Source organism: Atractosteus spatula, chromosome 5, assembly GCF_055471065.1.
Source record: "Atractosteus spatula isolate fAtrSpa1 chromosome 5, fAtrSpa1.hap1, whole genome shotgun sequence".
Classification (NCBI taxonomy): Eukaryota; Metazoa; Chordata; class Actinopteri; order Semionotiformes; family Lepisosteidae; genus Atractosteus; species Atractosteus spatula.
The window spans coordinates 6,632,391-6,704,048 of record NC_142710.1 but is presented as its reverse complement, the minus strand read 5'-3'; the positions used below and the strand labels follow the sequence as shown (position 1 = coordinate 6,704,048).

The following is a 71,658-nucleotide window of genomic DNA, read 5'->3' as shown; positions in this document are numbered from 1 at the left end:
CCTTCCCATGATCCTCGTGGTCAGCGGTACAAACAGTAACTGGTATACTCAGAGAACTCGTCTGCTCAGATCTCGGAGCAGCTGGGTGGGGGGGGGAGCCGAAATTCGATCCCCGGACAAGAAAGGAGAGGGTCCTCACCTTCCAGATGGGGTATCCTTCATACAGATGGAACCTGCCCTGCATGCAGACGCATGGCTTGCCGTTCAGGGTCCCAAAAATGAGGCGTCCCGCGTGCCCATGAACTGCAAGGAGGGACACAGACCGATCAGGCAGTGCTTTTCACTCACAGAAAAAGTGTAGGAGTGTCAGGGGAGAGACAGCATTCACAAACACAATTTCGTTTCAGAACCTCTTGGACAAAAAAGCAATTTTCCCAGCCTGCTGACTGAACTGCTGACAGTTACTCCAGTGGGGAATTCCTGATATCAAGCTGAATGTCAAAATATGAGCCACTACCGCGGACTGAAAAAAAAATCTAATTTATAAAGCCACCTTCTGTTGCAGTATAGTGGTACAGAGCATCGTAAAAACCCAGCAGGGATATTTCTAACTCCTAGAAATGTGTGGAGTTCACATGTGTGGCACCAAACAACACTTCTTAGCATTAATTTGGCTGGCACTTTTACCCCAAGTGACAAACTCTTATTTCCTCATTCACACATCCTGTGTGAACAGGAGCAGGGCAAATCCAAGAGATGTATCTTGCTCAAGGGTACAACATAGGCTATGCCCCCTGGGGGACTGTAACCTGTAACCTTCTACTTCCCACACCATAGCCCTAAGCATTTCTCCACACTGCTGCCAAAACCAAAACTAACTAGGAACTGTGAAAACAGAAGCATCCTTAATGCATATACGTGCATAAGTGCATCTTTTAATGGACAGACTGTTTTGAGAAAGTCTCTAATGTGCAGGAAATAAGCCATTTATATTATATGGGGAATACTTTGCAGACCATGATTTCTGTCTATGAAGGCCATGTGTGGGGTCTTAGGTCACAGGCTTCACACAGATAGGATCAGGGAACAGCAGTACAGGAATAACTAGTTCTGGTGCTCTAGAGACAAGTTTATTTTTTCAGGGTTTCCAGCCATTGAAAAATGAAAAATGTCGTTAAGAGCTCCAGCACTGCTGGTCAGCAGGATGGAGAAGTACATCTAGACCTGAGATCAGGAGGCACTTCTTTACACAAAGGGTTGTGGGAGTGTGGAACAAGGTGCCCAGGCAGATTGTTGAACCCAATGCCCAGGCTTCTTCTAAAAATAATAGTGATTCCTTACACTTATATAGCGCTTTTCTGAACACTCCAATAAAAGTGCTCTACAGCTAATGGGGACCAGTGTGTAGCCCCACCTGGATGATGCTTCAGTACTCTCACCGCACACCAGCTCTCAGTGGGGAGGAGAACAGAGTGATGAAGCCAGTTCAGAGATGGGGGTTTTTAGGAGGCCATGATTGGTAAAGGCCAGGGGGAAATTTGGACAGGACACCGGGGAAACACTCCTACTCTTTATGAGAAATGCCCTGGGATTTTTGATGACCACAAAGAGGCAGTACAAAAACTCTGGAGAGACAGCCAAGCCTTGTACCTGTGCTTTGAGGGAAGTTGGGAATGTCGGAGTATTTGAAAACCACCTGGTCCTTCAGCATTTCTGCCAGACCCCCAAGTCCAGATCCACAGATGATGGCGATCACAGGGCGGTGCTTGGTCTGAGACAGCAGCCAATCAGCTGTCACCTTGTAGTCCTCGAAGGTGTATCTGAAAGAGAGGAACATTAATTTCAAAATGTAGGCCTGGTCGCTGCACATCATGTGTTATTATTATTAAAGGATATTGAAGTGGGGGAGCACAGTGGTGAGTCTTGCTGCCTTGAGGCACCGGGGCCCCAGGTTCAAGTCCTGGGGAGCTATCTGTGTGGAGTTTGCATGTTCATCCCTTGTTCACGTGGGTTTCTTGCTATTTACCTCCCTCTGGTGAATTGGCTCCTGGAAAAACTGGCCCTGGTATGTGTGTGTGTGTGTGTGTATGTCTGCCTGCCTGCCTGCCTTGTGATGGGCTGGTGTCACATCAAGGGGGTACCTTGCCTTGTACCCATTGCTTGCTGGGATAGACTCCGGCTTCCCCTGTGACCCCGTACTTAATAAAGTGGTTAAAAAACAGAAGGTCACGATCTGATCCTTCTCTACAGAGAAACTCCCACTGAAATGAGCTGATCTGCCATGAATCTAATTGAAGGATTTCAATGTTATTTCTGTACAGTCTTTTTTTTTCTCCTAAAGACAGCCCTGCTGACTTGCTAATAATTTCAGGAATGTGGTTTCAGCCTGAATGACCGGTCAAATCAGAGTGCTGCCTGAAATATGGTTATCAGCCTCGCACTCTCTGGGAAAGTTGATATGATCATTTCAATTTGTAGGTCTTCAATGACTTCCTCTGTCTGCTTCCCCTGCTAAGAGCTCCATAGCCTATATTCACTTGATTCCTTTGGGAACCTAAGAACAGACTGAGATAAGGCTCAGGAGCTCATAATCTCTCAGATACGGATATCAGCTGAGGTTGTTAGATTTCCCTCTGGTGTTGTCAGCTCACACACTAGGTGACTGCAGACCAGACACAAGAACTGGCATCACTGGCTCTGCATCAGAACTCCTCTACCAATCGACCAAACACATTTTAGTTTCCAGCTGAAATTCCAAGGGATCACTTCCAAGGTTTTCATAAGAACAACAAGCCAGTTATCTCAGACTTTTCCAGACAGCTTTGTCTCTCGGGACACAAACATTTGCAGGAGACTTTGGATAAGCACGGCTCTTTCTCCTGTGAAATCGGTGCTTTGCTGCACACATTTTAACACTTTGGTGGTGCAGAAGGGCAGGACAGTGGCTCAGTGGCTGGCAATGCTGCCTGTCAGCGCTGGGGTCCAGGGTTAACTCCGGACCTGGGCTGCTGTGTGGGTGGAGTTCGCACGTTCTCCCTGTGTCCGTGTGGGTTTCCTCCCATAGTCCAAAGACATACTGGTAGGCCAAGCGGCTTCTGGGAAAATTGGCCCCAGTGCTAGTGTGTGCATGTGTGTGTCTGGTTGTGCCCTTTGGTGTCCCAACTAGGGTGTATCTGGTTCCCTAGTGACCCCGTGCTGGCTATAGGACTCGGAGAAGGGATGGATGATCGCATATTTCAAACCTACAAAGGAGCAGGTAAAGGTTTATTCGATGTTGAAAAGAAAAGAGACAGGTGGGGCTGCACACTGGTGGTGGGGGAGGGGAGTCCCCATTACCTGTAAAGACCTTTGAGTGGAGTGTCCAGAAAAGCGCTATATAAGTGTAAGCAATTATTATTCATTATGATGATTATTATTACTTGTTCCTTTGCACCCTACGCATGCTGATGCAGCTCCCTGCTTGAACAATTCCAATCCTAGAAGAACACCGCTCTGCTGTCTTGTCACTTTTGTGAATTGCAATACAGTCCCACACCCAAAACAGCAAACAGAGAGAGACCGGCTCATCTGACACTAAAGCAATCTGCTCTCAGCTCATCTATTTCTCATCGACTCCTACCATCGCATTCGCAAACACAAGGAAGACACAACTCCGGAAAAACACACCTTTTTTTCCCCACCTTTAACCTTTTCTTTTTTTCAGCCTCATCTCTTCCCACAGCGGTACAGATTCCAGCTGTACCCGGAAGCCGAGAGGTTTGTAAAACCTTCGCTGGTGAGCCATCTCTGTCCAGGAAGAGGGTGAGATTGAGCTAGCCGATTGAGCCCCACTACACCTGACCTAGGAGCAGCCAGGAACTCAGGGGGAGTGTTCCTGGCATGAGAAACTGATCTGCAATCATTCCACTAACTGAACACCCACCCGTCAATCTCCGTTTCAGGTGCTCTTGAGAGTCACACGCTGAGGGACAGACAAAGTGATCGTATAATTTCTGCCGCAGGTTCACAGTTGTTTGTGCTTTGAGCGTGTGCGTTGGGGGCAGTGGCAGGGGTGCAAAATAAATAGCGTGAGCCAGATTTAAAAAAAAAAACTAAAGTCTCTTCTTCAGTCCTTCTTTGTGGACTTTCCAGAAGCATGCTGGGGTTTGAAATCAGATTTTGTGACAGCCGCGCTCCAGCACAAATGCCGTCTTTGTAAGCAAGGCGGGCAGCGTAACTAACGTTGACGACCAAATGCCGGAATTAAGTACGCAGGCCTGTGCAGACGTTAATTTCTCCCTGGAAAGGCTGTGCATCCTGGCGGCCAAGTCCAACATTCCTTTGCACAATGAAGTCATTATGTGCTTTTATGAGGATATATGCCCGTATTAAAAACGCGTTATCGTGAACGCTCAGTCACGACCGCCGTCACCGGAAAAATCAGTCATTTGGTAGAGAAAATGTTAGTTTCTTTGGATTGAAGTCACGAGGCGGTTTGCTCGAAATTGGAACTTGTGTGGATCAGAAAAAGAAACCAAAAGCTCTTTTTTCTATTCGAGAAATGACACCTGTAGTGGCTTTAACGTTTTGCTAAACACAAAAGGGGAGCAAGGAGGGGTTTCCTGTCGATTCTTCCTTCATCTGCGTTTCAATGGGACATAGCAGCAGGGGGTCATGATGCTGCCTTAGCGCCCTCATCAAGCACATTTACAACACTTAACGAATCTCAGTGTGTGATCTAGCTGACCAGATGAGCCGGAATCCCTATGTTACACGGGGGAAATAATGTATTATTGTATAATGTATCGATTTCAGGCTTTGGGGGTTCGGAATTGTTGAACTCAACAAATGGACACTGACCCGATGAAAGAAAAGGAATCCCAAGTCCTTTTGACATAAAACACGTTCCCACCAGCAGTGACGCGGTGAATGGTGTTTCTCCTTATTGTGAACGTCATTTTTTTTCAGGTTTTTCTCGTCTCGTCGACGCGGCCTCCGCTCTCAGACGGAATCTCGCCCTCCGAGACTTAAAATCCAGTCTTTTGAAAATACAGCCACAGCGTGAGTTCCCCCCGCCCCATGAATATTCGAGGCCACTGAAACCAACTTGGAAGTCTCCTGCGAAATACGCCTTTGTTAAACGTCAATTCCTAGCAGGGCTCCAAGACCAGGACCCGCCCGCAATTATTGACCCGCTAAGACTTAAAGGTTGAGGCTTTGGGTCGTTTCCGTTTAGGGTGGACAGAATTCTTCACGGAAAACTGTCGGCTTCTAGTTCAGATTCTTGGCTACCCTTGATAAACGGACAGTCTCCACCTGCACAAATAGTGGGGTACTCCACATCTTTACAAATCGGTTTTTTTTTCAGCTTCAGCTTAGAAAACATTCCCTCAGCCGGGATGCGAGTAGGTAACCTGCTCAATTTCAAAACCATTATGCGTTATGCGGCATTCTGCGTTTCCCTGCTGGGAACTACGAAGTTTGGAAAGACCGGAAAATCTTTAACTCGGTGCGAGTTTCCACACCGGAATGGAGTCATCTAGGAGTCATCAAATTGTTTCATTCTACATACAGCGCAATAGCCTCAGCTGCGGGGAAAACGTGCGCAAGGTCACATAATGGTGATTTTTTTTTGTCTTGGTTACAGCAGTGCATCGCAACCTAGAGCTCTGGCAATTTCACGTAATGAACAGTTTTAAGGGCAACGTAACAGCGCTCGTTTGCCAGGAAAAAAAGACGGTCTATTTCGCCCCCGTTGTCCTGACAACCACGATCGTATGCGCTACAACACAACGGGCTGTCTCTTACGTCTACGTTGGTCTGATTTCGGATCTAACGGAGGATACATTAGCAGACGGAAGGCATTGCGGAAAGTACATTCCAGATCTGATCCAGCGCGTCGCATTTCGAGTCGAGGTTCTCGCTTTCAGCCACTGTCGCACTAAGAAAAAAAAACACATCCAAATGGCCGTTCATTTAAAGTGCACAAAAAAAAATAAATAAACGTGAGCGTGGGAGATACATTGTCCATTTCGAATAGAAAACGGATATTTCCGCCGCCCACGAGTCCAGTGCCGGTCTCTATACAAGCTACTGCGGGTCTTGGGCTACACCACGCACGTGGTGAGCCATGCCAGTCTGCCCACATTTGGCGTCACGGGTTGAAACTGAGTCTCGGTACATTTCACGGTTCAACAGGCCGGTTCCGAGCACAGGGCGCCAAAGAGAAGGCGCTCAGACCTCGTCACAAATGGCCCAAACCGCGGAGGGAACCATACGCGCCTGTGTGACAAAGGATGAGAGCGGCGGAGTGGCCCGCATGGTCAAAGATGCTCACGGAGAAAACCAAACTCCCCCGGGTTTAATTCTAGTACCGTTCTGCGCTCCAACTGCTCCGTTCGCTCTTTCCCACTCCTCTTCCTTATACAAATATGTTCGGACATCTGTGGCTTCAGCGTGTTTTCCCGCTGCTCGTGTATACATGACAAAAAAAAAAGTCTGTAAAATAACTTACCCTTTAACGACTTCGGGAAACATCGCGCACTGCCCGGTGAGGAAATCCTCGATAAACAGAATAAATGAACAAACCCGAAGTATTCAATAAATGACGCGGCTACTGCAACGAGTCCCAAACCCAGTGACGGGGAAAACGGAAATAAATCGAGACTTCTCAGTCGAATAACTGAGCAAATAATTGTTCGAATTATCGCAATAGGTCACTCCCGCCGACTATTGGTCCGCGAAGCCCGACTCTTGTTCGGTACCAAGAGCAAAACCGCTGTCGGTTCGCTTAACTCGACCTTTTTTTGCGTCGTAGTAATTGAAACTGCTCTACTACAAGACCGGTGCCCACTTTATACGCGGCCTACGGCGTCAGAGAGGATGAGGCAACAGGAACCCGAGCAAATGTTTCCCATTGGCTCCCCAGAAGGCCTTGTCTGAAACCGAGTTGGTCACAGGCGCACACACCTCCCGGGTTTGACCCAATCAGAGACGCCCCTCCTGGCTGAGGTCCCCCTTGGCTAATGTCTGTACGATAACAGAAGGCCAACGCATCCTCCCAGCTTTCTGTCAAAAACATGTGATGTAACCCCCCCCAAAGAAAATACCAAATTCGGTCCGGTGCTCACCAAAAATGCAGCTTTTCCCTGCACACGCCACAATCTGGAATGTGGTACTGAATCACCACGCAGGCTCAGCCGATTGGAATGTGTGTAAGCAAAAGTGCACGTACCGGAAAAAAGGGAAATCGTGTTTCAAAGAAATGTTGCACTCTGTCATAATTCTGCTTAACTGAAACCACCGGGCGAAAAGCGCACGTCCTGAAGCGAAGGAATAGGCGTCGTGCCAGGGGAGATGGTGGGTAAAATCTATTTATACAAGTGCCAGTGAGGCACGTCTATCTCGTATATATGCGCTAGATTTATACAGTGATGTGAAAAACGTACACCCTCCTAAGATCCTGTGGTACATATTGAGACATATCTAGTCCTCCCCAGATCCTAACTGCAGATAAATCTAACCTCGTGTGACAGATAACACAAGTTTTACTTTGTCTTTATTAAACAAAAAATAGCGATTCAGTAGCTTTTCGAGAAAGAAAAAAAACTTAGCGCACCCCGTGATTCAGTAACGCGTGGAACCCCCTTTAGTAGCAATAACGTGAAGTGAACGTTTCCTGTAGAGAGTTTATCGGTCTCTCGCATCGCCCGGGAGGAATTCTCGCCCACTCCTCCATACAAATTTGTGTCAGCTCGGTGATGTTTGAGGACATTTCGTTTATGAGCAGGCGCTCTGTAGGCTCAGTCGAACTACGGTTTGACTGTGCTGCCTCTTGAGCGAAACACAACTAAAACGAGTAAGATCCTTCACCCACGCAAGACTGCCTGGAGATTCTGCCTATACCTAGAAAATACGTTGCAGTTTTACTGTTTTGATCTTATTTTATTTTGGCAAGATTGCCAACGACAAGAATGGCCAACGGGAGACAATGGCGATATTGCATGAAATTTCATGTCGATCTGTAGTTTGCTCGGAGTTCGGCGGGTGTCACCGAACTGAGCAGATGAAGACTCCGTCAGCAGAAATGCGTTCTGATAAACCGTACAAGCTTACTTAAAAAAAACAGCCTAGTATCCATTTACCCCTTTTGTAAATACCCCGGGAATAGTATAGCGCAATAAACATTTATGGTTTATTTGTAGATCAGAACGCGTTATCACATTACGTCAATCTCCATTGTACATTTCAATTACAATTTCAGTTACTAATGTTCGATATGACTGCCGGGGAAAGAGGCATTATGTATGACACATGATGTATGAGTATTTCCAAAATATCTTCGTCGGAGCTGAGAGTGAAGTTCCTCCACATTGGGGAAAAAAGGCCACGGAGTTTGTTCTAGTGTTTCGCTGAAAATAAACTCGTAGCGAACAAATATTATTATGCCATCGGGCTATTTTCTCAATAGCGGTTAAAAATATTTGGACAGCACAAGTCTGCGCAAATAAGTAAATAGACGCGCTAAATAATCCTGCCGCATTCCCAATCCTGTGATCTGATGCCCAACTTCGAAGAGGACTTTATCCGAAGCTGTATGTCAGTGTGTGTGTGTTTGTGTTTAAGGGGTGTAATGATTTTGTCAAAAATTTGTTTGGTGATGGTGAGTTTGTGAGGCAACGGTGTTGCGTATTTGTATTATGACGGTGTGTGTATTTGTGTGGCTATGGTGTGTTTGTTTGTAAGGATGGTGGTGTGTGTATTTGTGTTGTGATGGTGTCTTGCTGTGTGATAATGTTGTGAGAGTGGGTGCGTATGTGTGTAGTGATGGTGTGTGATGATATGAGAGTGGGTGTGTATTTGTGTGGTGACGGTGTGTGTGAGTTAGGAATGTGTGTGTATTTTGCGGTAATAGTGTTGTGTATTTGTGCGGGGATGGTTTGTGTAGTTGATTTGTGTGTTAGGATGTGTGTGAGAAGAAAAACATAAGGTGAAATTCTGGATTCAAATACTTTAATGTGGCGAAAAAAGTCTCTCGTTAGGGAAGTCTGGGGCAAGTGAGATGAAGCACATGACTCCAGTAGGAATTGTGTGACAGCGCTGCCGTTCTGTGTGAAAAATTGGAATTAGGAGCCCTTCCAGACTCCCAGTTCCGGAGCTGCAGCGGGTAATTGAGCAGATGTGACTCGTCACGTAGTCTGTGGGATCGAAAGTGTTTGTTTCACCATCGTGTTCGAATGAGCCGAAAGGTGTGGTACAGAGAGTAACTGTATGCGCTCAGATTCACTTCAAATCTTCAAGTCTTCTCCACAAAGCATCTTTTATTTAAAAAAAAACTTTTTTATTCTCCGCTTCAACAACGGATGTCCCTGTGTGGGTTTAGTCGAACAAATCCAGATCTGTGTGATGTAATGAGCCATATTATAGTTATTATACACCTGAGATCTCATTAGGGTTCTGTCCTTGATGGGTATACGCGTGGATTTATTGACGTGTGCAGTATGTCGTCTCAGCAGCTAAACTCTGCTTGAACTTGATAAAAATTCAGTTACATAACCTATATGGCCGAGAAAGACTTACCGAAGTTCCCTTTTTTAACTTATCTCTGTTTTCTCTCAATGCCCGGAGGATACTAGAATAAATAAGCGCATTTTACATTTGTAGGCCTTTACGACAGGGTTTATAGCCAGAAAGATGTAAAGGGCAAGATAAAAAGAAAAACATCAACTAATGAAAGGTTTATTCTGATGCGAGTTCAGGTCAGCATTGCTGCCTCACAGCCCTGGGGACCTGGGTTCAATTCCGGCCCTGGGGTGCTGTCTGCGTGGGGTTTTTATGTTCGAAAACACACTGGTAGCTTTTTTTATTTAACAAAAGAAACGTTATTCCACAATATATGTCGGTCTCACAATGACCACACACGCTAACATAACATAGAATCTGTACTAGGTTGTCAAATGCTCTGAAAAAGGTGATCGTCCTGGTAGATGAATAGGTTTCCGGGCAGATTGGCCCTAGTGTAAAAGCGGGCGTGTCTGTGTGCGTTTCTCTCTGTGCCCAGAGATCTGACTAGCGCCCCTTCCAGGCTGCATCCTGTCTTGCGCCAGTCCCTCGTCCGGATAGCTCCCCCGATCCGCGACCCTCAATTGAAATAAGCGGTGAGAAAATGGATGGACGGTTTCTCCGATAGTTAGTACTTTTTTTTTCATATACCACGGTGCCCTGCCGGGAAACGGGCGTTGTTCAAAAACACGCCCCCGTCTTCGGTTATATTATCTGCAGCCCTTGTTATAGTTGGCACGGGAGAGGGAGGTCATCGCCCTACCTAACACGCCTAATACCACGGAAGTCCGTTAAAACTAGTCTCCGCGGATACACGTCTCGTCTTGCCTGCCTCCGCAGTGGGGACGACTCCAGCATCGATTGTTTCTTACTATTTATTGAGACAGCTCGTTAAGATAACGTCAGGCTACCCGCTGTTTTGACATAGAAGACTAAGGGAGAGGCGATTTCTCTTGTTGCGAGCGTGATACCAACCCAGCGAGACCCAGTGAAAAACCTGTGACATTTTCATTTATTTGTCGTAATTTGGGTGGTGGTGGTGTGTATAGGTGTGTATTAGATTGGCAGGAGTGAGGGGAAAAAAACTAATTAAAACTTACACTAATGAATTTCATAAGATAAGATCACTTTATTAGCCACACACAATTTAGTACATTAGGAATTTGTCTTTTCACATAACCCAGCTTGCTCTCCATGAGACACACAGACAGGGAGAGAAGCTTGGGGTCAGAGCACAGGGTCAGCCATTGTACAGCACCCCTGGAGCAGCTGGGGTTAAGGGCCTTGCCCCAACGGAGTAGGATTCCTCTGCCAACTGCAGGATTTGAACTGGCAACCTCCCAGCCACAGGCACAGATCCTGAGCCACAGAGCCACCACTCTCATAGGCATATGTGCTCTCGAGGACACAGAGATGAACCAATGAATGACCGGAGACCAGTTTTATTTCTGCTGAAAAAGCTACAATGTATTCTGATTTGCTTTGGGCGACAACTGCTACAGCGCAGTTGGCCAAGATAGAAGCATAAGACTATCACGAGAGGTCGCATAATGAGAGTAATGTTTATTTTTATTTATTAGCAGTTATTCAAACCGCTGCACTAAGCGCACACGCGTAACTCTAAAAGACGAGCAATTAACTGATCTAGTTAAACCAAGAGGAAGACTCACGTAGATATTCAAAACTTTATTACAAAATACATCTTTAATTGCCAGTGTCATATATTTCCAGTCACAGCGGCTGTTACAGACAGGGGCTGAGACCAACTCTGTGTGGAGCCTGGTCTTCAGCCGAGCGAGAAGACGATCGCTCTGTGTGGAGCCTGGTCTTCAGCCGAGCGAGAAGACTATCGCTCTGTGTGGAGCCTGGTCTTCAGCCGAGCGAGAAGACTATCGCTCTGTGTGGAGCCTGGTCTTCAGCCGAGCGAGAAGACTATCGCTCTGTGTGGAGCCTGGTCTTCAGCCGAGCGAGAAGACGATCGCTCTGTGTGGAGCCTGGTCTTCAGCCGAGCGAGAAGACTATCGCTCTGTGTGGAGCCTGGTCTTCAGCCGAGCGAGAAGACTATTGCTCTGTGTGGAGCCTGGTCTTCAGCCGAGCGAGAAGACTATCGCTCTGTGTGGAGCCTGGTCTTCAGCCGAGCGAGAAGACTATCGCTCTGTGTGGAGCCTGGTCTTCAGCCGAGTGAGAAGACTATCGCTCTGTGTGGAGCCTGGTCTTCAGCCGAGCGAGAAGACGATCGCTCTGTGTGGAGCCTGGTCTTCAGCCGAGTGAGAAGACGATTGCTCTGTGTGGAGCCTGGTCTTCAGCCGGGTGAGAAGACTGCCACACCGTATGCCACCCAGTCTTCAGCAGGGTGAACAGGCTCTTTCTATGGTAGTTCAGGTGGGGAGCTGCGTCAGCACGCGGAGGCTACAAAGGAACAGGTAACGGGTTTATTCCAGGCTGAAAAGAGAAGAAAGAAAACACAACGTTTCAGTGTGAGCAGAAGGCTCCACAGCCGAAACGTTGTGTTTTCTTTCTTCTCTTTTCAGCATGGAAAAAACCTATTACTTGTTCCCTTACTTTCTATGGTGCCTAGTCTTCAGCAGAGTGAGACGATTCTGTATGCATTGAGCCTAGTCGTCTTCAACAGAGAAAACGTGGAATAGCAAATTTCAGGCGATGATCTTGACTGTACTCATTTAAAAATTCCTCACCATAGCCTGGAGCTACTATAGGCCTTGCAACTCCCCTGTAAGACATTAAAACTCCCTGGAGATGTCACGGGGAATATTTCTGCAGTACTTGGTTTAAGTGATGGGCGTCTGCTTTGGAGGGCCTGGATATTTTTAAAAGATATTTTCTTTTCACTGTAGATCAGATCTTTATTCCTTGTTGTCTGTATATTTGCTGTATGACTTTAAATATACACTTTTAAAATACTCCTAGTCTTGTCCTGTGTCTTTGTTTAGGGCAGTAAATGGACATACAGTAATCATCCCTCGTTTACCTTCAGTAAAGTATATCTCTTGTAACAGGTGTAAATACAGCATCGACTTTTTTTTTCTCCGCAACGTAATTTGCGTCTTGTTTAGGATCTGGTTATCACGTGCTGTAGCTCTGTAGACTCCTTCAGGCTGCCCAAACAAAATTACTCTTCTTCTGACTAGTGCTGCGCAGTAAAATCGCAAACTGGGAAGACGAGTTACATAACCAAATTGCAAAAAAAAAAAGTCTTCTGCAAAGTCATGCTAGGATGGGAAAAATCAGGAAGCCTATAACACCCTCCGGCCTAAAAAGTAGGCCGATTCTGGGCTGCCGACCGCCGCACAAATTGTCAAATTGGTCAAGGATGAATATTTCAAATACACGTCACCCCATTCGTCCAATAATGTAAAGTGATTAACTTTTTTTTTATTTTACGAAATAATGCCCCGTCCGTTTCTCCCCTTTATCAGTTAGTAAAGCCGATTAAAAATAAATTAAATTAATCCGGTAAAGTAAAACACGCAGACCAAGTCCTGCGGTTTGAAAATCAGCATTTAGAGATTATTCTGTTTCATTAAATGTATTGCAAGGACGCATTCTTTAATGGCACACAGCGTGCTGATCATGTGGAGTTGCGAAAGAAAGGCGTTGCTGTATAGATTATTCTAAATTGATGACGAAAAAAATAGACCTGTAACGAGCTACTGAAAAAAAAAAACTAATTCTGCTCTTCCACGGCATGGAGTCTGTTTTTAGTAGTTCTTCACGAGCTTCTAACGTAACCAGCGCGACGTGAAAATACAGCAGCTCAATTCTATCCGTCGCCAACATAATGTAAAAAGATAAGCAGTCCCTGTTATATAACCAAAGTTCGGTCTGTCCGAAATTTCTTGATGTGCCTGCCAAATGGAAAAGTGCCCGTGTTTATGAGGGCGTTATGAAACTCGCAGCTTCACACGCTAGACTTGCAGAGCCATCATGGGCTTCTGAAGTACGTGAACTGCTTTCTCTCCGATTTCTCTGTTGCAGTAAACGGCCCTGCGCCCTGGGTCCATCAGAGAGACGGCGCAGTGAGCAGAACGGAGACCGGAGTCGTAAGTTAATAATAATAAGAAGAACAACAAACTTTTTACTGTGCCTTTAAAAGCGGCTTCTCAAAGCGCTTTACAGAACAAAAAAAAAATAAAAACAGCACACAATGAGAGTACGAGAGGAGACAGCAGAGTAATTCGAGCAATTACAGTAAGGGGTTGGAATACAGTCGGAAAGCACAACCAGTTAAGTAAAAACACTTCTAAAGAAGAAGATTTGGAGTCTTGAATTGACAGTGCTCAGGGAAGGTGGCTCTCTGATATGCTTAGGGATAAAATTCCTTTTGAGGCACAACACAACCACAGAGTGTAAAACGCCCTCGGGGACAGACAGCTGACCAGAATTAGACAAACAAAGGTTGCGAGGTGTGGAGTAGGACGGTAGAAAGTCAACAACTTACAATGTACTTAGTAAATTTCAACAACAGTGGGTTTATTGCCCTTAGGTTTACAGTGGGTGTGCTGGTCACTAGGGGAGAGAGAGGAAGGGGGACAGAGGGGAGAGGGGTCAAAGCCTCCCCTAACAACACATGTAGCCAAAGAAAAACGAAAGATGGTGGACTCCCCCTTATATAGGGCAATGCAGGAAAAAAAGACAGTCGCAGTCAGAAACACAATTTTGAGGGTAGTGTGGGACGTTACATTATCTTATCACCCTCAACAACAAATATTTAAATATATAAATATATTTTTTTTAATCGTTGTGTACCACTCCCGCTGAAACCGGAACCCGTGAATTGTTTTAATTAGGAGAACTCGTTCCAACTGGCGGAGCCGCGTGCCTTCTCGCTGACGTCACGACAGTGCTGCCATGGGCAACAGGCGAGATCCAGGCGCCAAAAACCGAGCGGATCCGGGCAGGTGAAGCCTGACTCTCTCCCTGACAGCGCCCTGCCTTTGTTTTTCGTTTATTTATTACGACAACAAAATACATTACACACACAAGAGTATATATAACATAAACAGGGGGTACATAATATAAAAAAAGATTAAACAAGGTAAATAAAGATGAGGTACGCAACGTTTTCATGTTCTTACTTTTAGAAATAGTCTGAAAATATGCCCTTACGTCTTTTTAAAAATGTTCAGATGTGGGTCTCTTCCCATACCTTATTATTTTATGTATATAATAACGTGCACGTTTTAATAATTAAATCGATAGCAAATGATAGTTGTTGTTGTTGTCAATGGGATTAAAGATCCGCCAGTTGTGTACCTCTAATTAATTAGGAAATGCTGGTCACAGTCGGCTAGTGACGTGACAGAGGTTCGAACCCGGAGCACGCAGGTAAGGGGATTGCTCCCTGATTGAGACCTGGCCTGTGGTTGCTCAGCGGCCAGGAAGTCCACTGCATCGGTATTTTTTGTTTCAGTTTCCTGCCTTTTTTTTGGTTTAACATCCTGCATGTTCACTTTCCCGCGTTGTGAAGCGGTAATTGTGATTGTTTCCCAACGAGTATTACGAGACACCGTGTCTCGCAATAAGGATTGAACAAAATCAAAAGGTAAAAAAATAAGTAAAGTAGCGAGTGCTTTATTTCTCCTCTGTGTGTACATTCAGATGGCAGAAGAGGTGCATTTTGGGAGGGCAGAAGTGATGTCTCAACGTTGACGTTTAAACTTCCGAGTTTATTACGATTGTTCACAGGATGTCATTTACACATTTGCGTTACACAATGTCCAGCTTCACATGAGATTATTATAAATATGAAATCCAGATACGCACGTCATGTACAGCAACAACAGTTTTGCGGTACATTTGACCAGAAATGTAAATTAAGCAAGAAAAGGAACACAGTTCCAGTAAGGCTTAATTAACTGAAAGCAGGCTAAATAATTCGTTTTTTTTTAGTCAAGACATCCTTGAACCCTGTATCCAGTAGAACTAAACAGACAGTCCTTCAGCCTACTTTAAAGTAATAATTAATCCAGCTCTGCTAGGCACAACAAAACATGTCTGAAAACTTTTTTTTCTGTTTGTTTTTCGGGTCTTTTTGTCGCGATGCGCAAAAGTGAAACAGAACGTTCCCGAACAAATCTGAGCCAGCTCACCTTCAATCCTTCGGGGGGAGAGGGGGGGATTGAGTCACTCGGGGAGTCCTCAGTACGTCAGACAGCAGCACCGCCGGGTCTGAGCTCACGGCGCCGTCAGTAAGAGACTGAGGGGGGCTCTTTCTACTGCGATGCACCGGGAAGCTCCCAGCGGGTAAAGATGCCAAAAGAGGCGAAGGAGCGTCGGGAAGGACTGTGGCCCCTGTACAGGGGCGGAGGGGGAAAAATAGTTCCCTTGCGCTCCTGCGGAGGACTGGACGACCGCAGTTTCAGAGACAGGACAGGGAACAGAGACACGGACCACAGCAAGCGGTAACTACCAGAGGGGCTTGGGGTGACTCTTTTTAATGTGCGAAACCAGCCCCAGCAACCAGTGAAACGATTGAAAAAGGACAATCATCCTTTGAAGAATGTTTATAACTTAGTAGAGACTTTATGTTAACGTGTGTACTCACTGTAAGATTGATATACATTATGCAATAAACTTTAACTTGTTAAAAAAAAAAAGATGGTGGAAGTCTGGTTGGCACACGGGCCCTGTGATTCTAACCTTCCAAGCAAAGCAGTCTAAGTAGTAGTAATAATAACAATAACAACAATAATTGCTTACACTTATATAACGCTTTTCTGGACACTCCACTTAAAGTTCTTTACAGGTAATGGGGACTCCCCTCCACCACCACCAGTGTGCAGCCCCACCTGGATGATGCTCCAGTACTCTCCCCACACACCAGCTCTCAGTGGGGGGGAGAGCAGAGTGATGAAGCCAGTTCAGAGAGGGGGGTTATTAGGAGGCCATGATTGGTAAGGGCGAGGGGGGGGGAATTTAGCTAACACACTGGGGTAACATCCCTGTTCCTGTCAAGAAACACCCTGGGATTTTTAATGACTACAAACGGTCAGGAACTCAGTTTTATACCTTTTCTGAAGGACAGCGCCTTTACAGTATAATGTCCCTATTACTGTACTGGGCCATTGGGACACACACAACCCACAAGGTGAGCGCCCCCTACTGGCCCCACTAACACCTCTTCCAGCAGCAACCTTAGCTTTCCCAGGAGTCTCCCATCCAGGTACTGACCAGGTTCACACCTGCTGAGCTGCAGTGGGGCTGCCAGCTGGGAGTTACAGCAGCGGGGGGCGCTCTGCTGTGGTGGAAACAGGAAGGTTCAAGCCACAGCGAGAGAGTTGGAGAAAACAGATATCAACCGCTAAGACTGAATATCCATGAGGTTTTCAGGGAGGAGATGACCAGAAAAGTCGCAGGTTTTACCCGAAGAGTGACGGGCAGATGTTGAACAGCTGGTGAACTCTTCCAAGACAGCTGTTGGAGGAGGTAGTATACTAGAATAAAACCAAAAATTACCCCCCCCCCCCCAAAAAAAAAAAAAACAGAAGCAATGGTTAAAGTTACGTAAAAATGCAAATCTCCCCGTAAAAAAAGAAGCAGTAAGTTTAAAATGGCTGCCTCGGTAGTTTTGAAGAATTGTATTGACAAAGAGATATGCTCCTTTGTGTAGGCATAAACATTTACATCCCCGAAAATGATTTAAGGTGATTTTGATTATCGCAGCATTTGGGATTTTATTCTCGGTTATTTCGCATTTACGGCGAGGTTATTCTGTTTAGGACGTCGATTCCTACCGAATGTCGATTTGAACACACAAAGACAGTGTGTGTTCATGTTGAAACGGTCGATTTGAGCTCCTTTGATCCAGATCCTGGGTGCACGGAATGTCTTCCTCTCTTTTATCAGTGACGTTGGGCGGGGCTGACGACCAGCAGCCCCTAAAACTATCGCTCCAGCTAAATCATAATCACCCAAACGTTATTTAACGTTATTTTTCAAGCTATATATGACGGCGGGATTTGTGTTTTTAGCTGTTCGCCTCAAACACCTCTCCTCCATCCTGTCCTCTCCTTGCTCTATAGTCGGGTGATCCGGCCCATCCAATCGAGTTAAAGCAAATTTCACACAGCCTCAATACTCCAATACCATCACAATCCTGCACGTCGTTGTTGTATTCTCAGCGAGCCGGTCTTATGTTCCTGTATTTATATGTTATTAATTTTCTAATTAATGAAGCAACACGTCGTGTCTCGTGCAGTTCTTGCCGGCAAACTTCTGCCGAGTCGAGAAACCGTTTCCTTCGAGTTCTGGAAACATCTCTCGAAATGAGGTCCCGTTTTCCTCACACAGGTGGAATATGTCTGCAATGCTCGCCTTAGTTCTCACAAACCAGTGTGAAGTTCCTCATCTTTTCAGCAGGGTTCGGCGCGGTTATAAAACAATTAAAAATCGACTCTTCTTTCCTGTTTCCGACTGTTATATACCGTGTTTGTTTGTTTTTTAATCACCGGGCTGTGGCAATGGGGGGAGTTATTTCCTACCAGAGATAAAAGTTAACAACTAAATACAATAACAATATGGATTGTTTACATCAATAACACATAATCAATTACTTCAGTTGTAGCGACAATTCCACTAATGTCACAGGACAATGAATCATTTTGCTGCAGCTAATGCAAAATAGGCAGCTGATAACAGCTCCAGCTGGTTTTAGATGGTTAAACCAGCTACCAGCTATAATAATATATTTGCTTACCCTTATATACAGCAATATTCTGGACTCCTCCACCACCCCCAGTGTGCAGTCCAACCTGGATGATGCAACAGCAGCCATAGTGCGCAAGAACACTCACCACACACCAGCTATCAGTGGGGAGGAGAACAGAGTGATGAAGCCAGTTCAGAGATGGGGATTATTAGGAGGCCATGACTGGTGAAGACCAGGGGGAAATTTGGAGCTCGGTTTTACATCTCATCCGAAGGATGGTTCTTTTTACAGTATAGTGTCCCTGTCACTATACTGGGGCATTAGGACCCACACAGACCGCAGGGTGAGCGCCCCCTACTGGCCCCACTCACACCTCTTCCAGCAGCAGCCTGAGCTTTCCGAGGAGTCTCCCATCAGATCAGGCTCACACCTGCTGAGCTCCAGTGCATTGCCACTTGTGAGCTGCAGCGGTCATACCCCAAACTGGTCACCATTTTAACCAGCTTACCTACTAGAGCTGGATTTTCCACTAGGGATACGCTATACCCAGATACTTCCCAGAAATGTATCCCTTCATTCAAATGCCCCCCTCCAGAAAACAATTCACCAAGAACAGCTGCTCGCTCCTGTTCGTTTTAAAACACTGGCGTGACAGCTTCAACTAATGCAAATATGTAGTTGCACTGGTGATACACAGAAAGGACACGAACGTGCAGATACAAAATCCTGGGCCGTGTGGCGGATCGGACACGATTATCTCAATTAACAGGCAAGCTGTGCTCTGTTAGAGGACATGTGCGGTTCAGCCAGGATAGACAGAGAAACAGGTTCGTCGCCTTTGGAATATGGAGATCTGCTTCCCTTTAAATCCACACAGAACAGCTAGCAGCCAACAACCAGCAGCCATGTCCCACTGCAACTCACAACTGACAGCCCACTGAAACTAAGCAGGTGTGAGCCTGGTCAGTACCTGGATGGGAGACCTCCTGGGAAAAACTAAGGTCCCTGCTGGAAGAGGTGTTAGTGGGGCCAGCAGGGGGTGCTCACCCTGTGGTCCCTGTAGGTCCTAATGGCCCAGTATAGTGAGGGGGACACTATACTGTAAACAGGTGCTGTCCTTTGGATGAGATGTAAAACCGAGGTCCTGACTCTCTGTGGTCATTAAAAATCCCAGGGTGTTTCTAGAAAAGAGTCGGGGTGTCACCCCGGTGTCCTGGGGGACCCTCATTTGCCCTTACCAATCATGGTCTCCTAATAATCCCTCTCTATGAATTGGCTTCATCACTCTGTTCTCCTCCCCACTAATAGCTGATGTTCAGTGAGCGTTCTGGTGCACTATGGCTGCTGTCGCATCATCCAGGTGGGGCTGCACACTGGTGGTGGTGGAGGGGATCCCCATTACCTCTAAAGCGCTTTGAGTGGAGTGTCCAGAAAAGTGCTACAGTATATAAGTGTAAGCAATTATTATTATTATTAACTGACCCAATATCTGCGTTTCCAAAGTGACAAATAGTGGTGCGATTATCCGTCTGTCGTTCTAAGAGTTTCCGTACACGCGTATAATAATAAGATGGAATTCTATATGTGCACGGGTTCTATCTTTACATTTTGCTCGTAATGGGCAGATACGATCAGTGTGAGGAGTAGAATAAATTACTGAATTAAAGGGGAAAAGTGACAAACCTCCAATCACGCGACTGCTTGGTTCAAATGCGGATTCGTTTAAGCAAAACTCAGGAGGCAGCAAAAATCAGAAGTTCGTCCTTACCAGGTTTTGGACCGAACCCACGATTTAGGTCAAAGAGGCCACTAGTTTACCACCAGAAACGTAACGGTTTGGAGACGAGCTGGGTGTGACGTCAGAGCGGGCCGTGTGTGTGTTATGGATAGGGCGAGACACAATTACAGCCCTGCTCATAAAACGGTGGCAGCCTGCCACGGGGTTTTAGCTATCGTGTTTCGAAACTTTTCCTTGCTGCCTGGCACTGGAAACGAACCGTTGGTAGCTGTAGAAAAAAAAACAACTAAATTGGATTGGTTTATGTGTTACATATAGACTGACAAAACCTCTGACACACAGAGCGGTAGAACACAGATAAGCAAACATTTCTTTTTTATCTCAACTATGGGAATAACTCTTTCACAGGAACATGCCAGCGAGTGTCAATATTATTCATGCAGAGATAGCCCTGTATGGCAGATGTCAGAAGAATGGAATCTGTTGTTTTTGCGTCTTGAAGAATATGGCTTTGTCGATGGATTGATTGCGTAATTGTAACTTTTATTTATCAAACACCTTTCCAAACCCCAGGACGCAGAACATAGCAAATAAAGAGGAAAAAAAAACAAAGTACAATAAAAAGAAAAGAAAAAAATAAAAAAGAGCATAAGTGTTTTTACAGATGTAGGGCAATCGGACGTAGACCTTCGTGTAAAGGGAAACGTCTCAGTTAGGATTTGAAGAGAGTTAAAGAAGCTGTCTCTCGTACACAGCAGCCATATCACCCTGCAGCTCACAACTGGCAGCCCACTGGAGCTCACAACAGATGAGGCTGGTCAGTACCTGGATGGGAGTCTCATGGGAAAAACAAAGGTCTCTGCTGGAAGAGGTGTTAGTGGGACCAGTAGGGGGCGCTCACCCTGCGGTCTGTGTGGGTCCTAATGACCTAGTATAGTGAAGGGGACATTATACTGTAAAAAGGTATCCCAGGGCGTTTCTCAAAAAGAGTTTCCCATTGGCTCTTACCAATAATGGCCTCCTAATAATTCCCATCTCTGAACTGGCTTCATCACTCTGCTCTCCTCCCCACTGAGAGCTGGTGTGTGGTGAGAGTACTGGAGCATCATCCAGGTGGGGCTGCACACTGGTGGTGGTGGAGGGGATCCCCATGACCTGTAAAGCACTTTGAGTGGAGTGTCCAGAAAAGCACTATATAAGTGTAAGCAATTATTATTATAGGCAACCAATGTAGAGACTTAAGTGCAAGAGTGGTATGATGCCAATATCTGGTGTGAGTTAGTAGTCTAGCGCTGAAGGTGTCCAACCCAGGTCGTGCAGTGCCCACATTCAGCATTTTAAGGGCACGTGACAGCTGAGCTTACTCTTGATTGCAGCCAGTGATTTAAAGATGGATTTAAAGAATTTAAAGGACGAGGCCAGGCGCCACCTTAGGGGTCGGAGGGAGTAACGGGCAGGGAGCTAACTAGCTTTCAAATCTCCCGACGAGGTTTTATCTTTTCGGTTCCAAAGAGGACGTGTTTAATCACGGCAGAAAATGTCTCTGCTGTCCAAGAGACGAAACCTATTGACACCTGTCCCGAGACTCCTTTGTCACTAAGAAACGAGAGGAAAACTCGGTGCTTTAAAAAATTAACATGACTCTGCCGTTATTTGTCTCTAAACCCATCTCTCGCATCCTTTTACTTATAACTATAACGCAGGAGACGACCAAAAAATACGATTTAAAAAAAATGAACGAAAGAAAAAGCGGTGTGTGGGGAAATCCGAGATTCAAAGTTTAGCAAGCTTGCGGGTGAGACACAATTACAGCCCTACAGTGACAGCACACCGCGGCGTTTTACTGTATCTCTCATATGTCGAACGTCTCAGTTAAATCTTCAGTTTTCCGTTTCTGCTTCGAGTTCAACTTTGCGACTCCTGCCCAACTGTTTATTTTTTTATTTATGCATAAACAATAGCAAAAAACACAATACAAGCAAGAGTACATATAACATTTCAAGACAAAAAAACATCGTCAGGGGCACATATTACAAAATCAATTCAAAGTATAACAACAAGTTTGAACAAATTAATTAATGATAACGTCCGCACCGCTTTCATATTTCACTCCTGCCCAACTGTGTATCTCTCTCTCTCTTCCTGCGTCCACCGCCCTCCATATTCCTTCTATAAAGATACTTCACGTTCGCAGAATGAAACCGCTGCATTCAACTCATGTTTCCACGCGTCTTCAGAAAAAGCGTGTTAAAGCGTGACGCGCTGAGGCTTGCAGGGGCAGTACCGGCCTGTGTGGGTACAGGCGGGGTCTACCTTCAAGTCAGGCTGCAAGCCCTATAGCGAATGCAGGTCCCTGTAGCAGCTTTCTGCATGAAGTCTCCCTAAGAGCATATGACCGATGCTGCGAATTCACCGTGACTCATTCTAGACCGGAAAAAGAGGAGGGCGGAGCGAGATAGCTGTCTTGTGGTGGATCCGTGTTGAATGACGAACCAGGCGTCTCATGTGATCGTGACAAGGCAGGTTTCTGCACCTTATCGCCCTTTTCTCTGCCACTCGCTGCAAGGAAAGATGTCATATTGACCCTGCAGTCTCGCCATTCCCCGCAACGTGGAACTGAATTCCAGAATATCAGATACACACACAGTGCCCTTCATACATATTGGGACAAGTGAAGTCAAAATAGTTGTTTTTCCTGTATACTCAAGCTATTCGGGTTTGAGACGGAACGATCAATATGAGGTACAGAAAGTCACCTTTTATTTCTGGGTAGTTCTGCTCCTACCCAGAAATAAAAGAATAATAGAATAATAGTACTTTTTGTGTTCAATTCCCCCATTTTGGGTGAGCGTAAGTATTGGGAGAATTGGCTGCCAGGTGGTTCTTATTGGTCAGGTGTTTCTTGTTGCTCTGATTGTGCTCACATTATAGAGGTGGGAAGACTATAGAACTGTCAAAAAAAGCAATTTTGATTTAATAACTTTTAGCAGACAGACCATCTTGGAACTTCCAGCTGGCAGCCCCAGTGGAGCTCAGCAGGTGTGAGCCTGGTCAGTACCTGGATGGGAGACTCCTGGGAAAGCTAAGGTTGCTGCTGGAAGAGGTGTTAGTGAACCAGTAGGGGGCGCTGACCCTGCGGTCTGTGTGGGTCCTAATGCCCCAGTATAGTGACAGGGACACTTGACTGTAAAAAAGGTGCCATCCTTCAGATGAGATGTAAAACTGAGGTCCTGACTCTCTGTGGTCATTAAAATTCCCAGGGTGTTTCTTGAAAAGAGTAGGGGTGTAACCCTGGTGTCCAGGCCAAATTTCCCCCTGGTCTTTACCAATCATGGCCTCCTAATAATCCCCATCTCTGAACTGGCTTCATCACTCTGCTCTCCTCCCCACTGAGAGCTGGTGTGTGGTGAGAGTACTGGAGCATCATCCAGGTGGGGCTGCACACTGGTGGTGGAGGAGGGGATCCCCATTACCTGTAAAGCGCTTTGAGTGGAGTGTCCAGAAAAGCGCTAAATAAGTGTAAGGAATTATCAATTATTATTAACACTTCAATGTCCCACTACTTATGGAGGGCACTGTAATTGGCACAACTGCATTCATATGGTTCGTCTGATATAAGTGAAGGCAAAGGTACATGTTAAGGAAGTCTTATAAGGTGGCCAAAATAAGACAACCACATGACACTCACATGTTTCAATAACAGCCTTAATTTTTTAAAATCAGTTAATTGGACAGTTATATGCAAGAGGGCAGCCTGGAGGTAGGATGAAAGCAGGGGGAGGCAGCCCTCTGGGAATGAGATTAACTTTCCTCACGGAGTTCATTATCTGCCATTGCCCTTTCTGAAAAGAGTTCCCCAGAACTAACTGCAAATGCCTGAAAACGCAAATCTATAATTAGGAGAGTATTGCCACGGGCTGGCAAAGCTACAGCACACTGAGAGTGAAGTGAGTTTAGGGTGACACTGTTGTGCGGTGGTTAGCCTTGCTACAACGCAGAGCTGGGGCCCTGGGGTTCAGTTCTGATGGTGCTGTCTGAGTGGAGTTTGCATGTTCTCCCCATGTATGTTCACATGGGTTTCATTCTGATGCTCCAGTTTCCTCCTGCTGTCCAAACACATACTGGTAGGCTGACTGACTTCTGGAAAAATTAGCTCTGTTGTGAGTGTGTGTGTGCCTGCCCTGTATTGGATTGGCATCCCATCCAGGGTGTACCCTGCCTTGCACCTCTTGCTTGCCAGGATAGACTTCAGTTCCCCTGTGACGCTGAATTAGAAGATTCTGTTTTAGAAAATGGATGGGTGGAGTTGATTTTATTCCCAAGTACTGTAGCTCCTGATTTGCTGTTTCACAGCAGGTCTGCTGTTAAAAGCGAAGTGCGTTCACTTCACAGGCAGTCTCACCGTGCCTCGTCACTGCCATAGCAAAGCAAACACAGGCTTCCGCCGTCTTGGTGGAAATCGGGGGGTTGAAGAAATAGGGGACACCCTGGAGTGCTCTGCCTGGTGTTGGCCAAGGAGCTTGTGTCCACACTACCTCCCTCTCCTCTCTCCGTGTGCGGTCAGAGTGTCTGCGGCCAAGATGTGGGCAAACACTCATGTGCTCTTCCATTTCATCGTCAGTGGCCTAGCCAGGATTTTATATTTGGGGTTGTAGAGGGGTGGCAGGGACGCCTGTAGGGGTGGCATTTTTAAATGAAGTTATTTGCCTTCTAAAACTGGATATTTTACTGAAAGGTGTGCTCCTACACTCCTCTGAACCAGTCACACCAGTAATCCTGTTTCACACCGCAGGCAAGCAGAGTGGGGTGGCATGATTTCTGGGTGTTCTTCTGAAAGGTTTGCTTCTACTCTCTTCTGAACCAGTTACACCAGTAATCCTGTGTCACACCGCAGGCAAGCAGAGTGGGGTGGCATGCCTTCTGGGCAAGAAAAGATGCTCAAACCCCGCTATTTCTCACCCCCTACATTGTCATATTTTGAGAGCTTCTTCAAGAGCATTTGTAAATAAAATACAGTGAAAGCTCAGAATTCTCAGTATAAGGTCTTGGTGACAGTTTCTGTTCATTCATTTCTGTTTCTTTAATGTCACAGAGGCCTGTTTACTTAAAAAAAACATTCAGGATTTCTTGTAGAAATACAAAGGGATGTGTGCTTTAACTTGTTCCTACAAATGCATAATTATTATATATTATATTTAGTCCCAGAGCCAAAATCTGAGCAGCATGTGAGCGATCTACAAGGATCTGCTTCATATTTGCCCACACTAACCATTTACAATGTAGGCTACATGTATACTCTTTAATACACGGCATAATTGTTTCCCACATTTACATCATTTTCACTGGTTGGTTAATTGTAGACAAAATTTTAGTTGACGTTTAGGTAACGCCTAAAACGGTGGGGGGGGGGGCAGCTCGGGTGGCAAAGCCATATTTAGGGGGTGACAACTGCCACCCTGTTCCACCCCCTACTCCTCTGTGTATGGCCCTGTCAGGCGGGTGTAACTCACACGATGGGTGTGATGAAAAAGACAACGCAAGCGCTGACCCATTGCAAAAAGGATTGTCACGCACCTCCTGGCATCACGTTTCCATCACTCCATTCCGCACCTGGGTAGGCCAGTGCCAGGATCCGTGACCACAGCAGCCCTGGGACCCTGGCCATGCCCTGAGGTGACCCTTGACGCAGCAGGGCACTGGGCCTGCAGAGAAAGAGGTTGTACAATTTCAGCTTTACTGGAGCAATCAAGCTTCTAACCTCAGTCTCCCTGTGCTTTTGCTTCGCCTTTGTCAAGGGCTTCCCTGGATGTCCCTTCTGGCAGTTTCGTAGAACAAGCTCCCTATTGTGTTCTTCCACATTTCTTGTGGTTTGACCACAGATTTTCCGGGGCTCCTCTGTGGCTTGCCATCGGCACGGTGGTGTGACAGTTACCGCGGAAACCTTGCGGCTCTCGTGTTCTGGGTCCAGGATTAGACTGGGGTGCCTTCCGCGTGGAGCTTGCATGTTCTTCCACAGTCCAAAGACCTATTGGTTTGGCCTGATCAGCTGTGCAGAATAAATACCCCCCCAGGATTTAATGCCTAATCTCCCTAGCCAACTAAATGGGTCTTCACCACCTCGTTCCATGCGGTCCAGGCAAAACATTAACTCTCAGGGTAAGCCAACACCATTAAGAATCTCTAGTATGTTGCAAAGCTATGGAAACTATTACCTACTGTACACCATTGTTGAATAGCTGTGGCAGATCTCTTCAGCCTGCCCATTTGTCAGGAAGAGATTTTTGTGCACTGGAATCAAACCGTTCCTCTCATTTTGGCATTATGTCTCTTCCTGCTCGGTTTCACAGCTGGCGGTCACCCATCCACTGTGCTGCAGTTCCATTCCTCTCATTCCGCTGGGTCAATGGCCGCAGTCACGCCCAGCCCCGTCTCCAGCAACATGTGGTTGGAAAACTCCGCACAGGCAGCATATGTTAATGTAATAGTCCCGCCAACGGCCAGGGCTTTGACACAGGACTTTGGGAATGCTGACCTCAGCTGTTTGGCACGCTGAGCAAGTTATGGTATCAGGGATTCTGGGTACCTTGAGCCTGAGCACTGAAAATAGGTGAAAATGCACTCGGTAGTTGTTGCACCAGTCTGTGTCCTCTGGTCTGTCTGTGTTGTCATTAGTTTTGTCTTCCTCCACGGTAAGGATCACTGTGTGCTCTGTTTTTCAGATTTCAGCTAGGCTATATTCACGCAATAAGATTTTCAGATTAACCTGGAGCTAGACCGCTCAGTGCCATGTATGTGAGCAGGAGACCTCTCAAGTCCACACTAGGTTTCAGCAGTATCCAGTATGTTATAGAGGACAGGAAATACGTGCTGATGCACAGGAGCACCTTTGCCTAATATACAGACTTCTGGATGAACTGAAAGCCTCTGAGTTGTATCCTTTTTTTTAAGTCTCATTCTAACAGGCTGCTTCTGTTTGACAAGAAATCCTGATATACTAATGCCTCTAGTACAACAGCACTCGGGGAAGCTACTTTACTGCTCTAAACATCAGGTTATTTCAGTCTCACCACAAGAACCGAACCTGTTAACCACGGGTTTACCAGTCCATTCCATACGCAGAGAAGACTATCTATCTGGGTGGGAAATCAGCTTACAGTCTAACGTGTTCCTATGCTGCCCTCTAGTGGCCTAACCCGGTGGTAACACTCTTCATAGCCTGTTGCTCTGTTACAATCGCAATACCCCGATAATCACACCTGAAGAAGGCTCCACAGTTGAAACGTTGTTTCTTTTCTTATCTTTTCGGAATGGAACAACCCTTTACCTGTTCCTTTCCATCCCCCAATAATGACCTTTTCTAGCATTAATAGTGTGGGTACGCGTTGATTATTTTGCAAATTAGTCCTTTGTTCAAGCACTCCTGACCAATATAATGACAATAATAATAATTCATTACACTTATATAGTGCTTTTTTGGATGCTCCACTCAAAGCGCTTTACAGGTAATGGGGATCCCCTCCACCACCACTAGTGTGCAGCCCCACCTGGATGATGCTCCAGTACTCTCACCCCACACCAGCTCTCAGTGGGGAGGAGAGCAGAGTGATGAAGCCAGTTCAGAGATGGGGATTATTAGGAAGCCGTGATTGGTAAGGGCCAGGGGGAAATTTGGCCAGAACTCCAGGGTTACACCCCTACTCTTTTCGAGAAACGGCCTGGGATTTTTAATGACAACAGATAATCAGGACCTCGGTTTTACTCCTCACCCGAAGGATGGTATCTTTTTACAGTATTGTGTCCCCGTCACTATAATGAGGCATTAGGACCCACACAGACCGCAGGATGAGCGCCCCCTGCTGGCCCCACTAACACCTCTTCCAGCAGCAACCTTAGTTTTTCCCAGGAGTCTCCCATGCAGGTACTGACCAGGCTCACACCTGCTGAGCTCCAGTGGGGCTGCCAGCTGGGAGCTGCAGGGTGATAGGGCTGCTGGCGGTGATATGTGAGAAGGAGGCATTTAATACAAAATGTTAATAAATGTTAAATGGTAATAAACAAACAAAATCAAAATGCATTAGAGCAAAAGTTCTAAATGAATGCAATTTAGAGAGGCAGATGTATCTCAGTCCCATTCAGTTTGACAACTGACTTTCCCATAATACTGTAAAGTAAATTGGAGCAATTTCTTTCAGCATAATGGGAGACCGGATTCACTGCTCTACAAGTTCTCCACAAGAGGGCCCCCTAAACACAGATAAATAACACAGGTACAGACCTGCCAAAAAATCAGTATGCTCGTTTTAAATAACCCAGCAGGATTATAAACTGGGTTTATAACGGTTATAGGGGTACTACCCCGTTATAAATGTGTTATAACCAATTATTATAACTTTTTATATCTATCGTTCTTTAAAAAGGATAAGAGGATAAGTTACCTCAGTGACAGTTGTGCAGTTCAATTTTCAGCATGAAAAGGGGGGTATATCTCATGGCTCCTTCATGGTGATGTTTTTCAAGATTTTCACTTTGATGCCACACTGGTACACTGGTCCATGTTTTTAAAACTGAATGTGTAGCTACTTGGTGTCACAATCATAATCCATCCCCTTAAGAACGCTCTGGCTCTTTCATATTTTACCTGATTATATGCACCTGCCCCCAGTCCTGCCCCTCCCGCCTCGTGGCGCTCCCGCTATTCCGGGCTCAGCACTGGGAGATGGACGCCCGGCAGCCCGCCTCCCAGCAGGTCCAGGACGGCATAGGCTTCTCCCCGGCGTCCTGACCGTCCGGGTCCGGGGCTCGGAGCGCCTGGCCTCGTCATGCTCTTTTTCTTCCCTGTCCCTGCACCGGATCCCGTTCCGGGTTTTAATCTTGTTTTGTCCCTTCTTGGTTGGATCACCCGGTTTTGGACTTTTGGACTTCGCCCCGGATGTCCCCCCTGGACTCTTTGGACTTGTTTGCCTTGGTCACGCCCCCCTGTCTGTCACCTCCTGCTGATCCTCGTCTCCTCCCTGTTGTCCTTCTCTACTTACTTCCGGATTGTACCGTCTGCATAGGCTCCTGAACTACGCTTCGCGGGAGCCTGCACCGGCTCCCATTACACTTGGCTTTTACTATGGTTTAGTCAATCAGATCCTAGAATGAATAAAAAGAGAAAGACATTTTAAAAAAGACTGAGATTTGACTGATGATTCTTTCTCTCCCACCCCTCGGTTCATGGGCGACAGAAAGAAATTGTGATAGGGCAAAACATTTGGAATTTGTTTTTGTTTAAAAATAATTGCCGACGTTTGCCACACAAGACTATCAAGAAGAGGCAGGTGGCAGACAGAAGGGGTGGATAAAATACTCAAGAATGGCAGTGTGGCACGAAAGCAATACTCCAGGATTAGAGAACCCAACTCTTCCTGCACAGAGCAGAGTAAATCCCAGAATTCCCACCCCTGCAAGCAATATGCAAGGATTAGTGAACCACTCTCCCTCCGCAGCGCCAAATACATCCCAGCATTCCCACACCTGCCAGAATCAGAGCCCAAATCCAGCCAACGGGGGATACTCCACAGAGCTGCAGCCCAGGATGTGACCTGAGCCGGCACAACAAAGCGTGAACCCCCCGAGTGATTTGTTCTTTTAGACCTTCTGTCCTGCATTGTTTGCAAACGTTTCCGAATCGTTCCTGTTTTGGCAGGACCGCAAGGCGCCGGTCCTGCCAATAAAGCACTTGGGGTTTGAATTGGGGCGAAGGAGCGGGGGAGTCGAGTGGGTGTGGGGGTGGGGGGGTTTAGGCGGGAGAAGTGCCAGAAAGGTGACAGAATGGGGACAGGGCGGACGGGAGGTAGGGGGACACAGGAAGGCAGTGACAGCACTTGGAGGGGGTGAGGAGGCCGGCCAGGGCTGTGAATTAAACCAGCTGAGCCAGACGGCCAGGACATCCGTCACCCCCTCCACCCCCTCCGGGGAATTCGAGCCTGGCCGAGTCTGCCGGGACTGTTACTCTCACATCCGACTTCTCTTTCTCTTTCTCCTGCGCCCCCCTCGCCCTCGGCAGACGATGTTCCGGAGCAGAAACACAACGGTCGTCGCGGGGCCAACGCCGGAAGAAACGTGGCCCCTGGCTCCAAACCCCCAAGTGTTGTGTCCGCTTGCCGAAGTTTCTCCAACCAAGACGTGAGGCGGATTTGTTAGGAAAGCGTCCCGAGGGAGAGGGGGGAGATGACGGGGGAGCCTGCGGGCACGGCCGCCTCAAAGGGTGGGTGGGGCCCAGGGCGGTACTGGTGTTGTGGGGCCCAAGGTGGGGGTGTGGGGGGGGTCTTGTGTGTAGTGGTGGAGGCAGGGAGCAGCGTTGAGGTGATGAAATAGCTCCCTAACCGGCCTGAGCAAAACCAGACAAACAGAACCGAACAGCACTACTCATCGCTGTTGTTGCTGATGCTATCGGTACCCTCAGGTGTCTCAACGCCAGCACCCTTGTCGTCATCGAGATCACCACCCGTGTCCGTTTCTTCTTCGCTCCTGGTTTTCACAACGAACCTTCCCACAGACCCTTCGAGTGCCGCATTTGCATCCTCCCTCTTCTGCTTCCTCTTTCTTTTCTCGCACCCGCTGTAGTATTTTTTAAATTTCCCCTGCTTGTGCTCGCCGCTGTTCCTCTTGCTAACTTGCTAAATTGCTAACTCTTCGTCCAAGCTTGTTCAGTTCTGCCGCGATCACGTTTAGCTGGCAACCGACGCCTGTGACGTAGTGAGGGCGGGACACGCCTCCGGCTCTGAATAAAGCATCTGCTCTCCCGCTAACTTGAGATTTCATCTGGAGTTAAAACAAGAGTTCTGTGTGTTGCTTTATTAAAATATTTAAACATTTATTTATATATCTATGTGTGTGTGAAGCGGGACGGGGGACTTGGGGGCTGGCCGGCATGAGCCCCCCCAAAGCGTGGAGCAGGCTACAAGTATGAATAGCACCAATAGTGTAACCCTAAGTGTCTAAGTCACTTTATCAGGGCCTATAAAGACTACAAAGAACGTCTTAATCAAGGGGGATAACATCAGATTTAAACAATGGTAGCCATTCAGGAGCCAAACCAATGACGGGACATACCAGTGACCCCTAAATAATTCTCTGGGTGATCAAGTGGCACTTTACTATGTGGGTCCCAATGCCCCACTATAGTAACGGGGACACTATACTGTAAAAAGGCGCCTTCCTTCAGATGAGACGTGAAACTGAGGTCTGAGTCTCTGTGGTCATTAAAAATCCCAGGGCGTTTCACGAAAAGAGTAGGGGTGTTACCCCGGCGTCCTGGCCAAATTTCCCATTATCCCTTACCAATCATGGCCTCCTAATAATCCCCATCTCTGAACTGGCTTCATCACTCTGCTCTCCTCCCCACTGAGAGCTGGTGTGTGGGGAGAGTACTGGAGCATCATCCAGGTGGGGCTGCACACTGGTGGAGGTGGAGGGGATCCCCATTACCTGTAAAGCACTTTGAGTGGAGTGTCCAGAAAAGCGCTACATGAGTGTAAGCAATTATTACTATTATTACTACTGAAAGCTGCACTTATTTGAGAAGCAGATGAATATTAAGTGCTGAAAGCCATTATCAATTTCTTAACAAATTACTACTTTAATAAGGGCTGTTGAGTCTAATTTTTTAATTGTCTTCAATATTCTAAAATTAAATTGCATGCAAGCTATCTGTCTAAACTTCACTTTAGTGCTTTGAAATTGCACAGCCCATGGTACACTAAAATAATCTCCCCTTCTTCATGAATTTTCATTTTACTGGAGACTAGGAAATTCAATACATTTTAGTGACAAAACACAAGTGACAGCTGGAAAAGAGGCATGTAATAATAATAATGTTTCTTTATTGGCCCTATACAATTTCTTGCATTAGGAATTTGTCTTTTTGCATACCCCAGCTTGCTCTCCATGAGACACAGACACACAGGGAGAGAAGCTCAGTAAGCTCGGTCAATCATTGTACAGCACCCCTGGAGCAGTTGGGGTTAAGGGCCTTGCTCAGGGGCCCAACGGAGTAGGATTCCTCTGCCGGCCACAGCATTTGAACCAGCAACCTTCCAGCCACGGGTGCAGATCCTGAGCCACAGAGCCACCGCTCCGCCCCTGATGTTGCTCCCAATTACACACTTTGCACTTGTTCAAGAAATCTCTTTTTTTATGTTCCGGATGTATTCTGCATGGCTGCATTGGTTTAATTGTGTGTCTTCAGACACTGCAGAGTTAACTCCAGAAGTAGTTTTTCATGCAGCTCTTTAGTGAAATCTGTTTGTGCTACATTATAGTGCAACACTACTTCCTTCTTTTTTCATTTTCAAAATTGTTTGATACAATTGTTCAACACAAGAGGATCTTTCGTGTTTCTAATCATTGCTCTCTTAAGCACAGATTTGTTTTTAAATCCACCCAGTTTCTCTGCTCTCAGATATAACCCTCCTTTATGTCAGAAAGGGGAAAAGGAGAGTAAGAAATGTAGGCAGACTTCACCAAACTCCCCCACCCTGACATGACATTAACACATGACAGGAAACACAAACACAGCTCTGTACTGGAGGCTCGGTGTGGACTGGAGGAGAGAAGTGTCCCTTTGCTTTTAGCATGACATATTTGCATGTGTCCAGAAAGCTGCAGAGGTTCCTGGAACTATGACAGAACCCTTAAATAGCTGACCAATCCCGCCCTAATCATGTATTTTCAGTGCAATTTTTTAACATATTTTAGTTTCAAAATTTTCCTTTCATATTAGTATAAATCAATCAACCAATCAAAGTTTATTTACCAAATGCACAACAACACAGCATGCAGCAGTAGTGGCTGCCAATGAAATGTCTTTTCTGCGAGCTCACGGTGGGGGGGTAAAAATCACAAAATTAAAGTTACAAAATAAGGTTACATAATAATAGATAATAGTGCAATAGAAATGGAATAAAATAAACTCAGACAGAGCTCAATATAAATAGAGCTGCGATGTGTCCAGGGTGTATGCAATACATTATGTCCAAGTAGTGCAGTATGCCGAATACAGTGAAAACTGTGTGTCCGTGTAAACATTATGGGTGATTTGCTGAAGGAACTGCAGCTTGGCTTTTTAGCAGTCTTATTGCCTGCTATTGGTAGGTGTTATTGTCACAATACCAGATTTTGTTCATTTAGGTCTGCAGACATGAGGGGATTTTTCAGTCCATCTTGCCCGCTTGGTTGTTTAGTATTTGAGTGTATCTAAACCTTATTTTTTTTGTCTAGTTTCTTACAGATCCCCAAAGTATGGGTCTCGACCACCTGGAGCCCACAACCTTGAGTAAAGAAGTTTCCTATTTCTGTCCTCCGTACCGTTGCCTTGATTTTCCAGTTGTGAGCCCATATCCTTGTTTCACTGCTGAGTGAAAATGTCCCCTGGGTTAGAACTGTCTCTTTTCCTTACATTTCTTATATCTGGATCAAGCCTTCTCTGTCATGTTTGCCCCTGCTGGAGCACTGCAAATCAGAATCAGAATCAGAATCATAAATATTATTTTATATAGTGCCTTTAAAGGTGGCTTTTCAAAGCACTTTACAGAATGGCAACAACAGTAATAAAAAAATACACAAGATATGCACAATGGGAATACACAGTTAGAGGAGACAGTAGATGGTGGTACTGAACACAGTAGTAGCAGAGGGGTAAAGAATGGAGACAGTTAAGTAAAGGCTCTTCTAAAGAAGAAGGTTTTGAGTCTGCATTTGAAGGAGTTTAGAGAAGGTGACTCTCTGATATCCTTGGAGATATAGTTCCAGAGCTTTGGAGCATAACAGGAGAAGGCCCTGTCACCCATACAATGTAGACGGGTTTGGGGGTCAGTAAGGAGACCAGAATTAGAAGAGTGAAGGTTGGGAGGTGGAGAGTAGGACGACAGTAGCTCAGACAGGTACTGAGGTGCCAAGCCATGCAAAGCCTTACAGGTGAGCATGAGGATTTTGAACTTGTATGGAATTACCACAGCAACCAGCCACACCTCCTCTCACTCACCTGTCAGTCAGCCAGTAGTCATGGTAACAGTGTCATACAGGAAGCCTTTTCCAACGGTGCGCAATTTACGCCCACCCCTGTCTCAGGTGGATCAGGCTAATTAAAGGGGAACTGCAGTCCCAATTTCTCAGACCGGCTGTGACATCTGGGTAACAAAATACATTCATTGACAGTATCGCAAAATCTTACAAATTCCAAATGAAGCACCAATTCATCAACTTTGCGAAAGTACACAGTATATTGTGTAATTTATTGTATTGTACTCTGTAACCTTAATTCTATCAACTTCTGTCCTATCTCTCCTTGCGAGCTTGCAGAAAAAGCTGTATGCTGTATTTTTGTGCATTTGATAAATAAACCTCGATTGATTGAATGATTGATTGATTGAAGTACTGTAATTTCATGTTGACGCAAACCCCTGGTCTCATCACGGGCAAGCACGAGAATTTACACGAATCGTGATGTGATGCGGCCCTTCCTGCTCACTGGTCACTGTAATGACTAATGTAATGAGAGCGAATAAGTAAGTACCTGGAAATATTGTCTATTTTGTGATGTAAATTGGAGGATTTACAAGTCACTGTGTACATTTTACTTTCATTATGGTTTGAAATGCACTCATCAATGCTGATTCTTTCTAACCCCGAAATATAAAACTAGCATTGCAGCTCCCCTTTAAACCTTCCTCTTTGTTGAAGCCAGTTCCCAAGGAATCCTCAGAAGATGTCTGGATGGGATAAGAATGCATTTGTCCTGCATGTTTCGGGCAAGGGATGTGATCTGAGATTCACATGCAATGAAAGCAATGCATTTTCTGTTACATGGCCGCCCTTCCAAAAGCCAAGCCCAGTACAAGGACCTTCACAGATTCTGTCTCTTTTTAAGGTATGCCGTTAAAGCAGGGCGCCCCCTAGCTTTTGTAGGCTGCAACTTCAGCCACTTCTCCCAGGCCAGGGTCATAGCAATCCCCATAGACACTCGTCCATTGCAGGGGCAAGGGAGTCCAATTGAAGAAGCCAATCAAACTCAATTAAACAAATCTCTGGAAGAAAACCAGAGCAGCCACCCAGGAGCTCACACTACCAGAGGGAGAACGAGCCACCCAGCTGTCTCACACAGCTGAAATGTTGTGTTTACTTTCTTCTCTTTTCTGCCTGGAATAAACCTTTAGACCTTCGGATCACTTTATTGGCCATACACAATTTCTTGCATTAGGAATTTGTCTGTTCACATACCCCAGCTTGCTCTCCATGTGACACAGGCAGGGAGAGAGAGGTTTGGGGTCAGAGCGCAGGGTCAGCCATTTATACAGCACCCCTGGAGCAGCTGGGGTTAAGGGCCTTGCTCAGAGGCCCAACAGAATAGGATTCCTCTGCCAGCCACAGGATTTGAACCTGCAACCTTCCAGCCACAGGCAGATATCCTTTGCCACCTCCTCACCCCTTACTTGTTCCTTTGCAGCTTACACATGCTGACACAGCTCCCTACTTAAACTACCACCCCACATAATGTGCAGCCCTTATTATTTCACTTAGCACTACCAAATCTTCATTATCCAAATCAAGATGTTTATGCATTTATGGGAGTACAATTCCTTCTGTACCTTTGCAGTGCAGGATGGGCGTTTACAAAAATAAGCTATGGATTTCTATATCCCACTTGTATTTAGAGAATATACACAAAGATGCAAATAACCCCTAACAGAAAATCTTTGGACGCTAAATGATCCAAGCCAGTTAGGGGAAACTCTCCAAGACCTACTGAGAGCAGAGAGCTTGCTAGTGTTCCCAAGAATGCCAAAGGACTTCTGAGAGCGAGCAAAAATAAGAGTTGTATGCTTCATTATGTACGTGACTGAAAAGGAAGTGGTTTATGTGGTTTCTTTTTAGAAGAAAGCGTAGTGAGGCGAAAACACTTTTAGCGCTTGTTTTTGTACATAAAACGTGTATGAAAGAGCACCATAATACTTAACCTGCTGGGAAAGAACATTCAGGCCAAGTTTCAATAACTGAGAAACTGGTAGAGTTAGAAACAGCAGGATTTCCCACTCAAGGCTTTCTTTCTCCGCACTCTCCTTTGTTCCCAGTAGTCTGGGGAGCCCCAGTGTGATTTAAAAGCAGTTTGATTTATATCTCCACAGTAAGGTCCTCCAAAGGTTTTTTGGCTGCAGACCATTGTCAGGGAGATTTGTGCCCCTCTGCTGCCCCCTAGAGGTTGTGCGCAGCTCAACAATGGGCCCCACACAGGAAATCGCTCAGCTGGTAGCCTACTGGGAGAAAAATCAAGCTAGCCATCCAGAGGAGGTGTTTCTTTCTGTTAGGCGTCTCATGGTGGGGGGGTTCGGGGGGGACTGTCCAAGAACTTGATTTCTCCTAATCATCCCAGGGGGGAGACTGTCCGAAAACTTGATCTCTGCTTCTTCACCTGCTAACATTTGACTTGGGAGTCAATCAGTTGCTATTTTCTCAAATGTACCAAAGGAATCAAGTGATCAAATCACTCCTGTCCTGGAGTCCTTGCACTGGCTTCCAACCAGGTTTCGAGTCCAGTTCATAATCTTCATTTTCAGCTACAGTATGAGGTTTTGCATCGCTTGGTACCTCAGTACATGTCTGACTTACAATCTTCCTACTCTCCACCTCACAACCTTTGTTTCAAGTAATTCTAGGCTCCCCAAGCCCATCTACATACTGTCGGTGACAGCAGCTATGCCCCAGATCTCTGGAATTCTTCTGCAAGGAGCATATTAAAATTATGACTCAAAACCTTCGTCTTCAGAAAGGCTTTTATTTAATTGATTATGTGTCGGCTCCTTCACATTCCTACTGCTTTCCAGCTCCTTGTTTTAATTGTGTTAATTCTGATATCTCCCCTCCTTGTGTGTTTTTTTTTTGTGAAGCACTTTGAGAAGCCAGTTATAAAAGGCACTACATAAAATACAGTTTATTTTTCCCCAAGATGTCAGGGTATTTCGGAAGATTCCCAAAGGGTGAGTTTGACAGCCCACCCACACCCCATCTTTCTGAGCACACATTTGGGCACCCCTTTCTCTCATCCTCTCCCTGATGGGATAACCACTGTCCCATGAGCACTGGATGGGAAGACTGGGAATTGAACTGGGAATTCATTTATAGTTGTCACTGGAATTATCACGGTCAGTTATCTCTTACCACATACTGTATCTTACAACATGTCTCTGACATTCTCCACGGTGATGTGGCATTGCTTCTGTGTTCAGCTTGCGTTAAATTAAGTTTTAATTGCCCATAAAAACTTTCGCAGGATTTGTGAAACTGCCAGAGGACCGAAGACACTAAATGATTACATTTTCCCACGTTTATTTTGTCAGGACGGGACATCTTACTGTGACTGTGAATAAAATTTAACATATAGAATTATCTTTTAAGTTCGTTTCCTCCACCTATTTTTAATTCACTTGCCTTCGTCCCGGACAGGGGTCGCAATTATTGAAGGAAAAAAGAGTTACAGTTCATCAAGGGTAAGAATACATTTGCACTATGCATAAAAGATATCCTGTTAATAGCGATGTTGAGTCATATTTTCCTTCATACTTTCTATATTCTACAGCATTGAGGTTTCAAAGGCGTCTCCTGGCATCAATTAATTGAAAAACGTTCTTCTGTAGATGTGGTGTTAATTCATCACGTTATTGCAGTGAGTTTTCTACTCGCGCAAGAGAGAACTTGTGGAGCTTTAGGTTAATGCACGTTAGCATACAGTCACATCACATGTGATGTCCTACTGGTCTTTTTTTTTTTCGTGTGGGTGCCCGGTGGAGAGGTGGGAGAGAGAGAAAGGGGGAGAGAGAGAGAGAGCAGCGAGCTGAATTAATGAATTGAAAAGGTCCCGAGAGAAAGTCACTAGCAGGACCGCACAGCGCTTCAGTACCAGCGAGCGAGGTCGACAGCAGCGCGTTTCGCCTCACAGGACTGAAGAAACTTTTTTTGTTGTTATTGAACAATAATCAGGTGCAGAGTCATCAGTCAATAAAAAAGAGACAACTGGACTTCTCACCCATGCAGACACGAGAGGCGTTGCTCGCTATTGGCATTAATAACCGGCTGTCATCGGCACGAATCCTTCGGAATTTTCTTGAATTGGTCGGATTCGCTTTAGGGCCGTGACCAATCGGTTTGTTTGAAAACGCGTTTTCTCCTTCTTGGGCCTCCAATACGTTCGAAAGTCTATCTCAGAATTATATCATCCTTAGGGATAATTTAACCAAAAGATAGTTGCAGAAATGTAAACCCTTTTTTTTAAATAAAATACACACTCGCTTGTGGCGTTACCATTGACGACAACTTCAAAAGTCGTTGCATGACAAAGATTATATTTTTTTTAAAGAAAAAACAATCTTTTGGGTTTTGTTGATGTGTTTTTAAACTGTTCTTATATAAGTCTATATTTTTCCCCCCATCACGTGTACGCGGACTTCTGGAGCAACTGTAATTAAAGGTAAGACAATTTAAACTTAAAATAGTTATTCTTCTTTGGAATGTGTTGTACACGGATACGTTCAATGTTACGAAAACGAGCTACAGCCTTAGGCATAACGCTGTTGCGATGTGTGCAGTGGGCGTGTTGTGTTTTTGCTGACAGGTAACGAGAGTGTGACGTTCTCACACCTGTGTCTGACCTGACAGGTAGACCCCCCCCCAGAGCTGTGGCAGGTCAGAAGGTCAGGCCGAACACGCACAGGGCGAATCAGCTGATGGGGTCTTGAATTTTCCATGCTTCCGAGCAGTAACTAATGACGCCAACACTTCCGGATTACTGCAACGTCAGTAGACTTGAATATCAGAACAGCCCTCTGATGAATAATCTCATCGCCTCTTTCAAACACTACACACGGGAATGACAAAACAACACGACTGATGATGATGATGATAATAATAATAATAATAATAATAATAATAATACTTTCCGTGTTCTGGAACTTACACACTGTCCATTGTTTTTTCTGGAAGGATTAAGTAGTCTTTACTTGGTTAATAGGTTGTATCCGATTGCCTTTTCTATACAATATGTGGATCATAAAGAACGCAAGGCAAAACACACACAAGGCTGTAACTTGATTTTAATACTTCTGCACATCTTGCCGTTTGATTTTCTTACAGTTTATTTAGTTGGCTTTTTACCACAAGCCGATCATTTGCGTTTTTTACTATGAAAAAAAGTGGAAAACAGTGCCCTAAGAGTAAATAATTAATAACCTGTGCCCTCCTCCACAGAGCAGTTATCTGAGACCCTACCTAGGCATTTCCAGCCTTTGCGAAAGGTGAACATTAACTTAAAAGACGAGGAGGAATTGCTTTGAAGTCTTTTAGCTAAGGTGGGTTAGTTTGATCTTGTCATTTTTTTCCGTTCTTGTCACCTCCTGACATTAGTACGATTTAAACACCCGGAGTGAGATTAGCCCCTTGAAGTGTCCATTCAAACTCAAGAGAATGCATGTAGCACCCTTCCTGAGAATCAGGGGATATTCACAGTTGCTGGGGCTCACCAGTCCCAAAAAGCCATTTAATAATTGCTCACACCTGAAGAAGGCTTCACAGCCGAAACGTTGTGTTTTCTCTCTTCTCTTTTCATCATGGAATAAACCTATTACTTGTTGCTTTGCAGCCTACGCCTGCTGGCGCAATAACGCGTGCTATTTAATAATTGTATATATATGTATCAGCATGCCTATATGTAACGGTACAAACTGAGATTTGGTCCTCACTGCAAAGCAGAAATCAAAAAAAAGAAAAACAGTTATTTCGGCTACGGAGTCTCGCCTGATCCATAGCCGAAATACTGTTTTTTTTCCATTATTTTTTCCCGTTTGCTTCCCTACTCCACGTCCCGCCCTCTCACTCAGACAAAAATTAAGGCATAACAGGAACTTGAGAGTTCTGTTCTGCTGCAGGCTGGTGAGACGAATGACATGGAAGCGAGTCTGCGGTTACTGTAAGTCACGCTGGACTTTAAGTAACCACCTGGTTAAGCGGCTCAGTTCAGTTTATCGTCGTGTGCGCACGTGCAGTGGAATGCTTATTTGCATGTGGGCTCCAATACCAAGACATTAAAGGAATCCCCAAAAAACATGAACACAGAACAGCAGCAACAACAAGAAGTCCAATAACATGCAACCTGAAAAAGTCAGACAAGCAGTGTGAGAGAGAAAAAAAAGATTAGTGTGAATCAGTGGTAGGGGTAGAGATCAGTCATCTGACATCTTGTGGGAAGAAGCCGTCTCTGAATCTGGAAATTCCTGTCTTTATGGTCCTATAACGCTTGCCAGAGGGAAAGAGAGAGAAAAGTGACGATTGGATTCTTTGGACAGTAATAATGGGCAAAACAGAGCAGCCCCAAATTCTGTCTTTGCTGAACTGGATTCCTGGCCTGTGAATTACCTTTAATGTGACTGTCGATTGCCCACTGACTTTAAAACTATCCCTTTAAAACAAGACTCAAAGAGGTCCTGACATGCTTTGATCTGAGCTCATACTTGTAACAGAGAACAATATTAGCATGATTAATTAAGCCGCAACTGCACACCAAGGTTTCAAAAAATTAGTTCGGAACGACTTTACAGCATTACTCCAACCCCCAAAAAAATAACATTCAATATCTGACCTGTTTGAATAGTTTATCTATAATTATGTTTATATATGTAAAAGCTTGTGTCGCCCTTTAAAGGATAAGAGTTAGGGTTTGAGTGACGTCACAAGGTTCCAGAAGCGCGCTCCAGTGCCTTCTGCGCCTCTGAAACGAAGGGGGAGTTGACACGCTTCCTGGGTCTCTTCTTACAGAGTCTTAGATGATGCAAAACCGACCGGACAGTGCTTTTCCGGAACCCTGGTCTAGAAGGTTCATTTTGATTTCCTCCGTAATTCGGGCACATCGCCGCGGCAATGCAGAAACGAGGTTAGATGCGCCAGTGACGGGGTGTCTCATTCCAGGCAGACGCCGATCCTGGGGGGTTTATAGTTAAAAGTCTAACAACATTTTCGTTTGACGTGTAGGGAAACTTAGGCGACGGCCTCTTCCGGTCGAGCTCCGTAAGGTCGCGGGTTTCTGGGGACCGAGTACGACGAGCGGTGTCGCGCATTCAATTCAATTCAATTCAATTCAAGGTGCTTTATTAGCATGACCGATGGGTACAATCAGTATTGCCAAAGCAAATAAAAATAATAAAATTATCATGGAACAAAACATCAAAATAAAATCTACAAACATTTACAACAGAGACATATCATAAAATATTTACACATACTGTAGAAGTTCCCCCGGCATCCCGAAACTGATTTTTTTTTTTTGCTCGCTACAGCTCGCCGGGGAAGCGGCGGTTTCAAAGAGCATTTGGCAAAGGAGCCACTACTGTGTGCCCAGCCCGCCCCTCCTCACCCGAACCCCTTATATAATCCCACCAACAAACGGGAGAAAAGAGTCCCAGGAAAAAGCTCAGTGGGTCCATTGAGGTGCCCTCGCCCTCCGCATTGACACGCAGCGGAGAGACACGTGAGACCGCACTGCGCTTCTCAATGAGGAGCTTGTTCTGGAGAGACAAGGGGACGGCGACCAGGCGTTGGTTATGTTAACTCTTTTGTTTTTCCTTCTCTAGTTTTTTTTTCTCTCTTTCCTGCTTGAGGTTTGAAATATCCCACCAAAATACATCATTCTCGTTATCTTTTTTTGGGGGGGCATGTTGTACACCTTAGTGTGGTTTGACACGGGGCTGCTCAACGGGCAGACCACGCGGCGCTCTTTATTTTGTTTTACTTTCACTGGGGAAGCGATCGATGGATCGATTATTCCTGACGCTTGAAGGGAGCTATACAGGAATTTCCTCCCTTGTTTGTTTTTATAAAGAGCAGGCAAAAGACACTGAGACTAAATAGCACTGCCGGGACGGAGACTGTGCTTATTAATCAGTAATTAATAAACCCCAATCAATCATTAAACAGGAGTATGTACTATAAACATTGACTAGCACTCTGTATTATTAGATTTCCTTAGACCTGCTTGTTGCTTTCAACTTTTATTCCCCCTGTGATGTCCCTTCCAACTTATGTTGAGTTGATTCCGTTTGCTCATTAGAAGCACAAAAAGCTTTTAATGAGCAAACCGAATCAGCTCTACATAACATGAATGACTAGCTGCGGGCTAGTTCAACAAAGGCTGTTCTCTCAGCTAGACTCAGCCTCTGGTTTGATTTCTCCTTGTTGGTACTTGGAACACAGAGCGGAGGGGAACCTGTCCAGCTCACTCCTCGTTCCTCCGGGTTCCCAGAATTCTCTTCCTCCCGGTCCGCCCACCCTTCATGCTTCTCCAAGGGAAATCTATGACATGTATGTGTTTCACCAAGAGGGTGAATACAGTTTCTCACCAAACCACCCTTGACTTAGGCTCAGGGTTCGCTCATTCCCAAACGCTATTCAACTCGCGTCTCGTTCCTCCAGTTTCCCAGAATTCTTTTCCTCCTGGTCAGCCCACCCTTTGTGTAAGATAAGATAAGATCAGATCTCTTTATTGGCCATATACAGTTTCTTGCATTAGGGATTTGTCTGTTCACAGACCCCAGCTTGCTCTCTCGAGACACACAGACAGGGAGAGAAGCTTGGGGTCAGAGGGCAGGGTCAGCCATTGTACAGCACACCTGGGGTAGCTGAGGTTAAGGGCCTTGCTCAGGGGCCCAACGGAGTAGGATTCTTTTGCCGGTCGCAGACCTTGAACCAGTAACCTTCCAGCCACAGTGCCACCACTCCACCCAGCATGTACATTTATGTATGAAATGTACATGTTTCACCAGGGGAGTCGATGGATAGTTTCTCACTGAACCACCTCATTCACTCATTCCCAAACCCTCTTCAGCTCACGTCCCATTCCTCCAGTTTCCCCGAGTTCTCTTTCCTCCTGCTCTGCTCACCCCTTGTGCCCTGAGGTGTCGTCTGTCTGATCTTCTCTCACTACGGGGGAGGGCGCTCTTCCTCACTCCACTATCCTCTCCCCTCTGCGGCTGGAACACTATTTGTAAAATTGCCCACGCTGCGAGAAGAGGGAGAATTCTTTCCCGACAAAAGTGTGTTAGAGGCGGCGTGGCTTTGCTTTGCTACTGGGTCAGCAGGTGGGTGTTTCTGGGATACCGCTCCAAACGGAACAGGAAGTAGAGCCCAGGTAGACAGAAGTGTCTTCTTCTTGGCAGGGCCCAGCGTCCTGGTCCATAATGAGGAAGCTTGTGTGTGCTTGAAACCATCCCAAGCAAAGACACATACCTGAAAGCACTGCAGTGTCACAGTGCAGAATAACCTCATCGGTTTGGCAAAGGAGGGTTCAGCCTCTTCCCCAGTGCAGAACTGGGTTTAAGAACTGTGAAGCTCCTGACAAAGCATTTAAAGAAACCTTCAGACAAACAGGGAGCATTTCTTTTTAGAGCTTCGCCAGACCAGTTCTGGGCCAACCAAAGGCCTGTCGTCATCTTATTTAAAGACTTCACTGCCTGACTGCGGCCAGCAAGCGTGCCCTTCTTTGCGGTGTGTGTGCGTGAACTCGCCATTTTGAGCAACAAAGCGGCCTGTTGTGAAACCGGAAATGCGGGATTTGGTTTTCGGGGTACACAAGGCTGCTGGGAGCACCCAAAAAATCCAGAGCCCCCCCACTCCCCCACAGGCTGTGTGTCTTTTGTGACTCACACAGTGCCAAGCAGTGGAGTAGCAGTGGCCAGCTCATTGAGATTTCCTCTGCTCTCTCGGCAAGGGAGAGAAAAGCTTTTAGTTGGCAGGGCTGCACTGTTTGTACTGACCCTGGAAGACATAATATTCTTTCCCCTTGGCAACCAGCTCGCTGTTCTCAGTCACTTGTGCTGCCTGCATTAACCAATCGCAGGTGTTATCAATGGGCTGACCCAGCTGTGCAGCACCCAGAAGCTAAAAGAATGCGGTTTCACTGATCGGGAGGAGAACTCATTTTCCAGGCTGAAGATCTCACTCTGCTTTCCAGGCTGAAGGTCCTCATCCTGATGAAAACATGTCTTAGTAATCTTTTGCAGTTTTGCGGTGTTGAAGGTGCTTTACTCCAGTGGTCCACCACCCGGCTGTGATGTAGCACGGGTCACGTTTCACAGGAATGTTTCTTACTATATGTCATGCCCTTCCCATTGTCCTTTGCAGTAAACGTGTGTGCTGTCGCGTCAGGCTTGGTAACCGGTAGCAGTGGAACCGGGTTTCCTGATCTTGTACGATCTCAGAAACAGGAGTGATCTGGTTAGCTTGCAGAGGAGAGACATTGAAATAGCAGCACCCATAGATCCAACTGATGATGATGATTGATGATGATGATAATCAATAATAAAACATAAAGAACTTTTCTGGACACCTTCAAGGCGCCTTATAGGCGATGGGGACTCCCCTCCACCACCACCAATGACTAGATCCCTCTCGCTAAAGTGCACCAGTCCGCTCAGCACACACCAGCTCTCGGTGGGGAGAAGCCAGTTCAGAGATGGGGATTATTAGGAGGCCATGATTGGTAAAGGCCAGGGGGAAATTTGACCAGGGTAACACCCCGACTCTTTTTGAGAAACGCTCTAGGGATTATTTTTTTATGACCTCGGAGAGTCAGTTCTTTGGTGTTATGTCTCATCCGAAGGACAGGGCCTTTTTTCAGTAAAGTGTCCCTATACCGGTGTCCCTGTTCCATTTTCATGGCATCCGAGTGGTGTCTGTGGTCCATCTGGATAAGAGCACAGATTAGTGTTGGTGAAGGCCATGCAGTAAGAAGCTGCCTTTCACTTAAAAACTAAAATGGAGAATTGTGTGCCCATCTAGGACATTAACAGCAACACGGTAGTCTTTGCATTAGTATTTTTTAAGGTCTTGCAGACACATGTGCAATTAAGATCTTTGATTTGAACCTTTCTCCTGGGCAGCTTATGTTTGCACCCTTTTATACACTGTAGCAACACAGCAGCACAGTTTCAGGTGGAATTTGAACCTGACACTTTCTAGTTGTGAGCCCTTTCACGTTTCTTAAGAGCGTATTTCCCCACTCTGAGCATCATTTTTGGATGATGTGCGAATAGAAAAATTCAGATGTCTCTCAAGGGCTTTCCCAAAGAGGTTTTGCTTACAGTTTCATGCCCTCAATTACCCTCAAGTGTCAGGGAGTTTCCACTCTGGGTCATCAACATACTGAATACAACACACACTGCTTGTCAGAAATACTGCTGACACACACTGTGCCATGTTGTTCTTATTGTGCGTTAGCTGTTAACAACAAGACAACAGCAGCAGCTGACAATAACACCAGGATCCAACATTACCCAAAGAGGAAAAACATGTGATTTGGCAAAAAAGAAGAAACAGAGTATCATTTCCCTATTCTCTAAGGATAAATCCGCCCATCCAATTTCTTTCTGCATCTTCCACATCAATGTTGTAGGGAAGCCAGGGTCTATCCCAGCAAGCCATGGGCACAAGGCAGGAAACACCCTGCATGGGATTCAAGTCCATCACAGGGACATAGAAACACACATTTACACCACAGCCAGCTTCCCCAGAAGCCAATAAACCCGCCAGTAAGTCTTTGGACTGTGGGAGGAACAGGGGGAAAACTTAGAAACTCTGCTCAGATAGCACCCCAGGTCTGGATTCAAACACAGGGCCCTAGTGCTATAAGACAGCAATGCTAACCACTAGGCCATCATGCTCCCTCTCTGAGGATGAATAATAATAGCAATATTTGCTTACACTTCTATAGTGCTTTTTTGGACACTCCAGTCAAAGTGCTTTATAGGTCATGGGGATCCCCTCCACCACCACCAGTGTGCAGCCCCACCTGGATGATGCTCCAGTACTCTCACCCCACACCAGCTCTCAGTGGGGAGGAGAGCAGAGTGATGAAGCCAGTTCAGAGATGGGGATTATTAGGAGGCCATGATTGGTAAAGACCAGGGGGAAATTTGGCCAGGACACCAGGGTTACACCCCTACTCTTTTCGAGAAACGCCCTGGGATTTTTGATGACCACAGAGAGTCAGGACCTCAGTTTCATCCGAAGGACGGTGCCTGTTTACAGTAGAGTGTCCCCATCACTATACTGGGGCATTAGGACCCACGCAGACCGCAGGGTGAGCGCCCCCTACTGGCCCCACTTCAGCAGCAGCCTTAGCTTTCCCAGGAGTCTCCCATCCAGGTACTGACCAGGCTCACACCTGCTGAGCTCCAGTGGGGCTGCCAGCTGGGAGCTGCAGGCTGATATGGCTGCTGGCATAAGTGAAATTGGAAGAATGGATGGAAGATCTTTCAAGTGTTGCTCCGTATAACAGCATTTAAAACTTTCAAATTTCCCACCAGAATGCAGACAGTCTTTCCCTCTGGTACAAAGTGCCTTTCCATCCCAGTGTTTTATTCTTAGAGCTCTGACAAGCTATGACCCCCTTGCTCAGCTCGGGCACAGACACTCCCTCCTCAACGCCCTCCAAACTAGTTTGCTGTCCCACCGCACAGCTGCGAAATCCCCAAATCAAGGGCTGTCCACTCCTTCGCTCTCTGCCATTGGCCGAGAACATGAGATCCCTGTATTTTCTTCCCAAACACTCCACAACTCCCCCCCCCCCTTAAAAAAAGAGCCCTCAGCAGCAATAACTGGATTTCTCTTTCTTGAAATAAGCGTGCCTCCACTCGCCCCGGAGGCAGACAGTTCCCTCTGTGGCCCAGGAGTGCCGCGAAGAGTTAAGTTTGTGTCGGAGCTCATTTTGTGGGGATTGTTTGGCCCACTGGAATACAAATGAAGCCTCTTTGTCAGTGATCTGTGTCTCCCTCTCTCTCACACACACAGGGAGCCTTTGTGAAGGCCTCCTTTTTGTCCGTTTTTTTTATCTGCAGCTCAACAAAAGAGGCTTTTAGGCCTCTCGTCCGCGCTGGAGAGAGAGGGAGGGGGGGAGACTGGGGAGAGGGGGGGGCAGAGGAAGAGGAAGAGGGGTGATGCAGAGGGAGATAGGAAGGGAAAGGTGGAGACAGAGCAGATGACTTGGAGGAGGGAGGGCGCTAGGTAAGACACCCTGCCGGAAAACGGTAATTGTATTTGAACGGAGCTTACAAAACAAGAAGGCCGCTGAATGTGCGGCGGGCTTGTGCTTTGGGAATTGAAAATGACCCCACAAACTTGAATCCGACCTTTGACCTTCGATGGAGGAGGGCGCCCTCTTGTGGCTGGTCACCTTTCCTGTGTCCCTTTACATGGGGCTGGGCCCAAATTGAAATAGTTGATTAAAGAAAAGGAACTGCGACCAGAGAGATGTGGGGAAACCTCTGTGGGGGTTGAAGGGGTGAGAACTGGCGCCTCAAAGCACAAAGCAACCGTTGCGGGTAACAATCTCGATGTGCTGTAGCTCGGGCTGGGTGTAGACGTCATCTTGTGCGATACACCAGCGCACACAGATTGCTGGGACGCCAGATGGCTAAGTGCATCTTTACTTATTTCATTTATTGTCCCAGATGGAGAATTTTCATTGCATGCAGGTACATGACATGCCACAAAAAATAGGACATTTAACACAACATGAACCCGTTCGCAGATAAGAAACATGCAGGCATAAGATGATGGTAGTGATGCTGGATGTGTAGTTAGAAGATCCTGGATTTGTTTTCCTGGAAGTTCCATCTTTTGGCCTCACCAGTTTTCCTTCCTCAGGGTAAAATGGACACCCTGTACTCTGGACACCACAGGCAGTATCCCATGATTCTACAGACTCTCTTGCCATTTACACATAGCCAGGAGTGCAGGAGTGGGGCAACAGGGGCAGACAAGTCCAGTACCTGTGCTCAACTAACAGCTTGGACAGTCAAGGGGAGCTCCGGGATGATAACTGGAAAGCAAAGACTTTGTTTTATTCAGAACTGGAGCTGGCCTGCATTTTATTGGAAAAGAATGGCCATCTCTAGCAAATACATAAAAAGCAAGTCCTGTTTAACACAGAATAATGTTGTTAATGGGAAGCTCGTATTATATTATATTAATTATGTTATATTATAAGCTTCTGTGAAATTATTCTTTTATTATAGCTTCCATTACATTTTCCCTGCAACTGTTATTATTGCAGAACTTCGTAGCAATTAACCAGTAGGAAATTTTCCCATGGAAATGCTGCGAGTAGATCAGAAGGCATCCCCAGCCTTCATTAGTGCTTCTCTGGTTGGCAGTGCTTGAGAACTCCTGCTCCTAGACACAGGGTGACAGCCAGTGACCGCCCACAGCCCCTTTCAATCATCAGCGTGCAGGGACCCGCGGAGCTCAGCTTGGCTGATGGACCAGTGTTCCTGCAGGCTCAAGCCGGTCCTGACTTGAAGAGGCCTGGGACACTCACTGGGCTGTGATGTGAGCTTTTAGGACCAGGGATATGCACACGAGCCAAGCAAAGGATGAACTAGAGGGGTGGAAGGTTAATAATAATTCCTTACACTTATATAGCGCCTTTCTGGACACTCCACTCAAAGTGCTTTACAGGTAATGGGGATCCCCTCCATCACCAGTGTGCAGCCCCACCTGGATGATGCTCCAGTACTCTCCCCACACACCAGCTCTCAGTGGGGAGGAGAGCAGAGTAATGAAGCCAGTTCAGAGATGGGGATTATTAGGAGGCCATGATTGGTAAAGACCAGGGGGAAATTTGGCCAGGACGCTGGGGTTACACCCCTACTCTTGAAACACCCTGGGATTTTTAATGACCACAGAGAGTCAGGACCTGGGTTTTACGTCTCATCTGAAGGACGGCACCTTTTAACAGTAGAGTGTCCCCGTCACTATACTGGGGCATTAGGACCCACACAGACCGCAGGGTGAGTGCCCCCTACTGGTCCTACTAACACCTCTTCCAGCAGCAACCTCAGTTCTCCCAGGAGTCTCCCATCCAGGTACTGACCAGGCTCTCACCTGCTGAGCTCCAGTGGGGCTGCCATCTGGGAGCTGCAGGGTGACACGGTTGCTGGCAATATTTAATAATTCCTAACACTTATATAGCGGTTTTCTGGACACTCCACTCAGAGAGCTTTACAGGTAATGGGGACTCCCCTCCTCCACCACCAGTGTGCAGCCCCACCTGGATGATGCTCCAGGTCAGCCATGGCGCACCAGAACGTTTGGGAATGCAAGTTGTCTCTGAAAGCAGGCTGACCGAGAGACCGGTCAACACCACGTCGCGGGTCAGTATGCAGCCGATGCGCACGAGCCGTCCCGCGCCCATGCTGGGTATTTCACTCACCCTGCGGCGGTCTGGACCCTCACGGCTCTGTCCCAAGATTGTTTTTACCGCGGGGAGAAGCCAGGTTCGGGTGTATTTCCACCCTGAGGACATTTTTTCCAGCCACCCCCTTTACCCAGCCCGAGCGACTGCATTATACAGATGTCTTTGCAGCTCTCTGCGCTGTGCATGAATAGAAGCTTGTAACACAGCCCCTCTGCCCTGAATACCAACCCCAAGGCAACTGACTGTATGGGGCTTGTTCTTATACAGACCGTATTCAAGGCAAATCTCGTGCTTGGATCCTCTGTGTCACAACCAGATTCCTCTGGAAGGGGGCAAATTCTTTTTGTAGCCCACCTACTAAAATATGCTTTACATTGAAATGAGCTGCTGTATGCACCCCCTCCTCCCTCCCTCCCCAAGAAGGATAAAAATAACATTAGTGTTGTGGAATGACTACAGAGAGTGGTTTCTAAACCAAAGGAGCAGAATGTTCAATGAGTGGCAGTGCACAACGCACAACTGTTAGCTACTAGTAGCTGAACCATGAATGCAGCACTGCTGATTCTAAATGAATGTAACTGCACACGTGCCATCAGTCTATGCACAATACACAAGGTTTTTTTTTTAAAAGCATTTATAAGAGGTCACAAGATCGCCCCACAAAGTCTGCATGGGGTCTGGACCATTTTGTCCTGAGCTTTGGCGATGGGTCTGGAACGCGGCGTGCCTTGTTTTGAGATGGAGAGCCATGCACTCTCTCTCAAAAAAGCAATTTTTCCAGGGTAGACCTGGGTGGTCAGCGGCGCTTGTTTATTTTGCTCTGAAAAACTAACAAGGGCCTCATTCAGGTTCGGGGGGACTGGCGTTGTCCCCGACTTCCATCCAAACTCTGATCCGCCCAGCCACCTTACTACCTGGTGCAAGGTGGGGACCTGGAATGAGGTATCTTTTACTATAATAAACCTATAACATTTTTATTTTCTAATTTTATAGAATCCATTTTATATATCATTTCATATAATATAAAAGCGGGGGTTCTACTATAGTGAAAATTGGATTGTACTCAAGAAAGATTCTTTTATTAGAAAGATGCACTTTGATCTAACCAATTGTAGAGCTATTTGCCCAGGTATTTTATTTTATCTGAGCATAGTATCTCACTTAAGGGCACAACAGCTGTATCTCACCTGGGATTGGAACTCGCAACCCCCCCCCATGTAGGAGTCCAGCACCCTACCTTCTACTCCACGCCACGCTGAGGAGTAGAACTCTCTGACGCAGGTCCTAGCTGCTGGGCTGTCATTTTTTTTCTAGCCAACCTATTAAATTACTTTGTCCCCTCCAGCGAGTTGCAAAGCAGTTTGTTGTTGAACATTCCTGTCTAATAGTCACCTGGACTCATAATAACCATTGAGTACCAGTGTCAAAACCTGCTGCTCACCCATTTATAACCCTAATTATGAGGTCTGCTGCCTGAAAGAAGGAACATACCTGCATAGAGACGTCTCTCTTAATTGCACATGTCCGTGGATCAGTTTACGGGGGTTAAAGATTCACACAGTGTCAGAGGGAACATTCAGACCCAAACAGTTCAGGAACATTCCGTGGGTGTTTGACCAGAATGCTCCCGCAAACTGCGAGCTCAAGCTTTCTGCTCTTATTACATGGGGTATCAGAGGCCTGAGAGGCAGGGAATATGTAGAATATTGTCTTAAGACAGAGCTTCCCGAAAAAAATAGAGCAGCCCTCTAGGCCTTTTGAAATGAGCAGAGATGCAGGAAGAAATTAGAAGCGCTGGCCTGGTTAAGCAGTTCTGTGGTTCAGCGGTTCAGCGTGTGGCGAGTTAAACTGCGGGAAAGGCAGAGAGAGGGTCAAATCCCCCCCAGAGGTCCTTTCAGAAAACCAGACTCCTCGGTCAGGTGCTTGACAGGCATACAGGCCTTAACAGGCAATCAATTATCTGGCTCAGCCTGCCTGCATTCCAACACAGTCTCATTCCCTTTCAAGAGAACAGAAGCAAGATCATAAAGGGGAGGGGGGTTTAGGTTCAGTTTCAGGTTCAGATTAGGGTTTGGGTTCAGGTTACGGTTAGGGTTGGATTTTGCGCTAAGGTTCAGGTTAGGGTGTGGGTTCAGTTTCGGATTCAGGTTCGGGTGAGGGTTTGGTTTAGGGTTCAGTACAGGGTTTGGGTTAGGGTTAGAATTTGGGCTAGGGATCAGGTAGGGTTCAGTTTAGGTTTCGGGTTCAGGGTCAGGTTAGGGTTTGGTTTAGGGTTCAGGTTAGAGTTTGGGTTAGGGTTCAGGTTCAGATTCGGGTTAGGGTTAGGGTTAGGTTGGCTGGAGTAGAACTCTGTTTCCCCTGGGGGAGAAAGGTACGGTCCATCCACTTCTTCCCAGTGACTTAGAGGTCCCCAGTAGATATCCTTACTGATCATAGTTTTGTGTTCACTTACCTCAGATTCCTGATGTTCAGCCTTATTGAAAACATTGTTCCCGTTTTTGTCTCTTCGTATCTGCAATTTCCTTTTTGTGCATTATGGTTAAAGTTAGGGTTCAGTTTAGGGTGAGGATTGCCAATGAGCCAGTCTATTTTATTTGATTGCTAATAGCTAACAGGTCTGAAGACCTCATCCAACGGTTTCTTTAAACAAACCAAGAGCATCACCTTTGGCAACAAAGCTGTTTTGTCAGACTTTAATCCTACCCCCGTTACAATCCTTTGCATAAAGAAGAGCCTCCTGTTCTCGGTTCAAAACCTCTGGTTTCACTTGTGTCCACTGGGGCTTGTTTCACTGTTGGTTCAACAGACGTCCTGAGCCCTTTGCCCCATGTTTGTCTTCTTCACTAGTCAGTCTTCTCATATCATGGTCTCCCGTCACTGTGCAGATCTCTGTGCCTGCAAGAGTAGCACTGTCCCGTAAGCCCAGAAATATACTGTATCTGACTGCTCTTCTCCAGAGTGGCAGTATACTTTTTGTAGAAGCTCAAGTAACTACTGTAGCTGTGTCAGCGTGCGTAGGCTGCAAAGGATAAGGTTTTTTCCAGGCTGAAAAGACAGCATTTTGTCAGGTGTGATACCTGAAGAAGGCTTTGCACTCTGTCTCTTTTCTTTTGGCATGGAATAAACTGTTACCTGTATATTTTTTTGAATTGATCACAAATCATAGGCAAGACAAGATAGTGTACTGTGCAGTTATTGTGCAAAACATACCATCAAAGATATCTACCAAAAGAGCATCTTCCAAAATGTCCCTTAGGGCTGTCCCTTCAGATCTCTTGGCAATCGAACTGGTGTGGGACGAATTTGACAGGAACCGAAGAATGAAAACGCCCTGCGTTTGCTGGATTCTGTCTGTACCTGGAATTCGGAGATTCTGAAAATTCAGAAAACTAGATGACTCGCAATTGCAAGCCTAGGGTGTCCAGAGCCGCTATTAAACCCAAAGACATCCGGGTTTTGACAAAAGAAGAACACACAGGACTGAGACTGAGCATTTGGAGATCTAATCAGGTTGGCAGGTGCTTCTTGCTCCGTCATTCAGAACGCACGATGAACTGTAGAGGCAGCCTGACATAAATCCTTTTGTTAAACTTTGATTCATTATTTCTAACCCTGCCCTCAAACTTGGAGCACGTGCTGGCTCCAGTCAGATGAAGACGTTCCAGTAGGGAGCTGCGTCAGCATGCGTAGACTGCAAAGCAACAGGTAAAGATTCATTCCATGCTAAAAGGAAAATAATTTTTTGGGCCACAGGATGGAATGAACCTTTTCCCTGTTTCATCGAGATGAATTTGAAGACAAGCCGGGCGCAGCGTACAGCCCACCAGACAGCGCCAGGAAGCTGAGATCGCGGTTCTCAGGGACAGAATGGCTTGAGGGGAAGGGGATCTTTTCCCAAGGCCCGGCTGAAACCGATACAGCCGTCCGATTGTGCTGTGCGTTCCCATGCTTGTCGTTTGTGTCAGGAATCGGGAGGGCAGAAGATGTTATCGGACGCATAAAGAGATCTATTGAAAGGAGCCGGACAAAGCCAAGTTTCCCCTGATAGAGATCTGTCCAGTTTGTGGTGGCGAGAGGAGGGTCTGTCACCGGAGAAAGAGGAAAGGTGTGTGTCTGGCGGAGGGGGAGGGGGGCTCGACACAGAGACCACAGATGATCAGAAGACTTCCCACACAACACAACAGGCCTTTCAATCGGCTGGCTCCAGTGTGGAGTGATAACTGGGATCCACAGGGAGAAGAAGGAGGCAGTGGGGGAGATATAGTGCCGAAAGGCTGCAGCACAGGAGAGTGGGAGCAGGGGGGGACCGAGATATTCAATGAGAGACACGCAGGGCCAGCCGAAAGAGAACAATAAAAGACGCGGCCATCGCGATAAACAAAATTTTGCGGAAAGGCAGAAATAAGATTAAATCTTTAAGCAATCTTCAAAAGATTGGCATCTTTCTCGGGCCCAGCAGATTTGCCCCAGCCTTTAGCCAAGAATGGTGTTTTTATGTTTGGGAGAAAATAAATGCCCTTGTTTCTTTTGACTGAGATGAGCCGATGGCCGACTAACCTTCCTTCAGAATGCTTCAGCTTTTAGCTGTTTTCTTTTCAGATGTTAGCAAGGAAAAAAAGCAACCATGTTTGTGAGTTTTGTTTTTCTATCATGATATTTAGAAGATTTTTAAAAAGTCAGACCCCATCTCTGTTTCAGAACCCGTTTTCCTCGACTTGGGGGATGTGGCTATTTTCTTGCACAATCGAGCCCGGAGGCAATGCTTTCATAGCATAGCACTTTTTTCCCCCAGTTTCCAAAAACAGACATTGGAAATTGAAGTCATATCCAGCTCATCTGGTTGGTTTGAGTGTTGCTATATGACCTGTCAGTCTTTATAACCCATTAAAGTATTGAGTTTGTGCTCAAAAATCAAAAATAGAAATCCCATTACTTGCCAAAACGGTGAACTGGACTCTTCTGGACTAAAAACATATAAATCCAAAATTGCAGGTTCATAATCTGAACCCCAAAATGGAAATGAGTGGTCGTCTTTCACTTGTATTACTTCTTCCTGGTGTCCAGGAATCCACAGGATCTAGGGATTATTTAATAATATTAAATATTGAATAAAATGTTTTGGGGATTTGCTAGATTGCACAATACTGCTGCACAGAATCCATCCCTGTTTCCAGATTCTGTTTCCCTCAACTCGTATCTGCTGTTGTATCAGATGACAGGCGCAAAGAAATAGGGAATCAAAACAAAGGTAAAAAATGGAAATTGAGTGCGAACTGGTTCAAGAAATAACAAGAATGTCACACGGGAATATAAAAACAGAGAAATGAGGCTGGGTAACTAGTATGATGGGGAGATATGGCCCTCAGGGTTACTGGGTAAGATGGCATGGTTTTGTTTAAAAGCCAGCTTTTCCTCTGAGATTTTGTAGCTGTTATGTACTACATCTAATTCTTAGCACACATAATACACGGCACACACAATGCTGGATATTTTGTTCCACTTAGTTGCATCATTTCCTATGTAATAAGCCCAAGTACAGTGCGACATCATTGCGTAGCTAGGAACCACATAAACAATACAAATACACAACAGTAGAAAATGTTAATAAATATCTGAGGAAAGAGCAAAGATCAGTTTCTGACTGAAGCTCAGCAGGCGTTAGCCTGGCCAGTACCTGGATGGGAGACCTTTAGAGAAAAACTTAGGTTACTGCTGGAAGTGGTATTAGTGGGGCCAATAGGTGGTGCTCACCCTGCAGGCTGTTAGTGTACTGGTGCATCATCTACATTGGTGGTGGTGGTGGAGGGGAGTTCCCATTACCTGTAAAGAGCTTTGAGTGGAGTGTCCAGAAAAGTGTTTTATAACATGTATTATAAGAGCAAGGAATTCATTTAATTTTATTTAGTGATCAGATTACTTCTATCCTGGAGTCCTTGCACTGGCTTCCTGTCAAGTTTCATGTCGACTTCAAAATCCTCATGCTCGACTATAAGGCTCTGCGTGGCTTGGAACCTCAGTACCTGTCTGAGCTACTATCATCCTACTCCCCACCTCGCAACCTTCGCTCCTCTAATTCTGGTCTCCTAACTTTCCCCCAAGCCTGTCTACATAGTATGGGTGACAGGGCCTTCTCCTGTTATGTCTCTAAGCTCTGGAACTCTCTCCCCAAGGATAACAGAGAGTCACCTTCTCTAAACTCCTTCAAATCCAGACTCAAAACCTTCTTCTTTAGAAAAGCCTTTACTGAACTGGCTCCATTCTTTACCCTTCTGCTACTGTATTTAGTACCACCATCTACACATTCTTATTGTGTTTATCTTGTGTATTTTGTTATTGTTTTTATTGTTGTTGTTGCTGTTGTCTTTCTGTAAAGCGCTTTGAGAAGCCACCTTTAAAGGCGCTATATCAAATAAAGTTGGTGTTATTATTATTATAATTATTATTATTTCATTCAAATTGTTCCAACGTAAGAATATCTGTAGTCCAGGGCAGAGTGTATGTTACTGACTCATAAGCCCTGCTTGAAACCAAGGCTTGGACACTCCGATCCACCCCTTAGTGAAATCAAGTCAGGTAGCAAAGGCAGAGACGTTTTAACCATATTAAATCCTAACCCGGAGCTGCCGGGTGGACATTGTTGCTAAGACACTGCTCGATAGGCCTTTGTGGGCCCTATGTCAGTTTTTATCCATAGAAACGCCTACAACTGAACTCAGCTACCCAGTTACAGTACCTTCAGTACCTTTTGTGAGGCAGTGGGGTGTGACTAATGTATAGGCTTTCAATAAAATACACCATTGAAATTGAGAAGGCAAGTCAGTTGCCTCTACCTTACTTGAAATCCCTGATCTGGTCGTCTTGAGACACCCTGTATTTTAACAGACAGGTGATTCACCAGATCTCACTGAATATTGCATGGGAGGAAGGATGTTACTTTTGTTTTTTACTTTCTGACAAATGGGAATTTCTATTCAATTCGTGAAATGATTGTCTTTTCTAAGTCTCTGGGTTTGGGTTTTGGGGATCTGATGGTTGGGCAGTGCTGTTCAGTTTCCCAAAAGTGATGAGAAAAATGTGGATTTTATGTCTATTTACAAGATCTTCCCAGAAGGACTCACATATTTTTTGTGCCTGAGACCTTTATTAGCAAATTATTAGCCGTATTTGTCCTGAACCCTTAAAATGTACAAGATTTTGAGTTCCGCTAGTGCAACCATAAATGACTAGAACTTACTAATTTATTCAGTTGACACTATAGACTAAAGCAAGTTTAATCGTCACCCATTTATAGAGCTGGGTATTTCATTAGACCAATTCAGGTAAAGTATCTTGCTCAAAGGTACAACAGTAGTGTCTCAGCTGGAACCTGGGAGCTCCTTTCATTCATGAGTCCAGGGCTATGTGCACTGGTCCACACTGCTGCCAGCAGCTGACATCCAGCATGCCCACTATAATACTTAGATGTCACACTGCTCTGTCTAGGCTGCCGTCTTGAAAATGTTGATGTGGGGTGAAAGAAGCTCATGCCATGTACTGTTTCAGCGGTACCAACTCTTCACCTGTTAGGGCAGCTCTGTGTCATTAAATAAAATACGCATTGGCATGGTGGTGCAGTGGTGTGCCCATTGCTGCTTTCCAGTTCTAGGGTCCTGGGTTCAATTCCTGGGGTTCTATCTCCCTGTGGTGTTGATGTTCTCCTGTTGTTTGTGTGGGTTTCCTCTTGCAGTCCAAAGACATACTGGTAGGTTTACTGGCTTCTGGGAGAGCTGGTCCTGGTGGGAGTGTGTGTGTGAGGGTCCCTGTGATGGAGTGGCATCCTGTCCAGGGTATTTCTTGCCCTGTGCCCATCGCTTGTTGGGATAGGCTCTGGCTCTAACCAATAAAGTGGTTCGAAAATGATTAGATGGGTCACTTATTTCATAGCAATCCTTACACTCATATACTGTTTTCCAACTAAGCTTATTAGCACCACAGAGAAAAATATTTCTTTCTGTTTCAATTAAATGGTATTGCATTTAAAGGAGAAATGTTTTGCGTTTATGCAAGATATCATTGTATTCAAATGCAATAATTCTGTTCTGAACAATATTGCCTACAATATTAATATCTTGCATTACAGTATATTGTCCCATACAAACTACCATTGACTTAAACAGCACAAGAGGAAGAATGACTTAAAGAACAGAAGAATATCCTTCCTTTTTGTGTAAAATAGTTAACCTGCAGGAGCACGTGTACTGTGTTTTATACATATACAATAGAACTCCTTGTAACTGAGCATTTCTGGGTTAAATTTGTGTCATTTGTGCAGTTTCTGTGACAAGTAGAAATGACACAGCTTTCCAAATGTATGTTATTCTTGATGTGAAACTACAGAAGCTCGTACTGTACATAGGTTTCTGCCTACTCTCTAAACATTGAACGAAATACATTTACAATGACTTGACAGTAAGTCTTATACCTACTGTTGACTTACTGTTACTGTTCTTGTTGGTCACAGTAAACACCAAGCCAGCAATGTACAAACTATATAACAGGTTGTGTGCTGTCCTGGAATTGTTTTGGGTTTTTTCCTGTTTGGCACGCCCTTATCTCTTTATATTCATGTCCATACAAATGGACACAGAAATATTGTTTCTTCTGCCTTCAAATGACACTTTTCCTGCATTTTGCTCTGTAATTCCACAATCAAATGTAGTTGATGGCAGCGTACTGTAGTCTAAAAGCTTCTGAGGTTTTTGTGCTTAAAGATTCAATGATTGACCAACAATGACAGGATTGTTCACCAACTCATTATCCTGTTTTAACCCAATGTTATCTCATATAACCGCAAAACAAATCCCATTTAAATGCAGTACTTTCTCATATACACGCAAAACGTTTCTCGTTTAAACACCCAAAAATATTTTTTTTCCCCGTGGGGCTAACAAGCTACCCCACTTTCCGGGCCAGTCCACTCAAAGAGCTTTACGGGTAATGGGGAATCCCACTACCACCACCAATGTGTCACCCCCACCTGCATGGTGCAACAGCAGTTATAGTGTGCCCGTACAATCACCAAGGAGCCGGTATTTCTTTGTTTGATGTGGCACTACCAACAACCAACCGCAGAGTGGCGCAGCAGAAACGTGCTGGGCCCATAACCCAGAGATCGATGGATTGAAACCATCCTCTGCTCTGCACCTTTTAAACAGAAATCTTAATCACGCCGCCCATTTAGGGAAGTTTCAGAACAGCTAGAACGGAGTTTAATGTTTTCTTGTAGGGCCCTAGTAAGTTTCTTGCTAGCATGTGTGCAAGCTCCAGAATTATGCTGAAATCACACACAGCGTTTTTTTTAAAAGTTATTTTCACATTTCACGCAAAGTTTTACTACAGTCATCAGCGCAGAAGTCAGGCAGCCGGAATGGGGTGAAGTGTCTCGCTTTTACTTATTGGAAGATTCCAATAAGTGACGACCACAATTCCTTAAAAGTTGATGTCTTGCAATGCCAATACGTTGAATAATCGCATGCAAAGAGCCATCCAATTGAGACAGACAGATGTCCGGGGAAGGAAGATATACATGCTGGAAAGCAGTCTTAATTTCTTTCAAAAGATATTTTGTTCTTGGAACAGTTGTTTAAAAAATAGAACGAAAAAGACGGAAAACAAGTTTTCAAAGCTGTGGACTTTACTATTGAGACACGGACGGTTTTTGTGTCTGGGCGCTTTTCAAACGCTACTTTCAGAGCTTTGATGTGCTTCCAGCATCATTCAGCCTTATAAACGGGATATGGAGGTGATGATCACCTTGTAAAGCAATTGATAGGCGAAACTGCTCTCGTTTACTAAAGGAAGCCCTAGACATATTTTTTCAGACAAGTTTTCAGATATTAAAACAGGTTTGTTTATTCCCGGCCTTTATACCAGAGACTCCAGAATGTTAAAAAGTGCTTCGACCCGTAAGATGCGGTTTTACAAGCTATGGTATTGTGGGAGCGCCCACCACCTGCAGTGCAATGGAGAAGAACTCGAAATCTGTGTCAGATTCTTCACGACACGATTCTCAAGCACACCATCAGGTCAATGGAGTGAAAGAAAAAACAGACCCTAATTCACTGCCAATAACTGCTTCCTACAACCATATTATATCTGTCATTTGTCATTTTAACAGCCCCCTTACTTGCCCACCCTCTTCTTCTTTCAGAATGACGTCCGCCACCCCACCCCCCTCCCGCTCCCGCTCCCCCTCCCCTCAGAAGGTCTGCTACAGCCAGACCACGCAGACGGACGTGCTCAAGCCCCTGCTGGGAGGGCCCAGCGCCCTGCGGAGGAGGAGGCGCGTCCTGTCCAAGGACGGCCGGAGCAACGTGCGCATCGACCACGTGACGGGCAGGGGGGCGCTCTACCTGCGCGACCTCTGGACCACCTTCCTGGACATGCAGTGGCGCTACAAGCTCTTCCTGTTCTCCGCCACCTTCGCCGGGACCTGGTTCTTCTTCGGGGTCCTGTGGTACCTGGTGGCGCTGGTCCACGGGGACCTGCTTGGTGAGACGGCGTTTCCCCCCTGCCTCCTCCTCCTCCTCTCGCTCCCGCCTCCTGCTACGGCGCCCGTCGTTGGTCCGCAGCCCAACGCCGAGATCCATGAAGGCGGTCTCTGTGATTCGCATTGGCCGCAAGGGTCTTGTGCCGCTTTTCTGCCTCTGGGGTTGAAACAAGAGGCATCCCTGGGTTTCTGTTTCTCTCATTCTCCCCCTTAGAGTCTAAAACAATAATAAGAATTGCTTACACATATATTGCGTTTTTCTGGACACTCCACTCAAAGCTCTTTACAGGTAATGGGGATCCCCTCCACCACCACCAGTGTGCAGCCCCACCTGGATGATGCTCCAGTACTCTCCCCACACACCAGCTCTCAGTGGGGAGGAGAGCAGAGTGATGAAGCCAGTTCAGAGATGGTGATTATTAGGAGGCCATGATGGGTAAAAGCCAGAGGGAAATTTGGCCAGGACAAACACCCCTACTTTTTTTAGAAACACCCTGGGATTTTTAAATGACCACAGAGAGTCAGGACCTTGGTTTTACATCTCATTTGAAGGACGGCGCCTTTTTACAGTAGAGTGTCCCCGTCACTATACTGGGACGTTAGGACCCACACAGACCTCAGGGTGAGCGCCCCCTACTGGTCCCACTAACACCTCTTCCAGCAGCAGCGTTACGACAATGTATATGACAACATCATGTAGACCAGTTAGCCATTCTAGCCATCAAATGCCAGAGGCTCTTACGATTTTCCAAAGCTTTGCAATACGCAAGGCCTTTGATAATTCAAAACTGCTAACACAGTCGTGCCTATTTGTTTATTTTTATTGCAAAATGGTTACAACAATGCAGCACAGCTATGAACTGAATCTGCGTCTTGCAGTAACTTACTCGCACCACCAAGTGTCTGTGTACAAGAGATTTCCAACCTTCCCATGTGCCTCTTTGCAGAGTTCGACCCCCCCTCCAACCACACGCCGTGCGTGATGCAGGTCCAGACCCTGACGGGAGCCTTCCTCTTCTCCCTGGAGTCCCAGACCACCATCGGCTACGGCTTCCGCTGCATCACGGAGGAGTGCCCGGTGGCCATCATCCTCCTCATCTTCCAGCTGGTGCTCACCATGGTGATGGAGATCTTCATCACGGGCACCTTCCTGGCCAAGGTGGCCCGGCCCAAGAAGCGGGGGGAGACGGTGAAGTTTAGCCAGCATGCCGTCATCTCCAACCACGACGGGCGGCCCTGCCTCATGATCCGGGTGGCCAACATGAGGAAGAGCCTCCTGATCGGCTGCCAGGTGACGGGAAAGCTGCTGCAGACCTCCCTGACCAAGGAAGGCGAGACGGTGCGCCTGGACCAGAGGAACGTCCCGTTCCACGTGGACACCTCCACCGACAGCCCCTTCCTCATCCTGCCCCTCACCTTCTACCATGTCATCGATGACGCCAGCCCCTTCCGGGCCTGGGTGGCCAAAGGTGAGGCACTGTCCCCACCACGGCTCTGGCGGCACACTGGGGTGGATTGACATTATGTTGAAACTGGAACCGTGTTAAGGGACTTAACTCTACCCCCCTGGAGCTCACAGCTGGCAGCCCCACTGGAGCTCAGCAGGTGTGATCCTGGTCAGTACCTGGATGGGAGACTCCTGGGGAAGCTAAGGTTGCTGCTGGAAGAGGTGTTAGTGGGGCCAGAAGGGGGCGCTCACCCTACGGTTTGTGTGGTTCCTAATGCCCCGGTATAGTGATGGGGACACCATACTGTAGAAAAGGCACCGTCCTGCAGATGATATGTAAATCTGAGGTCCTCACTCTGTAGTCATTACCCTTCCCAGGGTGTTTCTTCAAAAGAGTAGGGGAGTTATTCCTGGTGTCCAGGCAAAATGTCCCCCTTGTCTTTACCAGTCATGGCCTTCTAATAATCCTCCTCTCTGAACTGGCTTCATCACTCTGCTCTCCTCCCCACTGAGAGCTGGTGTGGGGTGAGAGTACTGGAGCACCATCCAGGTGGGGCTGCACACTGGTGGTGGTGGAGGGGATCCCCATTACCTGTAAAGCACTTTGAGTGGAGTGTCCAGAAAAGCGAAGCATAAGTGTAAGGAGTATTTATAACAGAATAGTCAATCCCCTTGCATCATTGTGAAAGATCCAGGCTACTGCTGAGTGTTTCTGTCGTGGACCTGTCACCTCTTGCTTGGGAGGAATTATCACAACAGGTGTCAACGTCTGTGTGCACACCCTCTGTGGCCAGCAGGGGTCAGTCACCACACAGCTGCAGCATCCCTCTTCCTTCCTTTAGGTGCATGTCATGATCTGCTGGAGCATGTGTTCAGCTCATGAGGGATACGAATGGGAGGAGTGATGCTTCAGTCTCTGTCCATAGCAATCTAGAAAAATGCAGTATTAGGAACGACATTTTGACGTCTGCTTGACGTATACATCCGCTAAGAACACGGAGCTCCCTGTTTTTACAGGGGGACTGCTAGCCAATGAAATCACCTGATTTGATTTTTAAAAGTCACATATATATTACTGTTATTAGGAGTTCTTTGTTGCCCATTCCCTTGCATGGGCTTTGCTGTAAGTTTGTCATGAAATGTTAGTTGATCCCCTCTGTGCTACGGTGTGTCTGCTGGCCTTTTGAACCCAGGCTATCGGAGTTTGAAGCTTTTCTTCTTGATGATCCTCAATTACAGCAATTACGCGCAAGGGCCTGTTACAGCATTCCTTCAGTGTCTTTCTGCCAGAGAGGCCTGCTCTCCTTTCCCTGCAGGAATATGACCAGAGTCCCAGGGACGGCCAGCCCGTTCAGTTGTCATGTTGATCTTTGGCCTTTTGTGCTGTATTACGCCAATCGTTCACTTACAGATCTGAGAAGAATGTCGGGGAAACAGCCTGAAGGAGGCTGGTTTGCACCGTGCAGTCAGATCTCATCAGCTAGACTCCAGCTCTGGCTTTAGAGCCAGGACTTCGATCCCTGGTTAACGCGAGGCTTTCCAACTATGCAAAACCCCTGAAGTTTCCTGTGATGCCCCATTGTAAAGGCACAGGGAGGTGCAGTGAAGCGTGCTGGAGCCAGTGAAAAAGCCGGGGAAATGTGTGGCTCAAATGCAGAAAAGCTTTGGCGCAGCTACTCTACGAAGAGGCATCATGTGCGAATGGTAATAACGATGTAACAATTTCTCACGGTAAAGGCTCTTTTACAAGAACTTCCCCTGCTGTCCAGTGCTTCGGTGTTTTCAAGTTTGCAGGTGCAGATTGGCTCTTTACGTTAAGAGCATTTGACCCCAGCCACAGTGCCATGATGGGGTACAAGAGGGGAAGGTCACTTGACATTTGACCCCAGCCACAGTGCCATGATGGGGTACAAGAGGGGAAGGTCACTTGACATTTGACCCCAGCCGCAGTGCCATGATGGGGTACAAGAGGGAAAGGTCACTTGACATTTGACCCCAGCCACAGTGCCATGATGGGGTACAAGAGGGAAAGGTCACTTGACATTTGACCCCAGCCACAGTGCCATGATGGGGTACAAGAGGGGAAGGTCACTTGACATTTGACCCCAGCCACAGTGCCATGATGAGGTGCAGGAATCTGTTGAAGAAAGGGGGAATGGTTATTTGACCTTTGACCCCAGCCACGTTGCAGGAATCTGTTGAAAAAAGAGGGAACGGCAGCCTGGCATGAAGGGATAAGGATCACCCAGGTTTTTTTTTTCATGCTGCAGGTGGAGGCTGGACCGACCCGGATCTGGCCGATTTCGAACTCCTGGTCATTCTGTCGGCCACGGTGGAGCCCACCAGCGCCACCTGCCAAGTACGGACCTCCTACCTGCCCGACGAGATCCTGTGGGGTTACGAGTTCCCCCCCGTGGTCTCCCTGTCCCCCACGGGCAAGTACGTGGCCGACTTCGCCTTCTTCGACAAAGTGGCCAAGTCCCGGAACACACCCATTTTCAAATCGGCCCCGCCCCCCACCCCGCCCCCGCCGACCTCCCACCTGCCCCCGGGCCACGCCCCCCGCTACGCCCCGCCCTCGGGCGCTGAAGTCACTGACCCCGAGAAGATGCGGTTGGAGCAGAGCTTCAGGGAGCGATCGGCCAGCACAGAGAAGGACAAGGACAAGGACAAGGACAGGGGCAAGGCGCGGGACAGCCTCCTGAGCGTGCGCATCAGTAACGTTTAGCAGGTCCTTAGCTGGAAAACTGGACCAAGCTCACACTGACGTAGAACAAAACCGGCACTGCTGTAACTCTCTTACACACTTTCTGCGTGATTCTCTGTTGTTACTGCTCTAGTACCTGCCATAATAACGGACACTTATGTCAGAAAGCCGACTGCTGGGACGAAAAGAATATTGATGTGCAAGAAGATGATTAATGACTATTTTGGCTCATGATTAATGACTATTTTGGCCAAATTTCCCCCTGTCCTTTACCAATCATGGCCTCCTAATAATCCCCATCTCTGAACTGGCTTCATCACTCTGCTCTCCTCCCCACTGAGAGCTGGTGTGTGGTGAGAGTACTGGAGCATCATCCAGGTGGGGCTGCACACTGGTGGTGGTGGAGGGGATCCCCATTACCTGTAAAGCGCTTTGAGTGGAGTGTCCAGAAAAGCGCTACATAAGTGTAAGCAATTATTATTCTTATTATTACGTTCCCCGATAATTTGCAAGAAAATTGAAAAGGGGGAATCAGATGCCCTTATTAAAGTTTACTGTGGTATATTGTAGGAGAAACAGGGTAAAGTGTAGTAAATTACAGGGGAATCATGGTAAAAGCAGAGGAAAGGCTAGACATCGCCATGAACGTGTGGGATAAGCACAGTGAAGTGTAACACATCCCGGTGTTATAAGCGTAGGGAAGCACTACCTTACGAGCCACAGGAAAGCATCAAGGAGGGAAAATACAGCGTGGATGTCGTCGTAAACTTTCCTAAGGGCCGGCCGACAGTCTCAGGAGAGACGCCCCGAACACAAGAGCGGGCGGCGGAAGCGGAGAAGGAGGTGGGACAGCAGTTTGAAGACCTCAGTTCTCTCTTTTGAGCGATATTGTATATCCTTTCCAAACACTCCCGCAAAGAGCCACAATACACAGATCATGACAGCTGCGGGACTCGCATAGGGGGAAAAATAAATACTAACGAGACTTGCAACAGAGAATTACCCCGATAACGAAATGCAATTAGAACGGGACTTGTAGAGAAAACGCACTAGAAAAACAAAAAAATGCTTCGATGGCGAAAATCCAATTCTAACTAAACCTGTGAAGGAATCGGCAGAGGAGCAATGCCGTCAGCAGACGGTGCCACCCAAGACGGCGAACAGAGTCTCCGTGTTTTCCGAGCGGGAACTGTCGGTTAGTGTCGAACGACTTACTTTGCCGAGCTTTTGTGCAGGAGACGGGAATCAAACGTATATCTTCACTAGTGCGAAGTATTTCAATTCCTTCCAGGTTAAGGCAAATGTACTGTAAAATCGTTTTTACGAGTAGAGTTGTAAGTCATAGCTGCGAGGTGATGAGTTTCTACCAGAAGTGCTATATTTTATACTGCTTATTAATAGCGGTTTAATCATTCAGTGTAGAAGCTAATAATGTGCCTGAAATGTAACTGATATATATTCGCTAACTATGCACTCCGCACCCCTCGATTAAAAATAAATCGCTATTTTGTATGACGTTTAAAACTTAACGTTTCTGGGAATTAAAAAAAACATAAAAAGTGAAAATATATTGCCGTATCCTTTGTAATAATCACATTATGGTACGAGGGATAATTCATGTGCCTGGAATTGTTTAGTTTCGTTTAGTTGTTTTAAAAAAAAAACTAAGGACATAAAAGGGATATTCGCGTCTCCAAGCGGTTGCTCTTTAAAGCGCTCCCGACCTTGGGCGACCTCTTGACCCCCCGGCAGTGGGGAACAGTAAAATCATGGTCGCAGCAAGATTTTGACAGCAGACAGCACCTCCCCCCCCATAAAAGAAAACAAAGGCTGTATGCAGAAACCGTAGGGTTTCTTTAGCAGCTGCTCAATTGTCAAGGTGTTGGAGCCGTTGTGTTACACATGGCGATACTACTGTCGTGCAGACCTCGGCCCATGTCAATGACGTAAGCCTGTTTTCGTGAGGTCTTTTCGCAGAGCAGAGCGGGAAAAACACTCTGGTTTCTCTCTTCCGATCGTATGGATCTTTCGCGTTTTACTAAAGGTTTCCGAGGAGATGAACAGTATGAGATTCAACTGATTTTTTTTTGTTTGATTGTGCCACTTTTGGAGGCAGACCAGGGCGTTTCTGTGCGGGGGCGGCGGGTGACGAAAGATCTCTGCGTTTGCTCGCTTTTCATTTTTTTTTGTCAAAAACGTGAGAGCGTCTTGGCGAGGGGGTGTGTGTGTGGAGAGTCAGTTTAGAGCCGAGAGCTAATATCCGCTGCTCGACGAACAACAGACATTGAGTCTCCACTAGAGGAACGTTTCGTACGATAGCTTGTGACTACGAAACCCCCCCCCCAACGAAAAAAGTCATAAAGCCGGTCAGCACTGAACTGTCAGAGGAGAAATTCCCAAACTTGGTCCTTGTGGTCCACGCACTTGATGGTTTTAATTTCAGGACTGCGTTGTTACCCAATTGAAGCCTTAATGGGACTAAACAGGTTGCTTGAGTTGGATATTGGAAAGTTTCTGTTCTACTAAAAAGCTTGGGATTTTGTTTTATTGATATGCAGTGAAATAATTAACGATTAAAAGTTCAAAAGGAACCTCCCACATTTAGGAACAAGTAAAGGTTTATTCCATGCTGAAAAAAAGAAACGCAACGTTTCGGCTGTGGAGCCTTCTTGGGGTGTGACACCTGAAGGAGGTTCCACAGCCGAAACCTGTTTCTTTTCTTCTCGTCAGCCTGGAATAAACCTACTACTTGTTCCTTTGCAGCCTAAGATACCGACTTACTCCTCCCACATTTTTAAGAGCCGACAACAGTCAAGCAGTTCAAATTAATCTTATTATTAAATCAATTAAGGGCATAATTGTGTAACAAAGCGGGGCTGAAACCTTAACCAGCAGGCGTGACGGTCTCTGGGGACAGAACTGAGCACTCCCGAGTTAGCCCAAACAAGCATACACCTGTTCAACTGAGAAACTATGCGTTGCTGTGCTCAGCGTGTTGCCTGACAGGTTTCGACAAGGAATACTGGACAAAAGTATCGCACTGACCTATAAATCCCCTTTTTTTAAAGCGAGACTTTCGCGAGATTTACGTTCTTCTGAAGAGCAGCGTCGGGCGAACGGGAATTTCAAGGTCTCCGTCTCCCTCTGGCGTGACAATGTGGAATATGCAATGGCCCAGCGCTTCACAGGGACACCGTGGGTTAGAACCGGTTTTGGTTCTGAGAACAGCACTGGTACTGATCCGTCCCGATTCCCTCTCATCTCCTCGCCTCCGCTTGTTTAAAGGCGCTTTCTGAGCGAGTGGGCCTAACCCAATCCCACGACGCACTGTGGAGATCAGTCCAGAGACGAACGCGAGTATTTAGGCGCCGTGCCTAGTAATTGTGATAGAGATCTCTCTACCGGCAGGTGTAGTAAAGTTCTAATAACACTCTTTCCAGCAGAAAGTGATGTCACAAAGCTTCGTAACATAAAAATGTCAATAAACACACCTGTTTCTTTTAACGACGCGATTCGGGTGCCAATGTAAAATAGTCCCGCGTAAGACAATTGCGATATAATGTAGTTCTCCTTCCTCCTTCTGTCTTCAATCAGAATCAGTGCCTCACGCTCTATCTTCAAGTGAGCTAATCAAATACAGCATTTTCTCCTCACTGGCGGGGGTGATTGGGCGGTAGACAAACTTCGAAAGAGGCGCTATGGGAAGCGTAATTACAGTTCGGAGACATTTAGTTCTGCTCGATACCTGTGTGGAGAACTGCATTTTCAGGTACAAGGTGACAGTAAGTGCGCAACAGTATACCATTACTCCTCCCACGTCCAAATACACATTTAACGGATTCAAATCCTAAGGCCTCCTTTTTTTTTTTGCAATCCTGAATACGAATCTGTGAAGTTTTAGCATTTTAAAATGCGTCATTTTTTTTTTGCTGGGATTGAAGGAAGGATTCAACTCCCGACGACGGACTGCTGTGACAAAAATATAACTGAAAAAAAAACTGTTCAGTTTGTACTTACCTACTCGCTGCCTTAATACTAGAAAACTGAATTATACAAGATGTTATAGGTGCTCGTTACAATATCCTTTACTGTATTTAACGATTACAGCGTAAGTGGTGTTCACTGAGATCTTTATATATGTAGCGGTTTGTTTTCCACGGAAATTTATCTTTTTTAACAATACTAAAAGCACTTTAAATGAGAAACTGTAAATCTGTCGTCTTATTGCGAACTGTGCTTGAAGAAACTAACATTTGACACTGCGGTACCATTTTCTGTGGTTTCTGTAATGTAGTGGGTTCTGAAAACACCATATCTGTTTGTATTTACTTTATGCTGTGTCTGTTGTGGAGGTTTAAACAGCCCATGTTAAACACGGACTGCCCTTATGAAAGTTTACTGGGAAAGGGCCACTGTATCAGCACTGAGTATTAACGGCACAGAGGGGTCAGCTAATGTCACAGAGCTCATACACTGAGCCAGCTACAGAAGTGATGTTACTCCCCCTCTGAAATCTAGGCCGCATAAAACTGGGCTTGAGGTGCAACAGAGTTCTCTGCTCTCTACAGAGCGCTGCTGTGGGGCTCTGCGCCCCCTAGTGGCTATAATCCAGTCCAGGCAGGGGCACGGTGATGTGTAGAAAAATCCTGTACTGGAGAATCTGGGTATCTGTCTAGGGTGCTTGTGTGGTGTGTGCTTGGAGCCCGGGCGTGACCAGGATCAAATCCCCATAGGGACAGGACAAACAGCTCCTGGGGGACTAAATAATCACACAGAACGACACTTTCGCCTAAGCGAGCTGAACGTGAGGCGTTATCCTCTTGCTAAGAAGTGGCACAGTGTACCATGTACCTTCACCTCAGTAAACTTTCTAAAGGCAGGGCGGCCTGAGCTGCATGACGCACCGTCTTTCGGGGAGAGACGTTAAGCTGAAGTCCCGTTTGTCCGCGCTGCGGACGTTAAAAATCCTGTGGCACTTTTTGTCATTAATGGGCGGGGAGTGTAAAACCCGACCAGCAACCGATCTCCTACTGTACTGAAGCTCGTTCCCGGCTCTGAGTTTTGATCCTCTTCCTGTAGGGCTGGGGCCATCTGCAGGTGTTTCTATTGCAACAAGTTAAACTGGTTCCTTATTGGCTTACGTCAGTGGTGCACAGCTCCAGTCCTGCAATGCTGCAGTGTCTCCAGGGGTTCATTCCACCTCCACTGTTCTTGACTGAACGCAGCTCATCGTGGGCTTACCTGGACCCGGTTAACAGTTTTCACAGGTCTTGAGCTCTTGATGGTTTAGAAAGACCCTGCGCGCTCACCGGATTGTGGACCTCAAGGACTGGAGTTGTGTCCCAGTGGCTTAAATTCTCCTCTTTCCCAGCGTCCGGCAGCTCGTCCTGTGCTGGTGCTTTAAGGACACCTCGGAACGCTGCAGCTGCTGCGGCCCTCCAGCTGAACCTCCAGGACCAGAACCGGGAGTGGACAGAGCCCTGCCCTGGAGCTGGATTGCTGCGAGCTTTGACTGGAGGCACTTTGGGATCCTGGGGTTCTGATAAATGGCATTATGTAGTTGAAATGAAACCTTATTTGTGGGGGTTATTCGAAAAATAGTGTACAAATGTCAACACATCCCCCAGTCTAGGAATTAAGACTGTAAAATGGAAGAGGTGTTAGTGGAGCCAGTAGGGGGCGCTCACCCTCTGGTCTGTGTGGGTCCTAATGCCCCAGTATAGTGATGAAGACACTTTATTGTAAAAAGGCGCCATCCTTTGGATGAGACGTAAAACTGAGGTCCTGACTCTCTGTGGTCATTAAAAATTCCAGGGTGTTTCTCAAAAAGAGTAGGAGTGTAACCCCAGTGTCCTGGCCAAATTTTCCCCCTGGCCTTTACCCATCATGGCCTCCTAATAATCCCCATGTCTGAACTGGCTTCATCACTCTGCTCTCCTCCCCACTGAGAGCTGGTGTGTGGTGAGAGCACTGGAGCATCATCCAGGTGGGGCTGCACACTGGTGGTGGTGGAGAGGATCCCCATTACCTGTAAAGCGCTTTGAGTGGGATCCCCATTACCTTCATCTCCCTTTGCTGTGCTTCAGAGTCAACAGGGATGTGAAATGTGCGTTGGGGTATTTCAAGTAGATGAAGAACAGAAACGTCTAAACCAGGAGTCTCCAACCCTGTTTCCGTTGAGCCCCAGTCCTGTTAGTCCTGTAGGTCACCTGTTTTAATGAACATGTGTGATATTGTTGAACCAAACAAGTCATCTGTTCAAGTAAGAGAACCCTCAATGACTGAAGAAGACTTCAATTTTAGTCCTCTCTAAATGTCTTAATTGAACAAATCCCGTTTAATTGATCACAAAAGAATCGCTGCATATCTTCAGCTATGGGTAATAGCGATCCATACAACCTGCTGGATCAGGACTCTTCAGGATCAGGTTGGGAGATCCCAGATCTTAATGTAATTGACTGCATCGGGTTTTTACATTGATTTTCTGGACATTCTGCTTGTTGTCCAAAATAATTCACCAATGGGTAGCAAATGGAAATTCTGCTAAAACCACTCTGACTCATTTGGTGGTGAACATGGGGTACATCACAGCGCAGAATCTAGTTTCCCCTTTCTGAAATACATGAGTGGAAGTCAGGATACATTCATACGCTGGTTGATGACACCACACTAGTATGTTGACCAATTAATTTCCTTCCCTCAAACCTCCGTTTTGTAGCGTCTAAATGATTGGCAAAGCAGAATGAAAAATTAAAACCCCCAAGTACAGAGACAAAACTGATCCCAACTACTTTTGTTTAACACCTTAAGAGCCATTCATGCCTTAATTTACAGGCTGTTGTTTCCTGTGTTAATAGGTGCTGTCTAGAGTCTCATTTGGCCACGTTTTTTTCTTGTTTAACAAGGACATGGCTTTTTTTGCCTCACATTTTGTAGTCGAGAAACTGGGAACCTGGCACTCTAACCTTTTAATGATGCACCTTTTGAACCTGCTTATTTTTAATAAACACACACTTTTGAAAACTGGTTTATTGCTTCCTGTGTGCGTCTGTCATGTGGGAGGGGTGTGTGCTGGGGGGAAGGGTTACAGAAAACAAGAAAAAAACAACAAAATAAAGTTAATTTCCGAGAATACTTCTAGTTCTCATCCTTTTATATCTGAATAGAGAAATATTCATCCATCCATTTTCTAACCACTTCATCCAATTCAAGGTCACAAAGGAGTCAGAGCTTATCCCAGCTAGCAACAGGTGCGAGGCAAGCTTTTCCCCTGGAGAAGATACCAGTCCATCGCAGGACACACACACACACACACACACACACACACACACACACACACACACACACACACACACACACACACACACACACACACACACACACACACACGGGCCAATTTTTTAATCAACATGCAAACTCCACACACATAGTTTCACTGAATAGCAACATGCTTACTTCAAAACCACGATAAGGAAGAGAGGAAGCAATCTAGTTTATTTGCCTTTCAACAGCTAATTGATGTGAGGATCACATCCCGCTGTTTCTAGAAACAAAGCATCAGCTTCAATAACAGGGCTGGGAAGCTTGGTCCACCCTCCCACCACTCTCAGTGTAAACTGCCAAAAGCTCTTTCTCTCACTGTCTGCTTGTGTCCTCTGCCTTGCACTTCACAGAGGATTCTGAAGAAACCTGCAGGGTCAGCTTCGCTACTGGAGATCTTAAAGAACCAAATCAAGAATTTGGACAGGGGAGAGCCAGTAAGCCTACAGTTTTTCTAGGCTTTTGTCTCTAGGATTTTGAGAAACGTTATAAAGCATC

At 46.2% G+C, this 71,658-nt stretch overlaps 2 protein-coding genes and 1 pseudogene across 2 annotated transcripts in view; 2 read left to right on the top strand and 1 right to left on the bottom strand.

The window, feature by feature from the left end:
- Positions 1–6,786, bottom strand: part of pnp5a (purine nucleoside phosphorylase 5a) — a 12,903-nt gene extending 6,117 nt beyond the window's left edge. Inside the window, exons 1-3 of the mRNA XM_088917205.1 lie at positions 6,434–6,786; positions 1,591–1,760; positions 140–243 (exon numbers count right to left, since the gene is read on the bottom strand). Of these exons, the coding sequence (XP_088773331.1) occupies positions 140–243; positions 1,591–1,760; positions 6,434–6,456 (297 nt within the window). The 5' untranslated portion in view covers positions 6,457–6,786. The remainder of the gene's footprint in view (positions 1–139; positions 244–1,590; positions 1,761–6,433) is intronic.
- Positions 6,787–37,816: 31,030 nt separating this feature from the next.
- On the top strand, positions 37,817–65,399 carry LOC148833709 (ATP-sensitive inward rectifier potassium channel 10-like). The gene is made up of 4 exons (XM_088915617.1): positions 37,817–38,388; positions 59,348–59,688; positions 60,634–61,155; positions 63,404–65,399. The coding sequence occupies exons 2-4, from the start codon at positions 59,349–59,351 to the stop codon at positions 63,859–63,861; spliced, it is 1,320 nt and encodes a 439-aa protein (XP_088771743.1). The 5' UTR covers positions 37,817–38,388; position 59,348; the 3' UTR covers positions 63,862–65,399.
- A 433-nt stretch (positions 65,400–65,832) lies between these two features.
- On the top strand, positions 65,833–65,957 carry LOC148833708 (U5 spliceosomal RNA; annotated as a pseudogene).
- The last annotated feature ends 5,701 nt before the right edge of the window (positions 65,958–71,658 follow it).

Excerpts from the sequence above, each read along its gene's own strand:
- LOC148833709 (XM_088915617.1), top strand. The coding sequence starts at position 59,349 with ATGACGTCCGCCACCCCACCCCCCTCCCGCTCCCGCTCCCCCTCCCCT. Across the intron at positions 59,689-60,633 it reads GGTCCACGGGGACCTGCTTG|AGTTCGACCCCCCCTCCAAC; the intron begins GTGAGACGGCGT and ends GCCTCTTTGCAG. Across the intron at positions 61,156-63,403 it reads CCGGGCCTGGGTGGCCAAAG|GTGGAGGCTGGACCGACCCG; the intron begins GTGAGGCACTGT and ends TTCATGCTGCAG.